Source organism: Hibiscus syriacus, unplaced genomic scaffold, assembly GCF_006381635.1.
Source record: "Hibiscus syriacus cultivar Baekdansim isolate YM2019G1 unplaced genomic scaffold, ASM638163v2 tig00111132_pilon, whole genome shotgun sequence".
Lineage (NCBI taxonomy): Eukaryota > Viridiplantae > Streptophyta > Magnoliopsida > Malvales > Malvaceae > Hibiscus > Hibiscus syriacus.
The window spans coordinates 341535-413623 of record NW_024062992.1 but is presented as its reverse complement, the minus strand read 5'-3'; the positions used below and the strand labels follow the sequence as shown (position 1 = coordinate 413623).

The following is a 72089-nucleotide window of genomic DNA, read 5'->3' as shown; positions in this document are numbered from 1 at the left end:
CACAGAACTTGTAATTTAAATTCTAACAATCCATCAATTTCTTATAAAAGTCATCTGATTCATAATCAGTTACCGAATTTTTATCGTATTCGGATCGAGTGTAGAAATTAATTAACTACACATATGAGACCAATATTATCTTATTCATGCATTTACAAATATTCACATGTTCCATAAAGCATAAAGAGGTAGTAAAGTATTACCTCGATTTCTGTGCAATACTGATTGACCATTAAATTCCATTCGAACGCCATCGATCTTGAAATCATCTTCCAATATTTCCTCAGATACATATCAACATAAATTATATAAAAAACGGAGCTTAATTACGATAAACATATCGAATCGAGTGATAAATCAGTGAAAAATAGCTTACCGGGTTCGAATTTGGTGAAACGGACTTCGGATTCGGATTCAGGACGTCGAAAGCATAAAATATGACTTTTTGAAAATTTGAAATTTTCAGTCAAAATCAAAGTCAACGGGTTTGACTACCAATTTCGAGGCCTTAGGGTCCAAATTTTCAAAAAAACGGACTGCGGAATCGGATTTGGAACGTCGAAAAATGTCAGGATAGGTATACTCGGTCAAAGTCAAAGGTCGTTTAATGTCCGGTCAAATCCCGTCAAAGTTTTGGTCAACAGTGGTCAACACCGGTCTACGGTCAACGGGTCAACAGGTCGGGTCGGGTAAACCGGTCGGGTTGGGTCGGGTCGGAACCGGTCAAAAAACCTCCAAAACTGGTCAAACCGATCATTTTTTCTTCCCCACTCGCAGTGGGGGCGCGTGAACAGTGTTATGGTATCGAAAAATTCCTAAAAATTATTTTGAGCGATTTCGAGATACTTACAAAGCTCGGTTCACAATTTTGAACGACGTAGAGCTCGATTTCAATAAATCGAAAACTTTGACCGCTTCACCTCCTCACGCGCCACCGTCGACGGAGACCAAGGATGACACCGACGGACTATGAACGATGCAAGGAACATGATGGTGCGGGAGGTATCGTAAACGGATCATCGGATCGTCGTGAATCGACGAAAAACCAATTGAAATCAAGTTATTACCGACGATATTTCCGACTGAAATTAACGACGAACGGCAACGATTCACGACAAAAGGTTTGAGGGGTTTTGTTTCTCGGTTGACAACGAACACAATGATGGTTTCGGCTCGTCGATCGGAGGTCGGACGGCGAGTAGATCGGAGTTGAAAGAAGGGTTGTTGGAGAGGGAAAACTGAGAATATTTTACTGAATGATACGGGAAATAGGGTTTATATTATCTCTAAAAGAAAAATGGGTAAACCATGAGTTTAGTCACTGAACTTCCTGCACTTCTTAAAATGGTATGCTAACTTTACGATTTTACAATTTAATCTCCAATTTCTTCCAAAAATACCAATTAAATTATCCACTTTTAATTTCTTAAATATAACCCCTAAATTGGGGTGTTACATAGGGTTTTAGAACATCAAAGTCTAATCATTCGAAAAGTTAAGGTCTATGTAAATTAGTACAAGGTGACGTTATGTGTTTTCTATGGTTGATTGATGAATTATATGTTTAATTTTATGCATAAGGTAAACCAGTTCAAGAAACTCCTATTTGGAGAGGACAATCGGGCCGTTAAGATTGGTATAATGATATGAAGTATACGATGATTGTAGTTTGTATGTTTGAGTGACTTAGTGTTATTTCGATTTGATGTTTTAACAATTGTTATAGATGAATTCAATTGGTGTATTTTGAGCTCACATAGAGAAATGACGAAGTAAATATTAAAATAATTTTGATAAATTTATTTACCTTTTGACGTGTTTAATGAACATGCTATGATAAGCTTATAAGATTATGATATGTGTGATGTCAAAGCATAAATTAAATTAATTTGATAGGTAAGTATGAAACAAAAATATATTATGTTAAATTTCATATGTTCATGATATACGTATCAAGAAAACATGTTATATGTGAAGCTCTAATGTTATGTGATTTGAAAGATTAAAAATGTCGGAACCGTCTTTTGGGTGGGCCCGGAATTGGGCTTCGACTTAGGAAAATGGATTAGGAATCGTCACCGATATTTTATTTTAAAGCAAATAGGTAGATCGGATACTTTATTTCTTACCTGATCTGCGTCTTACCAAAGATATATAGAGTTTGGGAGTCGATTACGGTCAATGAAGGATTAACACCCTTGAACCGCCCTTTCGATACTACGTAATTTCTAGTTGTCTTAATTAAGAAAGTTGTAAATTTAAATTAAAAGGTAAAATGACGATCCAAATTACTTAACTTCGATTAATTTAAACACCCTTAAAAGATATAAAATGTTAAATAAAAAATGAGAATTAACAAAAAAAGAAAAAGAAATCAAAGAAAATAAAAAGACGAAAAAGTGAAAAAAATAAAATAAAATAAAGAAGATGGAAAAAGAAAAAAAATAAGAATAAGATATATAATAAAATGAAAATGAATAAAACGGAAAAAAGTAATAATAATATATATACATAACAAAACTAAACAACATAAAAGGAAAATACAAATAAATAAGTAGATGGAACAAATATAAGGGAGATAAAAAAGGATAAAAATAAAAAAGAAAAAGAAAATATAAAAAAATAAATAGATAGAATATAGAAATAAGTAATATAATTTAATATAAATAGAATATTAATAATAATAATAATAAATAATAATAATAAATAGTAATATAATATAAACCAATAAAAACGAAAAAAATAAGTAAAATAAGAAATATAATTAAATATATATCTATATGATAGAAATAATAGAAAATAAATAGAAAAATAATAATAAATAAATAGTAATATAATATAAATAAATAGAAAACAAAAAATAAGTAAAATAAGAAATCTAATTATATATATATAAAAAAATAAAAAATAATTATAAAAAAGGAAATAAATAAAATAAAATAAATAAATAAAATAAAATACAAACCGTATATATAATAGTAATAATAAAAGGATTAGTTTGAAAAAAGATAAAATTTAGGGGGCCAACTTAAAAGGAAATCCGAGCTCAGAATCAAATTTGGGGCTAAAATGGAAGTTTGTAAACAGAAGGGACCAAAAGCGTGGTTTACCCTATTTTAAAACAAAACACGCGGGTCTGGAGGGAAAATGGGTTGGGCCGCAGGTCGATTTAATGGGTTGTATAAAACCCAAATAATTTCTTTTAACTCTCATTTTCCTCCATTTAATATGCTTCAAGTCGAGACCCCCTGTTCTTATTTTCCTCTCAATTATTCATCACAAGGATGAACTGCCTCCGCTTACTTCCAGTTTCAGGCCATACGCTGCCTCGTCGCCTCCATTGAACGCCATATTTTTTATAAATCTCGAAAGTTTTTTTAATCATTTTTTCCAAAAATCAAAACGGTTTTCATAAAAAACGTGCCTCTGGGGCTAGATGTACGAAAGAAGATCCCGACCAACCCCTCCGTTCATCGGCAAACCAATGTTTTTAAATAAAAGCGAAATGGTACATGCAAGTCAAAGAACAAACCGAAAGCAAGGTAAGATTTTTACCTATTATTTCACTGCAAATCGTGTTACAAAAGACTCCAAACTTGTATCATATTTCTCTCAATATTTCCTCGTGTAATCTTGTGATATTTGTGTACAACCATGTGTGTCCATTGTGTTGATTACATGGGCATTTATATGCTATTTTCCCGAATTTTCAGTGTTGTATTTGGACTAAAACACTTGTTATTTGCTATTTTTGGTGTCCTATAACAACACGTTGCTGCGCCCGAGAGAAAGAGAGTCGTGGGTTGTTGTTGGGGCGAAGGAATCGACGGGAGACTCGGCGTGGAGGAGTCTTCGGGGTGTGATGCTGCGTTGCTTGGAATGTTAGGGTTCTAGAAACCCTAGCTAGCTGGTCTGTGTATGTGTTTGGGGTCAGGGTTGGACTAGTGAGTTTGTTTGGGCCACACATGATTTGGTTTTAGGCCTGCCAAAATGTAACAAATATGTAAATATGTGAATGATAAATGTAATAAATTGTATCATGTAATATAAATTATAATGTAAATATATTATATAATATTAAAGGGTGAATTTTGGTGTCTTCAACTGCCCCTCTTTGCTCATTATCGTGTAACGAAAATAGAGCAAAAATTAAAAGACACAAATGTCGTCCATATCGAATGTCCTCTGTTGTAGAGTTGAAATCTTATGTAATGACTGATTTGTCAATCTGAATCACGAAATGACTCCCTCGTCATGAGGTTGAGTCAAAACTGGAAAATTCTGAGCACGAATCATTCGTCGTGAAGTTGAAATTGAACTCAGAGTATTAGGAAGTAGCTCATGGATCGTCTTCTAGCCAAAGATACTTCGTCTTGAAGCTGAAACATGACTTGAAGACTTCGGTGTTGCTGTGTTGCAGATAACTCATTCATCGTGAAGATGAGTCAATCTGTTGGGGTACGATACCCTTCGTTGTGGAGTTGGAATCATATATGGCCCCTTTTTCGTGAAGTTGAGCTTTGGAATTGGATATCCTTCGTTGTGAAGTTGAAATCCAATGTATGTTGTGTTGTTTCGAGGCCAATATCCTTCACTGTGAAGTTGAAATTGACTCTGAAACTGGAAAGTTTATTGACAGACACTCCTTTGAGTTGGATATCCTTCGTCGTGAAGTTGAAATCCAATCTAGAGATGGATACTGCTTGTGTGTACGATTCCCTTCGTCGTGAAGTTGAAACCGTGGATGGCCCATTCGTCATGAAGTTGAGCCTTGGCTTGAATATCCTTCGTCGTGAAGTTGAAATCCAAGCTTGTGCTGTTTCGAGTCCAATATCCTTCGTCTTGAAGTTGAAATTGGCTCTTAAATAAAATTGAGAAGCCCATTCACCGTGAAGTTGAGCTTTGAATTGGATATCCTTCGTCGTGAAGTTGAAATCCAATGTAGAGTTGGCACGAGATCCTTCATCGTGAAGTTTAAATCGTGGATGTGGGCACGATATCCTCCGTCATGGAGTTGAAATCGTGGATGGCCCCTATGTCGTGAAGTTGAGCCTTGACTTGAATATCCTTCGTCATGAAGTTGAAATCCAAGCATTGTTTGATTTCAAGTTAGATATCCTTCGTCGTGAAGTTGAAATCTACTCTCGAACAAATTGTGTCGCATCGAGTCCAATATCCTTCGCTGTGAAGTTGAAATTGGCTCTAATTAAAAACTGCAAAGTTATGCATATATGTGCTGTTATGGATGCAATGCTCTTAGGTATGCCTAAAATTCATATGCAACATGCGTTATTTTGGGCTCTTGAGAGAAATCTCGATCTCCGATTGCCTGTCTGGAATCGTGCTTGTGGAATCTTAAAGTTCTGATTCATGATATTGAATTCTTTAACGTTCTGATATGATGTGCACACTCTATTTTTCCTTATTTGGGAAACGTTTCTCAACCATCTCAAGTATGTGCATGAGCCTTGATCGGCTTCTGGGTACCTGTACTTTTCAATGAATCTTTGTATAGTAATATGCGATTATCTTTTGCATAAGTAAATAAATCATTAGGTTTAAGTTCAATTCAAGATGCTCAAAAGGAACTGATTTAGAGAAAAAGATCGTCTTTATTCATAAGGGAAAAAGAACAAATAATACGTGACAAACATTCTGGGAAATGAATACATGATGAAGTATGAATGAATGTCTTATATCTCGATAATGTGGGCACTTCTGAGGTGAAAAGCCATTAGGTGACCTTGAACACAGCCTTTGTCAAAGAATCTTCGAAAATACGACAACGTTCATAAGAGTGCGACCTTTCTCCGACTCGTTGAGTTTGTAGAAGATTCAGATGTCGGGATGTTTCCACTGTCTGGATTTTATTGATCGATGTACAAATCACCCTTTCGGGTTTTCAACTTGGACCCATCCTTGGTTACAAGATGCCCTTTACGGGTTTTCATCTTGAACCCACCTTATTTTTCTTTTCTCTTTTTCTTTTGTTCTTTTTTCTCTTTTTTCTTTTTTCCAATTTAGGGTGCCCTTTCGGGTTTTCACCCTAAATATTTTTCTCTTTTTTGCTCTTTTTTTCCAACTTAGGATGCCATCTCGGGTTTTCATCCTAAGCGAAGTATTTCTTGACTGCATCCGAATTGATGGGATGTGGCAGTTCAGGTCCGTCCATTTCAGCCAGGACAAGGGCTCCTCCAGAAAAGACCTTTTTCACGACATAAGGTCCTTCCCAATTTGGCGTCCATTTTCCTCTGAAATCTTTCTGAACGGGCTAAATTTTTTTTAACACTAGATCTCCTTCACAGAATATTCTCAGGAGCACTTTCTTGCCATGTGCTCGAATCATTCGCTTCTGATAGATTTGACCATGGTGAATGGCTTTCAGTCTCTTTTTATCTATCAGGTTCAGTTGATCATATCGGGATTGCACCCTTTCTGCATCATCCAGTTTGACTTCGGTCAAGACCCGAAGTGACGAAATCTCTACTTCAATGGGTAGCACTACTTTCATTCCAAAAGCTAGTGAAAATGGAGTTTCCCCAGTCGAGGTTCGTATCGAGGTTCGGTAACCAAACAAAGCAAAATGCAACTTCTCATGCCAGTCTTTGTAAGTCTCGGTCATTTTTTCTACTATTTTTTTGATGTTTTTGTTTGTTGCTTCTACTGCTCCATTTATCTTTGGTCTGTAAGCAGTAGAATTGTGATGCTTTATGTTGAACTGTTCATAAGTAGTGTCCATCATCTTGTTGTTCAAGTTTATAGCATTATCGATAATGATCCTTTCAGGTAGACCATACCGACATATAATCTCTTTTTTCAAAAACTTGCATATAGTGGACTGAATGATACTAGCATATGATGTAGCCTCTACCAATTTGGTGAAATAATCGATTGCCAAAAGAATGAATCGATGACCATTTGAAGCCTTCGGATGGATTTTCCCGATAATATCCATGCCCCACACAGAGAAAGGCCATGGTGATGTCATTACATGAAGTGGATGAGGTGGAACATTTATTTTATCTCCGTAAATCTGACACTTATGACATCTTCTAGCATAGTTGATGCAATCACTTTCCAGTGTAGACAAAAAATATCTGCATCTCATTATTTGTCTTGACATTATATGTCAATTTGCATGTGCTCCACAAACTCCGTCATGTACTTCTTCTACAAGACTTGATTATGACTTTTACTTGTACAAGACCTCCCCGTCAAGGACGTATCCAACTGCCATCCTTCTAATGGTTTTTATCGGTTTCGATGGCTTTCTCTTGATAATTCTTATTCTTGATGTACTGCAGAATGTAGTGGTACCAAGGCTTAGTGTCTTTCACTTATTCAATTTGGTAACAATGAGTCGGGTACTTATACGACTGCATGTCAATTGGCATCATTACAGACTCCCCGCCAGCCTTGAATGCGGCTGCCAAGGTAGCTAAAGTGTCAGCCATTTGATTTTCTTCTCTAGGAACGTAGTGGAATGTGACTTCATCAAACTCTTTGATCATATCCAATATTAGCTTCTGGTATTCCATCAGCTTTGTATCCTTGGTTTCCCATTCTCCACGGAGCTGGTAGATTACTAATGTCGAATCTCCGTATATCTGCAAGGTCTTTATCTTTTGCCCCAGTACAGCTCGAATTCCCAAGACACATGTTTCATACTCTACCATGTTATTGGTGCAATCGAAGTTCAATCTGCTGGTAAATGGGTAGTGATTCCCTTCCGGAGAGATCAAGATTGTCCCGATGCCATGTCCTAATGCATTTGATGCACCATCGAAATGCATTCTCCAAGAACTGTCTGTTGGAGTACCTGCTTCTTCTAAGGATATAGCCATCAAGTCTTCGTATGGGAAATCAAAGTCCAATGGCTGGTAATTCTCATCGGTTCTACTTGCCAATAACTCAATATGACACTTCCTTTTATTGTTTTCTGGCTCACATACTCGATGTCAAATTTAGACAAGAGCATTTGCCATCGGGCTAACATTCCAGATAGAGTAGGTACACCTATCATGTACTTTAAAGGATCTAACTTGAAAATCAGCCAAGTAGTGTGATACAACATGTATTACCTGAGTCTCTTTGTAGCCCAGACTAGAGCACAACAAACTTTTTCGATAGGAGGATATCTGAACTCGTAATCGGTGAACTTCTTGCTCAAGTAGTAGTTGGCTCTTTCCTTCCTTCCGGGCTCATCATGTTGACCCATTACACACCCCATTGAGTTCTTGAATATGGAGAGATACAAGAACAAATGTTTGCTCGGGATAGGGGACATCAGGACAGGAGTGTGAGACTAATACTCATTTACTTTCTAGAATGCAATTTGGCAGCTTTCATCCCAAGCTCCAGAGTTGTTCTTTCAGAGAAGACGGAAGATTGGATCACACTTGTCGGTTAACTGAGATATGAACCGTGCTATGTAATTTAATCTACCCAGAAAACCTCGAACCTCCTTCTGTATTCATGGGGAAGGCAGATTTTGGATAGCCTTAACTTTATCGGGATCAACCTCAATGCCTTTCCTACTGACTACGAAGCCTAATAGCTTCTCGGATGTTATCGCAAAGGTGCACTTGCTAGGGTTCAGTCACAGTTGAAACTTTCTCAATCTCTGGAAGAGCTTTCTCAGGTTCTCAACATGTTCATTCTTGGTTTGTACTTGACAATCATGTCGTCGATATAAACCTCGATTTTTTTGTGCATCATGTCGTGGAACAATGTCACCATGGCTCTCTGATATGTTGCCCCAACATTTTTCAATCCGAAGGGCATTACTTTATAACAGAAAGTTCCCCATATTGTGACAAACGTGGTCTTTTCCATTTCTTCAGGATGCATCTTGATGTAGTTGTAACATGAGAATACATCCATGAATGAAAAGAAAGCTTTCCCAACTGTGTTTTCCACTAAAGTGTCAATGTGAGGTAGAGGGAATTTGTCTTTAGGGCTCGCCTTGTTAAGGTCCCGGTAATCGACACACATGCGTACTTTCTCATCTTTCTTCAAAACATGAACTATGTTGGCCACCCACTCCGGATACTTGGCTACCTGGAGGAAACCAACATCGAATTGCTTCTTGACTTCCTCTTTGATTTTAAGGAGCATCTAAGGTCGCATCCTTCTCAGCTTTTGATGTACTGGTTTGCATTCTGGCTTGATTGGTAGTTTATAGACCACCATATCCGTGTCTAGCTCCGGCATGTCTTGATACGACCAGGTGAACACATCTCTGTATTCTTGAAGTAAGACTATCAAGTTCTGTCTTGCTTCAGCTGAAAGAGTTGTGCCGATTTTAACCTCTTTTCTATCATCTTCAGTGCCCAGATTCTAGACTTCGATCGTCTCCTCATGTGGAAGTATTTGTTTATCTTATATTTATACCATTCTCAATAATTTGGTAGGCAAGTTGCACTCCTCTTCATTATCGCATTCATCAAATTCCCCGAGACAAATGACCGATTCAAAATCCACTTCTGGATCAGGATCATCAGTGCCTGCATTATCGTTATCTGGGGTCCTGAAGGAACAAAGAAGATATGTATGCGTGAGAGGAAATATCCCACACGAAACAGTCAAAGAATTAAATTCGAAAGAGAATCAGATGCGTACTGAAATGAAGGAAATAGAAAATGAATTCAAGAAAAATAAAACAAAATAATTATTTGTCATGAAGAAAATTTGCATATTTTATTGAATTAAAATCAAAATGTTTATTCACCCTTACAAAAGATCACCTATTGCCCTGGGTATAGGAAAATAGGGATAATTCGAATATTACTCTAAAAGACTCTTGTAAACCACATGTAGTTCTTCCATCGACCAGCTACTAGGCACGAACCCAAGTGGCAGAGGGCAAATTCTGGATCTATCTACATTGTCAACGTCTTCTGTGGTCACGACATTGATGTTCAGATCTTCCAGAGCCGCTTCTAAATCTGACAAGGTGGTCTCAAACATGACTTGAACGTATGGTAAAGATGTGGGAATATCATGGGTTCCCGTTGAAAGTCACTTCCAGTTACCTGGCTATTCTTCTTTTCCAATTATTCTGGATTTTCTTCCTCTTTTCATGGTAACTGAGCTGAGAACCAAGCCCAAATTGATCTAATTTTGAGACAGGAAGGATGAGATTAATCATTCTTTGCAAATGTTTCCCAAAACCTCTTCCGGTCATGGCGCCTCTTCCCAAAGTCTGCATGATTTCCATTCTGGCACACTTGGAAAGTCGAGGTTTAGGGATTCTTCTTCCTTCTACCATGAATGTGGCATTCACAAACTCTAAGGAGCGGAATGAGCACTCCACCGCTTCTTTATCTAGTTCGATGTATGGGGTCTCCGTGGTCACACTCCCTATGATATCTTCCTCAGTATTGATGATTACTAAGGCCCCATCAATAACAAATTTAACTTTTTGATGCAGTGTGGACGGTACTGCACCTACTTGATGAATCTATGACATCCCCAAAAGACAGTTATAAGAAGGCATGATATTCAACACTAGGAACTCGACATCATAGGTGGTAGGTCCGATGGTCAACGACACCTCGATCTTACCAATAACCTCTCTCTTGGTCCCATCAAATGCTCGAACCATATTCTGGAAGGCTCTCATGTGTGAGGTATCTATTGGTAGCATTTTCAATGTGATTAAAGGAATTACGTTCAATGCTGAGTCATTGTCGATTAAAACACTTAGTAAAGCGTGCCCTTTATAGTAGGTAGTAATGTGTAACGCCTTTGTTCGACCTCTCCCTCCGGATGAAATCTCATCATCTGAAAATGAGATGAGATTATCAGCTTGAATATTGTTCACCAGTCGATCCATCTTGCTGACTGGTATGTGTTGTGGCACGAACGTTTGATTAAGGACTTTCAACAGTGCCTCCTGATGTGCCTCTGAGTTTAACAATAACGTTAATATTGAGGTGCGTGTTGGCAAGTTGTGGAGCTGTTCTACAATACTTTACTCATTATGCTTCAGGAATATGTGGAATTCTTTAGCTTCTTCCTCCTTTATAGGTTCGTTTATATCCAGCACATCTTCTTTGAAAGGTTCAAGTGGTCTCTGCCCCATATTGTTATCACACCCTTTGGAAGTACTCACCTGGCATTCGTACTTCCATAGCACTTGTCGATTGTCCTTGTATTGACAAGGCCAAGGTGCTATAATCACCACCTTGGCTAGTGTTGTTTTTGTCATCTTTGCTTTAGGGGTAATTATCAAAGGACTACCCCTACCAAATCCTCTTTCCGATGATTCTTCAGTAGCGCAAACGTCTGCTTCTGGGGAATCATGAATTTCTTCATAAAATTCCAGCTCTTTCTTGTCTATCATGAGCTGGACTAATGACTTGAATTCTGGGCAATCTTGCACCTTATGCCCCTCTTCGTTGTGGTAACATCAATGGTTACCATCTTCAATCCTTGCTGCACGTGAATGGGGTACAAGAAGCCTCGCCTTTACCATTTAACTCCATACCCAAGCAAAAGGAGCTTTAACTTCCGAAACACTGGTTTTGATTCTCTTGCCGTTCTCGGTGGTGACTACGTTGATTCATGTTTCCTGATGATTGAGCAAGGGATCCTGGGCGACATTCGGTGTTCCCGAGTTGAAATGGATCCAATTCTTGTTACTCATTCGTTGTATAAGCCTCTTAAATGCGAGATAATTTTCGATTGAATGCCCTTGCACACCGTCATGATATTCACAGTGAGCGTTCTCGTCAAACCATCTCGGGTAAGGGGGCTTTATTGGATCCATAGGGTAAGGCGACACCACGTGAGTGTCGAAGAGCTATTGATATAACTCTTTATATGACATGGGAATGAGATCGAACTGCTCTCTTTCTTTACTTGGTTCTCTCTGAGCTTAGTTAAAAGTACCGGATGGTACAGCTGCAGTTATTTTTGAACTTGAGATCATAACGCCTTTGTTGGCGTTGTAGGTGTTGACATTGTTAATCTATTGCTCTTTGTTTTTCATGGGAGGCTTTTTACTAGAGTCACCTCCCTCAATTTTTCCTTGTTTAACTCAATCATTTCACCAGCCATGACTAGATCTGAGAAAGTTCCTGATGTAATAGCCACCAGGTGCCCAAAGTAAGGTGCCTTCAGGGTCTGTACAAACAGCTTTCTAGTTTCATTTTCATCCAAGGGTGGATGAACTTGCACAGACAAATCCCTCCATCTTTATGCGTACTGTCAGAAATTCTCATTATGCTTCTTCTCCAAGCTCTGTAGCATAACTCGGTCTGGTCTTATATCATTAATATGCTTGTACTTCTCTAAGAAAGACTTGGCTAAGTCTTTCCACGTCTTGATATGAGTTCGGCTGAGCTAGTTGTACCACCGGATAGATGAACCAGACAGGCTCTCCTGGAAGCAGTGGATCAGGAGTTGGTCATTTCCCCTATATTCGGTCATCTTCTGACAAAACATAGTGATTTGGGCTGAAGGGCAGCTGTTCTCGTCGAACTTCTCCAACTCCGGGACTTTGAATTTTGGTGGAAGCACCAAATTGGGAACCAAGCTCAGCTCCATTGCATCCACCCCATAATAGTCGTTGTCCCCTTTGACCATCTTTATCTGGTCTTCCAGTATTTTGATATTCTCTTCCATCTTCTTTGCCTTATCCTCCTCGTTAAAATCCAGGATAAGGCAGTCGTCCGGATGACTGTCAGGGTTAGTTGCAGAAGTTTGTATATTTGCAGCCGATACAACTTTCCCTTTTGTGGCAGATGAGTCACCTTGTAGTCCGGGTAAGATCCCGGATGAGACAATTACTTGTGGGGTCAGTGGTATAGCTACCCTCTCGGATGAACCTACCCAAGGTGCACTGGCCTGCTGTAAACTCGACAACTTAGCAACGATTTGGTTAACTAAAGATTTCTGGCTTTTCATGATAGAATCCAGGGTACTCTGACTATTTTGGGTTATCTTATCTTCGAGTTCTTTCTGCAATTTCGCCATGTTCTCTTCAATTTTCTCGATTCTAGCTTCCATTTGTCTTTTTTTTGTTCGAGTGTTGTGATGGTGATGTGTGTCTTGAGCTTGTAGAGGTAAGTTGGTGTTTACTCTTTCTGAGACATGTTATGTTAGTTAATACGAATGTAAAAACATGGAAAAATATAAAAATAAACATGAAATATAAAATGCAAAGTATGCAATGCATGATGTATGTAATTTAGTGGCATTGATCCAGAAAAGTGTCAATTATTATAAATAATTCTTATTTAGACAAAAATGTTTTATCTTTTAAGAGACATAAAAACAATCAAAGGTACATCCATACTAAATCCTCTAGACCCTAAACATCTTCTAGTAGGTTGACAAGTCTTCTTCCTTCATCTGTCACTGGTTGAATGCCTTGTTGAACCACTCTAGCTTCCCTTGACAGGCCGTGTAGATGACGGACTGCCTTATGTACTTGATCCAGGAAATCATGGATGACTGCGTCTCTGGCCTTTACCCTTTGCTGTGCTTGTTCCCAATGGAAACGCCACTGTAAACCTCCGTCAAATGGTACTATCTGAAGTTTGTTCGCTTGCTTCTTGAACCCATCTACAATGGCTTCTAACTCAGCTATTGTCTTGCCATCTCTCTCATGTTGCTTATCTAGATCAACCACCCGGATTCTCAAGCGTTGGTTCTGATGTTGACTATCTGCTAAGCGCCTCTGAGTCGTCTTCAGTTGTTCCTTCCAAGCTCTTTCATCAGGCCCCACGAACTTCCTTTTCAGGTTGTGAGCTTCGTCTTTCCAATATTCAGAGGTTACTTTCAACTTGGAGTTATCCTTGCCTTTATCTTGATACCCCTTTATAAAGTCTTCGAGCTCGAAACGGATTTTCTTTTGTTCATTCTCTAGTTTGTCTGCTCGATCTTTCTGAGTGTCGGCATCTAGCTTCCACTGATAGCGTTCATCTTCAAGTTCCCTTGCCCTCTGCTTCAGCTCATTATTCGTAGCTTCAAATTCTGCCTTTGCTATCTCAAGTTCGGAAGGGACATGCCTGAGATGTTCCTCCATGGTCTGAGTGTCCTCACAATCTGGCACCGGGATGTTGTCGTTTTTCCTTAATCTTCGCCACTCCAAATAATCTGGAGTAAGCATGTTTTTGGCATCCACGACATCCATCCAGAACACTCTCTTCCATGACTCGGCTACCTCTTTGATCATCTTCTTATATTTATCACCATGGTACACAAACTCTGATACAGATAATCTGTATATGGACAGGATAAACTGGTGTGCCCCATACTGTCGAAGTGCCAACAGCGGAGATTATCCAACTTTGCCCCATAGTCCAATTAGGGTCATAGTGCCAGAATCCCCACACCAGAAAAGAATGTCACTGTAGAACAACTAGTGGGCTCTCCAGACAATATCCCGGTCTTGAAGATGAGTGAAGACTTTCATCCACTTTTCCTTTGATGTGTCTTCATGTCATTTCATAGTGATGAACTCTCCCAAAGGTGAATATGTGGTGCTGAAATAGCAGTAGGTAACCTCGTTAGTCTTCCAGAAATGGTTTTGAATCCAGACTTGAAGGAGCTGAACACACCCAATGAACCTTCCGTCGCCAGTTCTTCTGTAATGATTGAGAGACCGAAAGGTCTCAGCTAAGATAGATGGTACTGGGTTGACTCACCTCGGGAATTGTTCAAATAGTTCCACCACGGCTGCCTCGATGCACCCCAAAGTCTTCGAAAAGATAATCAAATAATACAAACCCAGTGCAAAAAGGACTATAGTCTTCCATTCATCAGGATGGTTCTTCATTAGTTGCTTTATGTGGATCCACTCAATTCCTTCCCCGCTACCTTTGTGTCGGAGTCGGTCAGTCACCCATTTTTCATCAACCCCTGTAATCTTGGCCAGTCCATTATTAAAAGGTTGACTCTTGATGTGTTTGATATATGCCCTCTCTAGTCTGATGCTTTCGCAGTATAGTAGTGTAGTATACTCTTCGATAGTGGGCACCATGTCCTCCCGGTTAAAGGTGAAGCAACTATATTCCGAGTTCCAGAATTGAATCAAAGATCGGATTAATAGCCTCTTTTATGATGCAAATGCTAAAAAAAACAAACACGAAAGCAAAAGGTTAGTAAAAATAAGGAAAAAAATAATGAATGTAAAGAAAAAATAAATGAAAGGAAAAAAAAAACAACATAGTTAGGGTAAAAACATCCTAAGGTTTGAAATGTGGTTTTGGGGTAGGCTCTAATTCTCCATAGTATCACAGTTTAGGTTCTAAAAAATGGTACCCAAGTTCTCCTTACTGGTGCCCCCTTGGGCTTGCCAGACCCTTAATCCTGAACCCATTACAGGCTCCTGTGAACTAAGTTAAACTTGAGAGGAAACATTCCCTTATACCCGCACGGTGAATAAATTCACACGAAGGCGTCACTTTCACCCTCACTTAAATAAGGTTCAGAGCTCGTGTATAGAGCCTTAGATGGAAAATAAGTTTGGGCTGAAATCATTAGAAAACGGTTAGTACAACTATTTACTCGAAAATATAATCAAAAGTAAGCAATAAGGATCGAAATGTTACCGTAAAATTTAAACTTACCCTTTTCGTTAAAAAGACAATTGTAAATTACCTTAGCCTTACTCACTTACCTTTGTCCCCAGTGGAGTCGCCAAGCTGTCAGAACCGCCTTTCGGGTGGGCCCAAAATTGGGCTTCGACTTAGGAAAATAGATTAGGAGTCGCCACCGATCTTTTATTTTAAAGCAAATAGGTATATCGAATACCTTATTTCTTACCTAGTCTGCGTCTTACCAAAGATGTGTCGGGTTCGGGAGTCGGTTACGGTCAAGGAAGGATTAGCACCCTTGAACCGCCCTTTCGGTACTACGTAATTTCCAGTTGTCTTAATTAGGAAAGTTGTAAATTTAAATTAAAAGGTAAAATTACGATCCAAATTACTTACCTCCGATTTATTGAAACACCCTTAAAAGATATAAAATGTTAAATAAAAATGAGAATTAACAAAAAAAAAGAAAAATAAATCAAAGAAAATAAAACAACAAATGAAATAACACAAAGAAAATAAAAAGAAGAAAAAGTGAATAAAAAATAAAATAAAATAAAATAAAGAAGATGGAAAAAGAAAATAAAAAGATAAGAATAAGATATATAATAAAATGAAAATGAATAAAACGAAAAAAAGCAATAATAATATATATACATAACAAACAACTAATCAACATAAGAGGAAAATACACATAAATAAATAGATGGAACAAATATAAGGGAGATAATAAAAATAAAAAATAAAATATAAAAAAATAAATAGATAGAATATAGAAATAAGTAATATAATATAATATAAACCAATAGAAAACGGAAAAAATAAGGAACATAAGAAATATAATTATATATATATATATATATATATATAATAAAAATAATAGAAAATAAATAGAAAACTAATAATAAAAAATAGTGATATAATATAAATAAATAGAAAACAAAAAAATAAAAAACATAAGAAATATAATTAAATATATATATATAATAAAAATAATAAATAATAAATAATAATAATAAATAGCAATATAATATAAATAAATAGAAAACAAAAAAATAAGGAAAATGAGAAATATAACTAAATATATATAATAAAAATAATGATTATAAAAAAGGAAATAAATAAAATAAAATTAATAAATAAAATAAAATACAAAACATATATATAAAAGTAATAATAAAAGGATTAGTTTGAAAAAGATAAAATTTAGGGGGCCAATTTGAAAGGAAATTCGAGCTCAGAATCAAATTTGGGGCTAAAATGGAAGTTTGTAAACAGAAGGGACCAAAAGCGTGGTTTACCCTATTTTAAAATAAAACACGCAAGTCTGGAGGGAAAACGGGTCGGGTCGCAGGTCGATTTAATGGGTTGTATAAAACCCAAATAATTTCTTTTAACTCTCATTTTCCTCCATTTAATATGCTTCAAGCCGAGACCCCCTGTTCTTATTTTCCTCTCAATTGTTCATCACAAGGATGAACTGCCGCCGCTTACTTCAAGTTTCAGGCCACACATATATTTTTTAAAATCCCGAAAGCTTTTTTAATCCTTTTTTCCAAAAATCAAAATGATTTTCATAAAAAATGTGCCTTTGGGGCTAGATCTACGAAAGAAGATCCCAACCAACCCCTCCGTTCATCGGCAAACCAGTGTTTTTAAACAAAAGCGAAATGGCACATGCAAGTCAAAGAACAAACCGAAAGCAAGGTAAGATGTTTACCTATTATTTCACTGCAAATCGTGTTACAAAAGACTCCAAACTTGTATCGTATTTCTCTCGATATTTCCTCGTGTAATATTGTGATATTTGTGTACAACCGTATGTGTTCATTGTGTTGATTACATGGGTATTTATATGCTATTTTGTTCCGAATTTTCAGTGTTGTATTTGGACTAAAACACTTGTTATTTGCTATTTTTGGTGTCCTATAACAACATGTTGCTGCGCCCGAGAGAAAGAGAGCCGTGGGTTGTTGTTGGGGCGAAGGAATCAACAGGAGACTCGGCAGTGGAGGAGTCTTCGGGGTTTGATGTTGCGCCGCTTGGAATGCTAGGGTTCTGGAAACCCTAACTAACTGGTCTGCGTGTGTGTTTGGGGTCTAGGTTAGACCAGGGCATTCGTTTGGGCCTCGCATGATTTGGTTTTGGGCCTGCCAAAATGTAACAAATATGTAAATATGTGAATGATATATGTAATAAATTTTATAATGTAATATAAATTATAATGTAAATATATTATATAATATTAAAGGGAAAATTTTGGTGTCTTCAAAAAATAAGATAGAATGTGTTATGAAAACATAAATCAAAATATGTTATAAATGATAAGGAACTACGACTCATTTGATTAGTCAATATATGTTAAGTGTTACTTTTTTTATGATACTTTTAGTTTGGATACAATTGACATGTCATATAGTCCATTTGAGTTTATGTTAGAGTTTGAATTATGATCCTTATTTGATGATGTTGGAGGGAAGTTGTTGGTCATTGATGATGTTGGAGGAAGAGCATTCTCAATTAATGGACGACGATTTAGATAAAAAAAATTGCATCTATAGCTACCTATAATTCAATGGGCTAAATAATAACTTTATATGATATAAATTCTTGTTATGAAAGTCAATAGACTAAGTTAATGGATAAATATAATAATGATTCTATGAAATATTGAATATGATTATTTGGTATCCTAAACTGGTAGTAGTTAGGTATATGATATTAGTTCTTGTCATGAAAGTTCATGTAGTGATATATATCATTTGTCATTTAAGCATGATAAAGACAAGTTAATATGTTATGTTCATTCGATATGTATTATGTTGACTACCTCAATAAGCTATATAAACTCACACACTCTTGTTTCACAATTTCAGAAAATAAGTTTGATCGTTTTTTATTGTATTTAGGACGTTGTAAGTTACTTTCGAAATAAATAATGTATTTTTTTGTGTTTAAACTCCTAAAGGGTGGCATATATCTTTTGATTGTGTAATTAAATTAGATAATTTTTTTAAATTTAAATTCAAAAGTTTTATGTTATGTATTGATTATAAGTGAATGATTTGATATTTGTGAAGTCATATGTGTGTCATAAAGATGAAATGTAAATATACTCTAGTATAAAATAATTCATGAAGTTAAAAGATATGTGTTTTGATTTCATATTGCATGATTTATGTTAATTTGATATGTTAAGGTGCATGAAAAATCGACTCCATGAATTAATGCATAACAAGATGATTTCGTGATTTGATTAGATTATAAAATATACATACAAATAATACATGAAGTGTCTAGGTGATACTTAGACGTGGGTTGTGATGATTATATGTTAATAAACTCAAATATATTGTGCAAGATAAGTTGATTTGGTATGTTGAACCATGAATTTAGTTGCATGTTGAGTTTAATTTGATATTAAATATTGTTAATTTGAATTGTGAGGTGAAGTAGTAAGTAATTTGAGGTGTCCTAGAACTTAAGAGAATAGATTTTGAGATTTTGGGAGTTTTAGTATCAAAATTCAATTTTTAGTATTGACATTGGTGATTCTAAAATGATTTTTAGTATCGAAATCAACATTTAGCATCAAAAATGGGTGTTTGGTATCAGGGTCGGTCCTGACATTTTAAGGGCCCTAGGTAAAATAAGAGATAAGGGCCCTTAAAAAATAACTTAAAATTCAAGAATAAATTTCGGCCAATAATAAGTGAACAGTGCCTTAAGTTTTAAAAAAAACAATGCAATCAAACAAAATTTTATTTAATTCTAATTATTCTAAAATAAATTAAGGCTTTTTCTAGCTTACGATATCAAATTATGAAAATTAAAGAACCTAGGGGCTCAAACCTAAAAATATAGGCTCTAATATTAATCATTTTTTATTTTAATTAATTATTGAATCGAATAACCGAAGTGGTCCCTCGAGCGTTTACGCGAGGGCCAACTCGAATTATCCCCTAAATTTAACCCATTTAATTATGTCAATATCAAAAATCGAATCGAAGTTCGGGGACCTAATTGCATAAATTTTAAATTACTAAGCTAAAATTAAACATGAAAAGGGTTAAATTAAAATAAATCAAAAATTAAAGCTTAATTCGAAATAAAATAGAAGTGAATAGACTATTGACTAAAATACAAAACACGCACAACCTAAGGACCTAAACGAATTAACCCCAAAAAAAATTAAAATCAGACATAAAAAATGGAAAAATTACAAAACAGCCTACAGTACTAACATGTAAAAATATAGAATCCTAATGTCTAAACAACAAAAATTAAAGAAATTAACACTAGGACTAAAATTAAATGTACTTAAAATAAATAGACAGAATTATAAACATGCAAACTTCGACCTCGAGACTAAAACGAAACATGAAAAAATTAAAATTGAAATGTCTAAACAACAGAAATAAATACAATACGTTCAGGCCTAAAATTAAAAGAGATTAAAGTATAAAGACCGAATTAAAAACTTAAAAGACTCAATTTGAGGACTAAAACGTATCATTTCTAAAACTGATGGATTTCACACGCTATTATCCCACTCACAAAACACGGGTTGACTAACCCACTGAAACGCGGTCATTTTAATGAAATAATATATATATATATATATATATATATATATATATATATGCTTTAGATGAAAATTTTCCCTTATCTTCATTTGTTAACACCCCCCACCAGCACCGTTCTTCACTTCTCTACTCTCTTCTTCTTCAATGGATGCTACCCATCACCTCCTCTTTTTTATTTTTATTTCAAAACCCTAAAATAAGAACTAACCCTAATACTATTATGCAAAGTTCCCGAAGGAAACCCAACACTCCATCCCTGGACTCCAGTGGCTCGAACAGTTTCGGTGAGCTTCTATCTCTATTTTGTTTCGTTACTTGCATTTCAATTTCATACACACACAAAACATTTAAAAGTAAAGAATATGCATAATACCGAAAATTGCTTCTTTCGCATTGCTCTTTAGAAAAAATTGTGAGGAAAAGTTCCCTTGCTGTGTAAAAGAAATGAGATGGGGAACCCCTGTTTTTCTCCACATTTACAATTTTTTTTCTCTCCTCCTCCCTACCCCTGATTTTGGTTACATGTATATCTCTGATTTTTGCTCTCATTTTTTTTACTTTCTGACCTTGTTGATGAACCTTCTTTTATGCCTATGTTTTCTATTTTTTGGTCGAGAGCCCCCATTTAATATTGTTCTCCTTTGCTTCCCATAATATGTTGCCCCCACCTTAATTGTTTACTGATGGAATCTCTTTTATTTTGCAAGGAATTGGTGTAGGCGTGTAGTATGGCGTGGGTAATTAGTGGGGCGTGGGTAATTAGTGGAGCATGGGCAACAGTTGGGGATATTAAAGACATGGGAAAGTGGTGGTGCAGGGTATGTCCCCTATTTTTAAAAAAATATTGGTGCTTACAGGAAACAAGATAGAAAGTTGAGAAGAATGGGCCCCCTCCAAGATAGATTGAGAGTCATGCTTTTCCTAGATATTTATTTTGACGTGATTTTGTGCTTTGCGAGGTTAATAATGTTTGGGAAGAATGAGCCCCATCCAAACCTAGGCCCTAGGCGATCGCACTCCCCGTCTGGGCTCAGGGCCGCCCTAGCTACCCATCACCTCCTCTCTCTTTTTATTTCAAAACCCTAAAATAAGAACTAATCCTAATACTATTATGCAAAGTTCCCGAACGAAACCCAACACTCTATCCCTGGACTAATGTGGTTCGAACAGTTTCGGAGAGCTTCTATCTCCTATTTTGTGTTGTTACTTGCATTTCAATTTCATACACACACAAAACATTTAAAAGTAAAGAATATGCGTAATAGCGAAAATTGCTTCTTTCGCATTGCTCCTTAGAAAAAATTGTGAGGAAAAGCTCCCTTGATTACATTGACTGTGTAAAAGAAATGAGATGGGGAACCCTTGTTTTTCTTCACACTTACAATCTATTTTTTTGTTCTCTCCTCCTCCTTACCCCTGATTTTGGTTACGTTTGTATCTCCGGTTTTTGCTCTCGTTTTTTGCTTTCTGACCTTGTTGATGAACCTCATTTTCTGTATGTGTTTTCTATTTTTTGGTCGAGAGCCCCCATTTAATATTATTCTCCTTTGCTGGCCCCACCTTAATTGTTTACTGATGGAATCTCTTTTATTTTGCAGGGCATGGGCGTAGGCGTGTAGCATGGCGTGGGTAATTAGTGGAGCATGGGCAACAGTTGGGGATATTAAAGAAATGGGCAAGTGGTGGTGCAGGGTATAACCCCCCTTTTTTTTAAAAAAAATATTGGTGCTTACAGAAAACAAGATATAAAGTTGAGAAGAATGGGCCCCCTCCAAGATAGATTAAGAGTCATGTTTTTCCTGGATATTTATTTTGACGTGATTTTGTGTTTTGCGAGGTTAAAAATGTTTGGGAAGAATGGGCCCCTCTAAACCTGGGCCCTAGGCGGTCGCACTCCCCGCCTGAGCTCAGGGCCGGCCTTGTCTGGTATCGATGTCATACTCATGGTATCGATGTTGAGCCATTAATATTGAAATTTTATATTTGTTTTTAATTCATAACTTTGTCATATAATGTCCGATTCTCGTTTTTTTTAAATTCATATTTTTGGAAGGAAACTTTATTGATAAAAATATATATTAAAAATTAATGCCTTTAATGATCTTTATAATTTTTAATATTTACATTTTAGTTCTTAAATTTTTGAAAGATTAATAATTGGTTCTTGATCATTGTTTATATTAACGTATTATTAATGCTTCTTATGTTTAAGAATATTATGTTTGATATAAGTCCAATGTATGGTTTGTTAGTATAAGTTCAGATTTTTGTTAATTCAAATTAAGTCTCTAAACTTTTAAAAACAATTAATTTCAACCTTAAGCAATATATCGTTGTGAAATGATTAAATTTTATAATAATAACCATAATATGGTTATGTAATGATTGTGTGACAATGTTTGTTTAAGTGGACAATTCTCATAGTTCTAATATTTATAGATAAGTACTTGAACTTTCATGAGTTTGAAAATAGTCCCTAAGCATGAATTTAAGTTATAATGGAAATAATGTTTGACTATTAAATGATAACATCGAAGATGTGATTTGAATTGTTATTATTCGATTTTGTTTCGATGATTTTAAGTTGATATTATATATGTTTTATGAACATTTCGTTTTAATTTGAGTTTCGTTAACATCTCTGGCTCGATTTTCATCTAGATCAAATTGAGGATGTTACAAGCACACAAGTATTTTAGAGTAAATATCTCACTAATCTAAAAATGAGATATCAAAAAGTTAACTCATGTGTAATTTGAAATCATACCCTTAATATATAACCTAACATATTAATCTTTTTTTTATTAGTTTGAGATAAATATAAGGTAGTATTTGTTTGAAGATCTCTCAATTATTTGACATTAAACGCTCACACTCCTAACATTCCTGGTGCTCGAACCCAATACCTCAAAGAATAACAACAATTCATTTATCATCAAGGTCGTTTGGTTTGTGAAAAAAATAACATATTAACCTTTAATCAAAAAAGGAAAAAAAACATGTTAACCTTAATTTTTAGTCAACTCATTATCAAATAGAAATTAGTTAGTTAAGGTTTAGTGTCTAGGATACTAATTTTTCATTTAAATTCAGTGTAATAAAAAAATTGCATGAACCAATTGACATCGGTGACAAAGGAATTGTTGTTATTTCTTGAGGTCTTGAGTTTGAACATAAGAAATATCAGACGGTTGAGAATTATCTTTGAATAGATACTGCCATATACTGACCTCAAATTAATAAAAAACTAAAATTAAATTTTAACATTTGAGCAATACATTAACAAAAATCCGATCTAATGAAATTTAAAATTTGACAAATAACAGATCAAGAATAATAAAATTAGGATACAAGGATTAAATCAGCAAGTTATACTTGTACAAGGACTAATAGAAGAATTTGCATTTATCCATTATATAAAGGCTTAATTCTCAAATAAGTGCCTAAACTATGCGTTTTTTTACCAAATAAGTGCCTACAGTTTTTTTTACCCATCCTAGTGCCTAACGTTATAAACGTTACCCTTTTAGGTGCCCAGGTTGTCAATACCGTTAGTTTTTCCTGTTAAGTGCCAGGTGTCAACACTGATGATTTTGAAATTTATTTTTTATAAAAATTTTTTTGAAAAATTATGTTTATAAAAAACCATAAACTTTTCTTATATTATAAAACAACCCTAAAATACTAAATTCTAACATTAATCCACCGTCGACGCCTTCTCCGGCCACCATTGTCGTCGTTGACGTAGTCCTTGACATCATACTAGTTATATGTCATCGTAATTGTTGCCGATTAACCGTCAAAACCATATGGGATCATAATTTCCTTATTAGGGTTCGTGAGATTTAAAATGTTGATTTGTGGTCAATTGATCGTCAACCAATCATAATTTCATAGGGGTTATGGTCGCCGAGGGGAGGGGAGGCCGAGTGGAGCTTTTTCGACGATAAAGAGCGACGATCGATGTGGGTTTAGGGTTGAAATGAAAGTTTTCAAAGTTTAGGAGTTATTTTGAAATTTATATTTTTTCTTTTTATAAAATATATAATTTAATTTTTTAAAATTTTATATAAATTTTTTAAAATTTTATATAAATTTTTTAAAATTACTAGATTTTGACATGTGTCACTTAACGGGAAAAACTAACAGTGTTGATGACCTGAGCACCTAAAAGAGTAACGTTTGTAATGTTAGACACTCGGATGGATAAAAAATAAATTGTAGGCACTTATTTGAAAAAAATAAATAAATAGTTTGGGAACTTATTTGGGAATTAAGCCTTACATAAATAAAGGGTAGCACAGAAGCCAAGCAATCGAAAGAAGAAAGACTCTCGTGCTCGTTGAATTTGAAAGAGAAAGGAGAAAAATGTATCATCCAACCAGAGGTGGCGTTCGTGGTGGCCGAGATCGTAGGTTTCCCCGTCTTTTTTCCTCCTTTTTGTTTTATATGTTTTCTATGGTTTTCGTGTTCTTAGGTTCCGTAATTCAATTTGAGTTTAAAAAAGTAATAATTATAGCAACAATTTATGGTTCTCAGCCCTTTTGTTTGGATTTTCTTTAATTGAATGATAAGAGACAAAAGGAATTAGAAATTGAAATTTATGCAGCGAAGAGAATTTTGCGATCTGGATTCGTGGGTTAATTTTTCCCTTTTAACTAATTTTGAATTCTGAATAATTCATATTTTTAATGGTAATTTCAGGTTGGTCATATCATAGTCATATAATTATGAACTGCTTGTCTTCCTTCATCCCTATTTCTTTGTATTTGGCTGTCATTCTAAAGCTATAATACACACAATTTTGTTTCCTTAGAAACCTGAATTTTCTGTTCTGAAGCAGGATTTACATGTAAGATGTTTGAGTTTGGGCTTATCCCATAAATATAAGGGCAATTAATAAGCGTGAATTTCATGGCAGAAAACTTAAAGTTGAATTTTCAATTCATCTAAACTGACAGGCTTTTCTTGTGTAATCAAAATAAATTTTGCTTATGAGTGCCGTGTTTGAAGTTGAACAACAGTCGTACCTAATCTACTAATTAGTTACTTAAAACTAGAACTTACTAGCTCTGGAAATGTGTTTATCCTGCCAGATACGTTAATATTGAGAACAAGAAGCAAACTTCAACTTTATGCCTTAATTGTTGTCTGCATATTGCGGATAGATAAAACTGGGGAGCTATCATTATTTACCAATTTGGCAATTGGCATAGCTGACATAAAGGAAACCTTGTTTCTTTCTCATTTCTATCTCCATTATGGAACTGTTTTCTATTCTAGATCTCAATTTTTTTCATGAAATCTTATTAAAATAGTTTTTGTAGTTAGAACTAAAAAAAGGAAAAGATGCATAAAAGGAGGAACATAATAAATATTGACATCTTATGGCTTATATAAAAAATAAGTACCTAAAGTATACTTTATTTTTCATTCAAGTACCTAAAGTATTTTTTTGGTCAAAATAAATACCTAAAGTTATCTTTTTAGTCAAAATATGTACCTAAAGTATTTTATGTCAAAATAGGTACCAAAACTATTCAAACTTTTCATCTAAGTTCTAAAAAAGTTGACATGTGACATTAATTAAAGAGTTCTTTAGGTACTTGGATGAAAAAAAATTGAATACTTTAGGTACCTATTTTGACCAAAAGATAACTTTAGATACTTATTTTGACCAAAAGATAACTTTAGATACTTATTTTGACCAAAAAATACTTTAGGTACCTATTTGTTATATAAGCCACATCTTATTAAAAAGCTAGGAATTTCTTTATTCTCATTCAAGTCCTAATAATTTAGAAAATTCCAGTTTTTACTTTTCCAATATATATTTAATTATTTCAGAATTTTGAAATTCTTTAGAAAAGAAACCCCACTTTGAAATTCTACATTCTTCTGTACGCTCAGAATTCTGATAAAAGGTTAGCCAAAAAGATTGCAAACTGAAGACGCTTGTTGAACCAATGGTGTTGAAAAAATAAAAGATATTACTGGTTCTGCTTGTTGAAAATTAATTGAAGGAAAAATAAAACATGTCAGCATTAATGCATTTGATCGTATGATGAAAATGTTAAATATATATTTGTATATATTACTTCTCGATACACATGCATACATAGACACACACAACTATCATCTTTATGCGTATTGATCTGCTTCCTTTATTGAGCGAATTTTGCGAGTAATTTAAAATATATTTTGAAAAAAGAAAGGAAAAGAAAATTGCGAAGACCATTGTTGGTTTGATAGGAGTAGTGGAATCTCCAATTACTAGATGCTAACTATCCATTTGTTCTTGGCTGCCTATGAGCAACTTACCATTTTACTTAACTGGCCATTTGGAGAAGGATGGATGAAAAGAGTACAAAATGCTAGAATTTGAAGTACAGTCCTCTCACCCGGTTGAGGATTGACACTATTGATCTTTCAACTAGCTTTGGACATCTAAATTTTTTATATTTTGAGTGCTTTACATGATTTAGTATATCAAGTTTTGAGACATAATATTAGAGATTTTAGGATTTGAGGAATTTATATTATTTCTTTTGTATTTGACAAAAGTATTTGTTTCTACATCTTGTTTTCACATTAGTTACATGAATTCAAGTATAGCATTGCCTAAATTATATCAATTTCTCTTTATTCTCCATGAACTATATTCTAGGTGAGTTATACCAATGGGTATTTTCTTGTGACATGCAGAATTTAGCTGGGATGATGTAAAGGTGGATAAACATAGGGAGAATTATCTTGGTCACAGTATTAAGGCATCCATTGGGAGATGGCAAAAAGGTATGATTTTATCTTATTTCATTTTGCAGTACAAAGCAATTGTATTTTTGTAAGCTAGAGGGTGAGTGTTTATGTCATCCATTTTTTAATGAACCATACTGGAATACTGGGTGGTCTTAAGCAAAAGCCTATCAACTCATGAAGTTATTCTTTTATAGGGAAGGATTTGCACTGGTATACAAGGGATAAAAATTCCAAGGGTTCGGAGGCAGAGGCTCTAAAAGAAGAGATTAGAAGAGTCAAAGAAGAAGAGGAGCAGGCCATGAGGGAGGCTCTTGGACTGGCTCCTAAACGCTCTAGTCAACCTCAAGGGAATCGCCTTGATAAGCACGAGCTTTCTGAACTTGTGAAACGAGGGTCCACTGCTGAGGACTTGGGTGCAGGCCATGCCGAAGCAGCACGAGTAGACGGTCTTGGTTTCTCAAGGTATGTGAAGGATTCATATTATCTGAAAAATAAGTTCTCAAGATATGATTGTACAATAAGCAATGCTGTGGGGATTGCAAATTGATTGACAGGATTTTATATTATTCTCAATTATGAATTCCTTTTAAGAGCATAAATGAAATTTGCTGCTATTTCGGGTTCTAGGGAGTGAGGGGGGTCATTTTAGATACAATCTCTGAGGAGTGGTGCTAGATAATTTGTCATGTCGGATGTGCTCTGTTTGATCAAGCATCCCAAATGACAGCATCTACCAACAGTCCAACACCCCATGCCTTTTGATTAAAATATAGATCTGTAGATAGAAGTAAAGTAGGAAATTTCTGAAGTGTACGTATGCATTTAGATGGTTTGTCATCAACACTATTACAATTTTGTTTGTTTGCATCAAAATCAAATGAGCAAGGACTAAATTATTTGGTTCTATAGTATGTAGACTCAAATCTTTTTCTGGTCTATAGTATAATACATATATAAGCCTATATTTTCTAGTCTTACACTTGTCTCTGGTATTTGAATACCTCATGTAAAAGTGCATGGCTGCTGTTGCTATAGCATTAATGGTATCAACTCTTTGAGAATACCATAGTTCATATTTTTCTAGATAGCATGTCCATTTTGCAAGCTTTTGCCCTTGTTAACTTTCACTTTGCTCCTCTTTTTAACATTTTGTTTTGCACTTGCCTCAGAATGCCACGTCCATGGGAAGATCCAAGCACACTTCCGTCCACTCAGAAGGAAGCCTCACCTGAGATGGTCAAGGTGGAGGAACCTGTACCATCAACTGCAAACGCTGAAGAAGGTGAATCAGAATATGAAAGCAGCAGGAAGAGAAAGAGGCGTGAGGAGAAGCGACAGGAAAAGCACGACAGACATGAGAAGCGACGGGAAAAGCACGACAGACATGAGAAGCGACACGAAAAGCATGGGAAGCATGAAAGACACGAGAAGCTGTATTCTCGTGATTCAGATGATAAGAGAAGCCATAAGAAGGAGAAGGAGAAGGAAAAGAGGGCATGAATCCGTTCGGGATCGAACATCTTACGGCCACCTTTGTATTGTTTCCTGTGTTATGGATTGATATCTTAGTTTCTCTTCTGCCCTTTCTTCCTTGGTGGAATGGTACAAAATTATATGGTGTGATTTGTTTTGTAGTAACTTGCAAGAGAATGCAGACCTGTCCGTCGAAAGCAGGCGAGTTGAAATTCAAGCTTGAGTTTATGATGGCATATCATGTTATGTTGCAATTATTCGGGCTCGGATCACTTATTCTATCTCTCAGGCGTAGTTGAAAAAAATTGGACCGATTGATTGACCGGTTCAAACAGAGGTTTATCAGGTCTAGTGCCATGTCGAATCAGATATTACTTTGGATCTTCGAAAAACCAAATCAACCCATAAGATATTTTTTGAAGAAATCATTTTCTTGTTAAAAAATTTAAAATACCCTCGAGCTTTCTCTCTCTAGAGAGATGGGAAGATATATTTATTTATATTAGTGTAAAATTAAATAAATTTTACATAATTTATTTTATGAATAAAATTTAACAATTCAATCGCTAAATTTTATGTTATATTTATGTTAATCATATATGGAAATTTTTTAGTATATTAAAATTTTTAATTTTATTATCATATTTAGAACATTGTTTTGTGTCTTTAAATTATGTTTAATAAAATAAAGAGTGAATTATAACATTAGTTAATTATTTGTGTGTTTCTATTTTAATTATTTAACTATAGAAACTTCCAGTTTTGTTAATAACATTAGCATCTTTAATTTATCAATAATCCTTCACTTATATTGGAGTGAGATTGATTCGATTCGATTAGTTTTTTAAAATTCATCGATTTTAATTTAATTTGATCTGATTTTTATTTTTATATAATTTTTTGACTTTATTTGATAAAATTTTAAAATAAATTTTATAATATTTCTTAGCGTTGATACCAATAGATGAATATCAATACTAAAATTTAAATAATAAGATTTGTTCTAAACGTATGCATTACGAACTTAATAATGGTTTTGAGGAGCTCTTGAAGGTTTAAATCTAGCTTGGAATAATGGTTTTGAGAAAGTCCAACTCCAATTAAATCGTACGGATGCATTCAGACTACTCAAAGATTCATCATCAGACAATCCATACTCCTTAGTTCGAGAGAGAGCTTCGATGATAAATCGTGCCTGGTTCGTTGATTTCAAACTCATCTGACGTGAAGCGAATATGGTAGAAGGGCACATTTTTTACAATAATGCAATCGAAAAAGAAAATTGTTCGAATAGTACATCCGAGAAATTATTTGCTCAAATGGAGTGAATGATACAGTATATATCGAAGTCGCACTTGGCTCCCCGTGTCTCCTAAGATCACATGGAACGCCATGCGATTCCCCCCTCCCTGGACCACCATGCGCCTTTCCCCATGTTTTTTGCAATAATATAAGCTTTTTACTTTGTTACATATATATATATAGACTGATTTTTTGCAATAATGCAGTAAAAGTAAAAAGCATGTTGTTGTAGGAAATAAATTTTTGAATTTATTATTGGGGTAGTCGCATGGTGGTCCGGGGAGGGGGAGTCGCATAGTGTTCCATGCGACCTTGGGAAAACGTGAGGAGCCCAATAAGACTCTGATGTTTACTGTAGTATTAATCCATTTGAGCAAATAATCTCTCCAGTGTACTATTCGAATAATTTTTTTTTTTGCAAAAAATCACCCATGGTAGCAGACTATTTGGCAAAATTGAAGGTAACAATTTCGGCCTATTGACTTTATATGACGTGGCACCTCTTTCTATTATTGGTTTTGTTTTGTGAGACATTGCATGCCTCCTATGTCCGTCCAAGACATGCCTAATGTATTTTTTTTAGGCTCATTTTCTATTAAAAAAAACCCAATTTACTGAAACATATCAAGAGCAATATTATTAGCAACAAGAGCATTATTATTAGCAATATGAAAACAACCCCAATGCAGTAAAATGCCAGTGACGGTGCCACAAATATATTTTAGAGTGACCATATGTCTATATTGAAATTCGAATTTTCTTTGGTTAGTTCATTATTTTATTAATGACACCTATCTTGAAATTTTATTTGTGTCTACCCTGAAATTTTTATTATGTCCATCCATTCAAAATTTTTGTGTTACCAACATGTGTACCTAACCTCAATATTTTTATAGTTGATGGGATAATTAGTAGTTTGCTTCACTAAATGCTCGTGGTACAATAAATAAGAAATGAAATGAAACATAAAATACAATATCAAAATATGTGGTATTAGTATTATTCTAATGTATTTAAAATATTACAATTGTTTCTTCAAAAATAAAATATTACAATTGTTATACTATTACAAGTAAATATTGTCGTATATATCAATGAATATGTGTGTTTGCATTGTATTAATGTTATTTTTTTTATTTTGTGTGTAATTATTTTTGTAAAATTTATACAACAACAACAAAACATATTCTCATATGCAATGGGGTAAGGGGAGGTAGGGTAGTAGGCTGCCCCCAACGCCAGGTTGAGAGCATCTTCCGTGGAAGACCTTCGGTAGTCAAAAAATTTAAAAATAAAGATAAAATGCAATACATCTATAAATAAATAAATAAATACATAGTGGAACATTCTTCGTATGCAGTCTTCATATGCGTGTCTGTAATGATAAGTAATCTCTGTAAATAAATCCCTGCATAAAAATCTCTGCATATAGATAGAGACGTAAGACCCGACTAAATTTAAAAAGTGAAAACATGAAGAGAATGATACACAGAAGTCAACGACAGCAAGCTACGAGAATGAATAAAGTCAAATGAGTTAAAACCTAAACTAAGGCAACACTACTTCGTTACCCTAGTTTTAAGTCTTCATAAATTCCAATGACATAAACGTATAAAAAGTAGAAGTCATGTAAATTACTATAAAGGCATTAAAAAGAAGACAGATATGTTACACCCTATGGCTGTGATCCGCACTACTCGGCTACCCTGGTCTTAAGTCTCCATACTTTCCTATCAGAGGTCATGTCCTCGGTAAGGGCTAAATCCTTCAAATCAGATCTCAAGCAATCTTCCCACTTCCGCCTTGGTCGTCCTCTCCTTCTGGCACCGTCGACTGTAATCGACTCTACCCTCCTGACCGCATCCGACGGTTGTTGCCTAATGACATGCCCATGATTTATATAAATCATTTACTTTACATAAATTTTAGTTTATTTATATATTTATATCATCTAATCAAAAAATATATTTATATCATTTAATCAAAAAATATATTTATAGTTAGATTTATATAATCTTTTATATTATTTTTATATCATAATATGAATTAATTATTTTTATATTATATTTTAATTCATCTCAGATTTGTTGTAATTTTTCAGACTCGTAATAATATAACATTATAATACTTGTCATAAAGTTTTAATTCTATATTCGGAGTGTAGTGTGGTTATTTTTGTAGAAAAAAGCTATCCCTCCATGAATGAGCAAGAACTCCATTTTCAAACGCGATTATTACGAAATGTGTAATTACGAGCTTGCTTACATTATTAAATTCTTAAATGAATATAAGAAAGATAATTATTATGTATAAAAAATTATTAGAATTTAATTAAGATGTCTTAATTATAATTTGTGTCTGCATTTTTTTTTTGTAAAAATATTGTAATTAAACTGTATACATTAATAACCAATTTTAAGTAGTTTTATGCATTTTTATATTTTATTAATATTTTAATATCATATCTCACCCATTTCATAATTTGCTTATTTTTTACAAGTAAAGTGAAAACAATAATTACAAGCAAACTAATCTATTAGGCGTTCTAATGTGGAAGGTCTAATATTATATTTTACGGAATTATATTGTCCTGGAAACAATTCTAGCTAGCTTTAGTATTACTATGACTTACGTGCCATTGTCATTTGTGATAAATTTATAAATATTTTTAAGAATACTCATTTATTTTAATATTATAAAAGTTTTGTTTATAAATAGGCATAAATAAATTTTTGGAATGATCATAATCGATAAAATTAATAATTAATTAAAATAAATTCATATTTTAAGATGAACTGTTGAACTATGTTTTGATATAACAATTTATAGCAAAATGTTTTTGGGCTTGAATTGAATTTATTGAAAGTTTTCAAAAATAATTCAAAGTTCATTTAACTTGGAATTGAACACAAAATGTTTTTTCTGCAAAAGAAGTATCGATACTATTCTTATAGTATTAATACCTCATGAACAATATCGATATTGTTTTTATGGTACCGATACCAAAGGTAAGAGAAGTGTCGAAACGATTTTTTTCTTAAAAGTGAGATTTTGAAAACCACATCAATTTTAATTCATTCTCTTTTAGTTAATTTTTAATTAAAAAAATTATGTGATTTAAAAAACCTCTCTCGTTTCGAAAAATTTGGGATTTCTTTTATGATAGAAAAATGTGGTTCGAGGAGTCACCACCTGTAACACCCACAACCCGTATCTGACCCGGATCCAAGTCTAAAGTGTCACATTGACTTTTCAAAGCATTTTCCTTTACAAACTGATTAAAATTTTAAAATCACCTTTCAAGAAAAAGAATATTTTACATTAATCAAATCAATTGGTTTACAAAAAATATCAGAGCATATTCAACTCAATAAATTAGTACATGCCAACTATATTCAAAATAACCAAATACAACTAAATCATCTCTTTGATTTTCTGATCTGAACTTTGTAAGGAATATGCTAACCTGTCTTGCTCCTCTTAGCTTCTCTTGTCGCTTTCTAAACCTATGTGTGAAACACTCACACATTAAGTCGATGACTTAGTGAGACATAAATAAAATTATGATATAACTGTAACTTCTACAATGCATGAACATTTACTACTTCCATATCATACAAAAACATATATTATTCTCTGTAATATATACACACACATGCACATATCATGTAACATAACATCATACGCATATATATACTTAACCCCATCATTAACATGCTTATCATTACTTATTTTATCATCACTAATTTCCCTTTATACCGTATCAGCATATAATGAAAACTCTAAATCACACCAATGCATGAACCATTACCAATCTCATATCATATACAAATACATATCATCTTATAAATCATATAATACAATTCATATCACAAAAGCATATACTTCACAGGTAATATGTTTATTGTTATCTCTTTCTTTAGCCCATTTACACTTCTGAGAATTAAAGATATGTGAGTACATAGAGGTTGTGCACTATCCTATCACCATAGCTCGTATAATTCCCACTAGGGGCACTGAAATTTATCCCGAAGGATCACTGATAATCCCTCGACTCTTGGCATGCAGCTATACCTCTAGCTCTCATATTACATAACATGGGCATTATCATTTATTCTTATCAAATATTCACATAGTTACACAAATCATCACATAATCGTATAACATTTCACATGTAATCACATGGTCATATAACATTTTCATGTGCTCACTTAAATCATTGTCTTATAACACAATAACATATCACATAGCTTCACATCTCATCTCATATATTGTCAACCAGGTATATCCATACACACATGTAATCAACTACTTTATATCATATAATTTATCTTTATTATCTTATGATCACCTTTCAATTCATGTAATTTAAGCAAATACTCTTATATTAATACAATATGATTTATCTTACCGATTTTCGTAATCATCAATAACCTATAAAGTTCATATTATTCTTATATATTTACTTAATTCAACTTCAAATATTTTATTACCTAAACATATATTCACATGTGATTTCCTATCTAATTATTATACAAATAATATTAAATGCTAGTATAATAACTTATGCCAATATTTCCTAGTTTACATCTGATTCTCATTTTATTATCATATATATATATATATATATATATATATATATATATATATATATATATATATATATATATACCAATGCTACTTAACTTATCATAGTCTCATTTAATCACATAAGTCCATCATATTATTTCCCTTCAACTTAAAATATTCCCTATGGTATGTGTGCACTTATTATATATTCACATATATACTTAAATTGATAACACATAAATACATACATTCTTATTCCATAATTTATCTATTGTTCTTATATCTTCTCCTAGTCATATAGACACATAAATCCTCATTACCTAACCTATATTACATGTCCATATAATTATTGGTATTTATACCATAAAGCTTATGACACTTCCTCTTGTTATTACTTAAGTCTTTGTTATCTACATATTTCATGATCATGTAACTTATATAATATTCTTATATAATCACATTAATTATTAATATCTATTCGCATGATTTATTACACTAACATGTATTTATACATATCATGTAACACATACCATAAGCACATATACTCATGTAAAAAACATGTTTATATTCATTCATTCATGCATTCTAATATAGGAAATAGACTCGTCGTAAGTCTTATTTCCATTACACATCATATAACTAGCATGCACTCACCTGGCCTCACTAGTCAATACCAATCTCTTAACTTTTTTCGATACCCAATACTGGTCGGCTTATATGGACTTGCTCTCGTTTGATATCTACATGATCATACATTATACATATCAATATTCCAATTGGCATACTCTAATATTTCATTTCTTAGACTAAAATAAAGGAAAATTTCATTCTTAACTAAGGTAGGTATCGGTACACTTTATAGGGTATCGGTACATCCCTTAACTGAGGTATCGGTACCATGCCTAGGTATTGATACCCATTTTGCATTCTATAATTTTTCATTCAAGATGGTATCGATACCTTCCTCAAGGTATCGGTACCCCTTGAATTCCTTTCTTAATTTTACTCTTGAGGTATCAGTACCCTGTTGAATGGGTATCGATACCCCTAGCCCAGAAATTACATTTTAAGTCAGAAAATTCACTCAATTCCTCACAAAAACTTCATGTTTCATCCCTTTACATATTCATAACTCATATACACATGCTTAAACTCATTTATACTCATTAATCACATCTTTAACCTCGAAATCCTATCTTTCATATGGAATTCAAGAATCATCCTCAATTTCCAACTTGTTCTAAATTCAATTCTATCACTTCATATCTCTTAATTCCACTATTGACAAGACAAATTTAACTTCCAACTTCAATTAATAACTCTTTTCCAAGATTTCACTTAAAAACTCATTTTACTTAATCCCTCATAACTCATTCATCTTTAAGTATTTATCTATCTATAAGCTTTCTTAAGCTTTTCTAATACCCAAAGACCAAAAACCAAACTTAAAAATAAAATTACAATCAGTTTGTAAAGACTCACCTTTGAAATGAATCACGTGAAGAGGAAGAAGAATAAGCTCCATCTCCAGACTCTTTCTTTCTTCTTTTCCTTCCAATACCACGTGGTTAATTCCTTATAAATAGAGAACAAAAATATTTCTTTAGAAAATACCAATTTACCCTTACTTCCTCATATAATTACTAAACAATCCTTTATAGAATATTTCCAAATAAATCCCTGAACTTTTTAATCTTTTAAAATCATACCTCAAAGTTTCAAAACTTTTATTTTGGTCACTAGCCCTGATTTTAGGATGTTACAAATCTCCCCTCTTTTTAAGAAAATTTTTCCTCGAATTTTCACTGCACACCTTAATAAAAACATATCTTTTAATGTTCTCAGTTGCTTTCTCTACCTTATTCCTTCACAATTGCAATCAATGATTTGCCTTCATTTTCCAAAGAACCTAATCCAATTCTATCTTTTCTCTTCTATTGTACATTTACTTTTAACCGTTGAAAATCCATATCATGCCACTTATCATATAAACAATAACATTCATTCTTATCACTCAAGATCATCAATCAATTAATTTCCTTCATCAATATCTAATTGACTTACAATAATAACTCAACCTTTAATCATTCCAAATAGCATGTTTGTTATTGATAACTTGATCAAAAGAATATATATAATACTTCAACTATATTTTGAACTTCCTTAATACCTATAAATCATTTCTTATTCCTCTGACTATGTCTACTTGACCAAGAAACACAACCTTAAACCTTCATCATATATGATTAAATATAACTTTTGCATAATCAACAATCTTTCATATCACCCGACGTACCTTTCTTACTATTAGTTAAACTTATAATCTAAACTTCAACATAACCTTTATCACATCTGATCCTTTAAACTTCATCCTTTCATTTCCTTATTCCATTATTCCTTTAAAAATCAAAATCTCCTTATACATGGATCATATCTTTTCTTTCATGTTCACATACTCTTTTCCTATCACTTATACTCATATCTAATTACTAATCTTTATCACATCTTTATAACTTTAATAATCAACTTCACTTATACGGAACCTCATTCTTTACAATCTCTTATACTTGTATTTTCCTTCCTCAAAGCTCCCATTAAAACATATAAATACTCATCTCCTTGTCTACATCATATCTATATGATCAAAATACACAACCCCATCCAAATCCATATCATACTTGAATAACTTAACTTTATCTTTCCTTCAAATCTTATAACTCTATTATCCATACCATTACAGCTAATCAGTAACAACTTTTCAATCTAGAGCATAAGCCCTAATCAAACTAATCATATGCATCCTTTCAATTGAAATCAAACCAGTATAATGTACTCACATTATCAAGCCCACACTCTAATTCATATACAATATTATTCCCTTGTCTCATTTACTATATTACATTTCCATGATCAAAATACATAATCCTATCTCAATCCACACCATACTTAGTTAACTTACCCTGGCATCACCTTCTAATCCTTTAACTTCAATACACATACTATCATATAACTCTGTTACTCAGCATCAGTTTTTCTAATCTAAAGCATAAACCTTTATCAAACCATTCATATACCTTCTTTCCAGTCGAAATTAACCTATCACAAATTTACTTAACTTATAAAATCCACATTTATTCTCATACAACATGTAGTTTCCGTCATTCAAATTCAACATTCTAACTTCCTTTGTCTTATACACTGATCATCAATATACCCATTCTTAAACTCATCTTATTTGTAACATCCCAAACTATGGGTTAGTGACTAAATTGTAAAATTTTAGAATTTGATGATTAAAGTGGAAAAGTTGAATAGTTCAAGGACTTATTTAAAAATAATTCCTGAAGGGTTATTAGTAATTATTAAAAGAATGAGAGGGAAAAATGGTCATTTGATAGGAAAGATATTTTTTCCTATATATGAATGAATCACGTGGGGAAAGGGGGAAGTTATCTTCTTCTTCTTCATTTCTTCTTCTCCATCGTGAGCAAGAGAGCAAAGGTAATATTTCTTAATTTTTAATTATTAGCTGAATTTTAAGTTGGGTTTTGATCATTAGATGATAACTAAGCTTAAGGAGAGCTTAAGTTGTCTTATAATCAAAAGATGAAGAAGTTATAAGAGATTAAAGAAAATGAGTTTTTAATTAAATTTATGGAAAAGAGTTGACAAGTTGAATTTGAAGTTAAATTTGACTTGTCATCATGCTAATTAAGGAATATGAAGTGTTAGAATTATATTTAGAACATATTGAAATTTGAGTATGATTCTTGAATTACATATGAGGGATAGGATTTTGAGGTTAAAGATGGTTTTCATGGATATAAGTTGGTTTAAGTAATGGTGGTTGGGTTACATGATAGGGGTTTAAAATAGAAGAATTGAGTGAAGAATTGATGATTTTTGGGCTTAAAATACAATTTCTGGGCATAGGGAATCGGTACCTTATGAAGGGGTATCGATAACCCCTCTTGAACGAAAATTCCAGTATGTGCAGGGGGAACATATTCCCCCCCTAAATGAAAAAAATGGAATTTGGTTCATAAAACGGGTTTAAGTTATTAACATCAAGTTTAAAGTTTAGGCTTCTGATAGTTGTTTTGAAATGTTATATTTATGTAGATATTGAGCCTAAACAAGTTCCGGAATAATCAAATGATTAGGATTGAATCAAAGCAATGCTAAGGTGAGTGCAATTTAATTGTACTTAAGTTATCAATCAAACATTGGCTTGCGATGAGCCAGTGACAGAGTTATTATGGTAAGGAGTAATTTATAAAATGTATGTGATCTTTGTGTGTATATGAGTACATGAAAATGTGTATAGGTGTCATATGTTATTATATGCGATATGTGATATTGAATTACATGAATATATGAAAAATATGATATCAACTATATGATATGTATGATATGTTATCTTATGTGCTATGTAAGGTATATATGAATATATGTAAACAATATATGACATATGTATATGAACAAAGGAGAAATTCTATAAACCATATGAAACAAGTTATGTGATTCTATGCAAAGTGATATGAAATATGTGGCATATAAATATGCAACCCATGATACATGTTATATGATATGAACCTATGTGATTACATGAGAACGAATATATGTCTATGAAAAGACATAAGAACAAGGTATGAGCTATGTGACATATGAATATGAATTCATATGAGAAGTGACATGAATTACATGAAAGTAAACTACGTGATTATATGCACATGTGATATGTGATCATAAGAGCAATGATATGAGTACATGAATATATGAAGCATAAGAATAATGCCCATGTTATATGATACGAGAGCTATAGGTATAGTTGGCATGCCAAGAGTAGAGGGTCTACGCGGTCCTTTGGGACAAATTCTACGTGGTCCTTCGGGACGTATATGTATTATTTGGAGCATGTATGAGGTCTTTTGAGACACTTACTTGATCCTTGGTATATGTATATGATTCTTAAGGAATTTATATGTGGTCCTTATGGACAATCTTATATGGCACTACAGTGCAATTCTATGTGGCACTTCGGTGCATTTCTACGTGGTCCTTCGGGATAATTTCTACGTGGTATTTCGGAGCAATTTATATGAGCTGTGGTGACAGCATTTGTGCACAACCTCAGTGTACTCACATACCTTCAGTTCTCACCAGTGTACCATGGGCTAATAAAGAGACACTAACAAATACAATATATAAGATGCATATGCTTATGGTGATATGAAAGGTATTGCATGGATTATAGGATGTTATGTGTGTTTCTTTGTGAAATATATTTGTTCTATGATATGTATAGAAATGTTCAACACATGCTTATATGATCACAAGGAATTAGTAATAATAATATGAGTATTGAAAGGCATGTTAATGATATATGATTTTATATGATATGATAGTATTTGCATATGTATACCTTTTGTTTATATGAAATGATATATGGTTATAGTTTATGTTTAATATGCCTCACTAAGTCAACGACTTAGCGTGTGATTGTTTCACGCGTAGGTTCCGAGAAGAGGAAGATTGGTAAAAGGTATGCAAGACAGGTCAGTTTCTCCTTTCCAAAGATCAGATCAGAAAATAAATGTAGAGTATGTATTTTATAACAATGATAGTGGTTGGCATGTAAATAAAGGTTTAAATCCGATATGTTTTAATCGATTTTGTAAAATCATATGATTGAATTTTATAATGTTTTACATGTATATATATATGTAAATGGTAAATGTATAGAGATGAACGTTTTAAATTTTATGAATTTATATGTATTTTACAAAGTTACCGTAGCAGGGTATCGGTTCCTTGAAGTAGGGGAATCGGTTCCCCTCTTTGAATCTGGAAAATTTTAACATTCGGGTACTGTAGCAGGCACTGTTCATATGGTACTGTTTATATGTATTTTACTATTCATAAATACGTTCTTATAAGGCACTTCCTGAGGTGTCTGCTATTCATCCTGCCTGGCCATGGCAAGTGAATTACTATCACCATCAGGTTTACCTCTCACTTTTCTTCAAAATTTCTCACAATCAGATTTTTACTCTATTAAACTAATCTTATTCTATTAGCAAGACAACATACTCTTTACACTATCAGATTAGAAATTTCCCACTCTGTGTTGGCATGTACTCATTTTAAAACTCTTTTACCTTCGGTTTAAGCCTAAAATCGGCTAAACCTTAGCTCTGTTACCATTAAATGTAACACCCCAACCCGTATCCAACTCAGATCCAAGTCTGAGATGTCACATTGACTTTTCAAAGCATTTTCCTTTACAAACTGATTAAAATTTTAAATTCTCCTTTCAAGAAAATGAATATTTTACATTAATCAAATCAATTGGTTTACAACACATATCAGAGCGTATTTAACTCAATCAATTAGTACATGCCAACTATATTCAAAATAACCAAATACAACTAAATCATCTCTTTGATTTTCTGATCTGAACTTTGTAAGGAAGATTCTAACCTATCTTGCTCCTCTTAGTTTCTCTTCTCACTTTCCAAACCTACGTGTGAAACACTCACACGTTAAGTCGATGACTTAGTAAGACATAAATAAAATTATGATATAACTGTAACTTCTACAATGCATGGACATTTACTACTTCCATATCATACAAAAACATATATTCTTCTATGTAATATATACACACACGTGCACATATCATGTAACATAACATCATACGTATATACATACTTAACCCCATCATTAACATGCTTATCATTACTTATTTTATCATCACTAATTTCCTTTTATACCGTATCAGCATATAATGAAAACTCTAAATCACACCAATGCATGAACCATTACCAATCTCATATCATATACAAACACATATCATCTTATAAATCATGTAATACAATTCATATCACAAAAGCATATACTTCACAGGTAATATGTTTATTGTTATCTCTTTCTTTAGCCCATGTACACTTCTGAGAACTAAAGATATGTGAGTACATAGAGGTTGTGCACTATGCTGTCACCACAGCTCGTATAATTCCCACTAGGGGCACTGAAATTTGTCCTGAATGACCACTATGTCCTGAAGGACCACTGATAATCCCTCGACTCTTTGTATGCCAACTATACCTCTATCTCTCATATTACATAACATGGGCTTTATCATTAATTATTATCAAATATTCACATAGTTACACAAATCATCACATAATCGTATAACATTTTACATGTAATCACATGATCATATAACATTTACATGTGCTCACTTAAATCATTGTCTTATAACACAATAACATATCACATAGCTTCACATCTCATCTCATATAATGTCAACCAGGTATATCCATACACACATGTAATCACCTACCTTATATCATATAATTTATTCTTTATTATCTTATGATCACCTTTCAATTCATATAATTTAAGCAAATACTCTTATATTAATACAATATGATTTATCTTACCGATTTTTGTAATCATCAATAACCTATAAAGTTCATACTATTCCCATATATTTACTTACTTTAGCTTCAAATATTTTATTACCTAAACATATATTCACATGTGATTTCCTATCTAATTATTATACAACTAATATTAAATGCTAGTATAATAACTTATGCCAATATTTCCTAGTTTACATCTGATTCTCATTTTATTATCATATATATATATATATATACCAATGCTACTTAACTTATCTCAGTCTTCATTTAATAACATAAGTCCTTTATATTAGTTCACTTCAACTTAAATATTCCCTACGGTACGTGTGCACTTATTATATATTCACATACGTACTTAAATTGATAACACATAAATACATAAATTCTTATTCCATAATTTATCTATTGTTCTTATCTCTTCTCCTAGTCATATAGACACATAAATCCTCATTACCTAACCTATATTACATGTCCATATAATTATTGGTATTAATATCATAAAGCTTATGTCACTTCCTCTTGTTATTACTTAAGTCTTTGTTATCTTCATGATCATGTAAATTATATAATATTCTTACATAATCACATTAATTATTAATATCTATTCGCATAATTTATTACACTAACATGTATTTATACATATCATGTAACACATACCATAACATATATCACATATACTCATATAAAAATCATGCTTATATTCATTAATTCATGCATTCTAATTTAGGAAATAGATTGGTCGCAAGTCTTATTTCCATTACACATCATATAACTAGCATGCACTCACCTGGCCTCACTATTCAATACAAATCTCTTAACTTTTCTTTGATACCCAATATTGGTCGACTGATATGGACTTGCTCTCATTTGATATCTACATGATCATACATTATGCATATCAGTATTCCAATTGTCATACTCTAATATTTAATTTCTTAGACTAAAACAAAGGCAAATTCCATTATTAACTATGGTAGGTATCGGTACACTCTATAGGGTATCGGTACATCCCTTAACTGAGGTATCGATACCATGCCTAGGTATCGATACCCATATTACATTCTGTAATTTTTCATTCAAGATGGTATCGATACCTTCCTTAAGGTATCGGTACCCCTGGGTATTGATATTGTTCTTCAAGGTATCGGTACCCCTTGAATTCCTTCCTTAATTTTACTCTTGAGGAATCGGTACCTGTTGAATCAGTACCGATACCCCTAGCCCAGAAATTATATTTTAAGCCCGAAAATTCACTCAATTCCTCACAAAAACTTCATGTTTCATCCCTTTACATATTCATAACTCATATACACATGCTTAAACTCATTTATACTCATTAATCACATCTTTAACCTCGAAATCCTATCTTCCATATGGAATTCAAGAATCATCCTCAATTTCCAACTTGTTCTAAATTCAATTATATCACTTTATATCTCTTAATTCCACTATTGACAAGTCAAATTTAACTTCCAACTTCAATTAATAACTCTTTTCCAAGATTTCACTTAAAAACTCATTTTACTTAATCCCTCATAACTCATTCATCTTTATGTTTTTATCTATCTATAAGCTTTCTTAAGCTTTTCTAATACCCAAAGACCAAAAACCAAACTTAAAAATAAAGTTACAATCAGTTTGTAAAGACTCACATTTGAAATGGCTCACGTGAAGAGGAAGAAGAATAAGCTCCATCTCCAGACTCTTCCTTTCTTCTTTTCCTTCCAATACCACGTGGTTAATTCCTTATAAAGAGATAACAAAAATCTTTCTTTAGAAAAGACCAATTTACCCTTACTTCCTCATATAATTACTAAACAATCCTTTATAAAATATTTCCAAATAAATCCCTGAACTTTTCAATCTTTTAAAATCATACCTCAAAGTTTCAAAACTTTTATGTTGGTCACTAGCCCTGATTTTAGGATGTTACACCACCAATCTTTGATTAGGGTATGATTGGGCACCCAAAAACATTTTGTCATTTTAAATAAAAATTAATTTTAATTAAAAAACAAATTGAGGTCTGCGTTACCAGAAAATGAGTTCGGGAGTTGGTTACGTGTGGGGAAGGATTAACACCCCCATAACGCCCTAAATTGGTACCTAGTGGGTTAATAAATGTCTTTGCAATGAAATCTACAAATTCGACTTTAATTTGATTTTTGATCCCATAAAACAACAAAATATGAATTTTATAATGAAATATAATAATATTAAATTATTTCCTATCGAGAATAAATAAATCCCTCATAACTTGAGGTAATTAATTCTTACTCCAATCGAAATAAAGAAGTATTAAAATTTCATTATAAAATTCCAATGCACAAAAATATATTAAATTAGAATTACCAAGCTTTTTTAGAGAGATAAAGAATATTCAATTATTTAAAAGTATCGAGACCAGATCTTAGATAAGTTCTAACAATCTTTTCTAAAAAAATTTAAATAATCGAACATTTATTTTTCTTTCGTTTCCAAATTTTAAGTGAAGAATCAATCTTTTAGGTGTCACTGATGGGATATACTTTTAATTTAAAATCATCGAAAACAACTCTCTAATAAGTTAAGACAAGCCCCTCAAAACAATTTTAAATTAAATGGGTATTACCCTTAATCCAATTATGTAATTTTGTCAAGTTATGCACATGAGGATATCATACATATCGCTAAAAAAATAAATTAAACCTAAATCTACGCGAATGAACATCATGCTTAAAATAAATATGTGGGACTGAATTAAATGAACATAAAATAAAGAGACAAAATTATAAACATGCAAACGTTCGATTTAGGGACTAAAATGAATTTAGAAAAATATAAGAGGAGCCTTTATGCAAATAACCCACACACTGGAAGACAACTTGCCCTAGACCCTAAACGTTGTCATTTCATCAAGCTAATATATATAATATTCAAATAACAAATCTAAACCTAGCCCCATTTCTACCTTCAGCCATTTTTTCTCTCTAACACTTTCCCCTCTCTTCTTCATCTTCTATTCGTGGCAGAGACTTCAAAAGTCTCAGAACCGTCACAGGCCACCATAGATCAGGAGCCACTTTCACTCTATCCGCTGTCTAGCACGACCGAAAGGCCTAAATAATCCACTGAATCCTCCTAACAGTCTTCCCCCTATTTACTCTTTCTTTTTCCTCTCGATCAAGACCCAAACCCAACTGAAACCACCATGAATCGGTGTTAGACCAAACTCTGACCACCGTCAAGACTTTAACTAAGAGGCCTCGAATACTCCGAATATGATAAGGACTCAACTAGCCCAGGTAACAACGCTCTAACTCCCCTATTTTTCCTATTATATTTCTGTTTTAGTTCGATAACCCCTTTTATAATAAGAGAAAATTTTATTACAAGAAAAAAAATACCTTTCTAATGTTATTCTTATTGCCTTTGTACTTTTACTTGTATAGAGAGTCCCTTCCTCAAAACAAAACATGAGATAAGATTATGGGGTTACCTTCAATGATACGAGAAAGTGATGTCTTCGCTGAATGACGGTAACACTTATCCGATGAGAAGAGGTGAGCATTTTCGGTTGATTTCTTTGATTCTTGGTTTATCTATTTCATTTATTTTGAAATGAATCCCATACACACACTCAACACATGCTGGAAAATGAAAAAAATCTGAGGAATACCTAAAAAATAACCTTTATTACTTTTGAAAAAGATGGGGAAAGCCTCTATTACACAACTTGATCCTTGAATATGGGGAAGGAAGAATCCTTTTTACACTATTTCTTTCGTTTCGAATTGGGTAGCCGAAAACCTCCTACCAACTGTCTTTTTCGTAACCCCCGTATTTTCTTTCTAATATGGGAAAAAAACCCTCTCTACAAAATCATTTCCCTTTTTTGTATGTCACGTTCTTTTTTTATCAATCATCCTTGCATGATGACCTCATCTCCTCCATAACTGCCTGCATTGTTGTCCTCCTTACATGGCTGAAAAAAATCTGTTTTGGTTATTTTTTTGCAGTTATAGGTGAAACGGTTGAAGAGGGACAGCTGGCTCATGCGATTCGGTTGGCATCTGGAACAACGGGTGTAATTTCCCTTGCTGGATCCAACTACTCGATCCATTGGTTCGGGTTTTCTCCCAAATCGAGTCTCTATTTTGGGTTTTTAATCCCCTTTGGACATTGTAATAAACTGTAACATAAAATAAAAATTATTATTATATGTAAATGTGTGTATATATATATTTATATAAGTAAAGCTCGAACAAAAACCTCGGACAAAAATGAGCATTTACTGGAAGTATCGATATGCACTAAGTAGTATCGATATTACTAGCATTGCTTAAATTCCATAATGAAAAAATGGTATCGATGCCCAATGGGGTACCGATACTACTTTACATGGTAGTATCGATACCATAGGCTTAGTATCGATACCGTCAGGCCCAACAGCTAGTTTTATTTAAAAATAACAAAGGTAGTACTGATACTCCATGTAGAAGTACCGATACCCTATGTACTGGGAAATTTTATTTTGTAGAGAAAAACATCCCTAACGACACTAAATCACTCCCAACGGCTAGAAACGACCACAACTTCATTCCAACAGACACTTGAAGAAGGGTTAGAACACCTATCCAAACAATCAAACACAAGAGATGAGTTTTTCACTTCTATATTACTTTCTCTTGTAAATATTTTGTTATTGTGAGCTTTATTTTGTAAACACCCTACCTTTTAGAGGTTTAATTTGTAAATTTTAGTTTATTTTATAGTGGGGTCAAACCAAATCGGTCTAGTCAAATCGGTCTTAACTGATTCAACTCGCTCGAGTCAACTTGGATCGAGTCAACTCGTCTAAGTCAACTCGTTGACTTTGATCGTTGACTTTGACCAAAAAGTCAATTTTTTTTGAAAAATTATATTTTATGTTTTTCAATATCATGAGTCTAAATTCGAAGTCTGTTTTGCCAAATTTGAACCTGAAATCTCCAAATTGACCGTCAAACCCGAACATGCATATGTACTTAAGTATTTTGGTTACATATAATTAAATTAAGGTTAGATACTGATCAAATATTGTTATTTGAAGGTACACGAGACTCTCCCGATCACTCGACAGCTCGACTCAGCTCCTCTCGATTTGTTCGACCCCAAGAACCAGTAGTTACTCTTATGACCTGTAAACCTTATAATTACATAGATTAAATATGTTACTCCTCTAGTAACCCAGTTTTATTATGAATCAAGTTCAAGCACTGCTGCAAAACATGGTGAAGTAGGTGCTCAGTAGACACCATGATCGACCCCATTTTACGAGGTGTATTCTCTATGTGTTACATGATTGTTTTATCTGTTTTGAAATATGTTTCACTGAAATTTATGATTTACTAATTTACTGGTTGATGGCTTACGGAATGTGGCTGAATGATATATGTTATCTGATTATTTGTTTTCACTAGAAATATGATTATGCAAATTACGGATTCATGGAAATTATTGTTTACTATGTGAATAGTGTTATTGAGACATTGTTTTAAGTAGGATACTAGAATATGGAGGTTCAGCTCTGATCAAGCTAGTAATACCTTACGGACCTAAGGCGATTTTCGGGTAGGCTACGAGGGCCCGAGAACTTTCTTGGGTAGGCTATTAGGCCCCAAGGTACTCCCTTAGGATGGCTCCTATACCCAATGGGTATAAGGTAGCCCTTATGGATGCAGTTCTGGGGGAACTGCATTTTGGTGTACGAGAGAAGGGTAACTATAAGTTTTAAATTCAACTTATCGATAGCCTTTACGAAACCTTACTGAAACACTTATTAATTGTTTTATCTATTATGTTTTATTTGCACTATTGGGACACACTGAGCTCCCTATATCACCATTTTTCAAACTGTTTTATCCCTTTCAGATACTTTTGGATAGGCACCCCGAACCAAACAATTAGAGGATTGACACATTCTTACATAACTTTTTGTTGTAATGTTTATATCTTTTGAACTGTTTTATTTACGATGACATGAGCCCTTATTTTGAAATACTTATGTTTATGATTTTCATTGCGATATGAATTATGATGTATTTTACTTTATTCAGTCACTAAAGGATTGATATTTACTCAATGAAATTTTTATCATTTTAACTATGTGTTCTTTTGTTAGATATTATTTATAATACGATTTTAAATTATCAAAAATGTTTTTGGAATTTTTATTGTAATTCGCTAGATCTAGTCGTAATGCATAGGTTGGGTCTATAGGGTTACAAAATCACTTTCATCAGCTACATATTTTGTATCTTCTTCAGAGTTTAACTCAGTCCTAAATGTTTCATAGGTTTCAATTACAACGATTTCATGAATTTCATTTGTTGTATTCAAAATGGTTTCAATGGTTTCTGTCCTAACATTTATGGCATCTTCTTCCAAGTACAATTGAATTTGTCTATTTCTGGGGCATATCTTCTAACATGTTAATAATATCACAATATGTTCTTAATGGTTTAACATTTAATATTACTCAGGTTGTTTCCAAAACAATTTCCACAAACTAGAATAACCTAATTCTTCGACAATATCATACATTGCAAGCATTGATATACTGTTCACATGGCACATATAAAAAAACTTACCTTTTTGCCAATGTACTTCAAACTAGATGAATTTACCATAAAGCCACCATGATACATGAAAATTGTAAAATATTCAAATTTTGTACCTGTAAAAAATCATAAAAAAATAAGTTATTTTTCAGGGACACAATGGTGGTCCCCTTACCAAACTTTTAGAATAATTTTTAAAGACATAAAACCTAGTAGATGGGCCACCATTCACATGAAAACTCGAAAAACAAAACAAAACATGGACCACTCTTTTCAACAGCAACAATATATATAAAAAGAATCATATTTAGCAGCAATCATAAGACGGAAAAACATATCGAAAACAACAAATGAAAACCATATTCATCAGAAATCTAAAAAAAAACCCTATTAAGCATGCAAAAAAGAATATTTCGAAAAAATACCTATTTCAAGTAAAACCCTAAAAAATTATACCATTTTTTTTCACATAAAACCCTAAAAATATTTCAAACAAAAAAAAAGATCATTCTTACCTTATTCCATGCTCGTCATTCCTTTGGATTGTAAGAATTGTTTCTCCATATTGTTTTTGTGGTGAAAAATCAAATGCAATAAATGTTTAGTCATATAGGGCTCGTTCACACAAAAAAATTGTGTTTGTTCATCTTTATAGTATTGGGGTTTGGGTGAGAATGGTTTAATTTTATTTTGGGAATGATGACAAATTAATGAATTGTTTAATTGATTTTGAGAATAATAAAAGTCGTTTATAGAATTACACCGTTTGGAGTCTTTATAAAATTACGTCGTTTTAAATAAGTCGTCTATGTCATTATCGTCACGATAAATAGATGTCATGTGAGTGTCCCTGTTAACGGATTAACGGTGAGATGACCTAATTGGAGTTAAACATAAACGTCAGTACTAAAATTGATAAAATTAAAATATCAATGATATTTTTGAATATGCGCTTATAGATATGTGATATTTGAAGTAATTTACTTTTTTTTTAATAAAATTCGAAATTTAATACTTATTTTATATCGTTTTTAAAAATTGAATGATTAAAAAATTTATTTTATCATAGTTTAATGAATATTTATAAATTTAGGTGTGGCGGACTCATTCTTGCCTAAAAGAAGCTTCGCTACATCCTTGACAATATCACCCGACTCCTTTCAGCATAACAATCCAAAATAAATTCCAACTTGTTTCAGGTAAGCTTATCTCGATCTTCCAACAACCTTTCTTTGATTTTCTTGGTAATTAATTTCATCTCATCTTCTTTTCTCAATTATCAAAATATTTCATTAGATCTACCAAGTCTTTTATTTTTCAGTCTTTAATCTTCTTTGTGTACCATTATTTTAGGGGGAAAGTAGAGAGATTTATCGTAAAATGAAAAAGGAAAAAACCCATATTTTTTAAATTCAGAATAGATAGATTGCTTCTTCGATTTTCCCTTTGAGATTCTGTTGGGAGTTTAATTAATCATTAGGGTTTAGTTCTTGAGTTTCGTAAGATCTGCTTAAGAAAAGGGTATTCCCTCCTTTCATGTAGTGATATATCTTTGTTGCAACTTACCATATTCGGGCATGAATTAGTTGCATCAAAATTTGGAGAAAGTGAATTTGTCTATTTTTTAGTCGTGTTTTTATGTTAGGTTGGAATCTCAGTGGATTCATTCAGTTTCATTTATCATTTTTAAAGTAAACTTAAGCTTCACTGGAACAGTCTTTTTTTGTTTTTGGTTTGGCACTTGTTTCTTCGTTTTTGGGGAAAGAAGCTTAATTTTGTAGTAATGTTCATAAATGCCTGGCTAAGTTAATGGTGATCTGCAGATCCTTGATACATCGGAATATCCAGCTGAGAAATGAATCAAAAAGGCTTGATTTATAGTTTTGTTGCGAAAGGAACTGTTGTTTTAGCAGAGCACACATCATATTCTGGGAACTTTAGTACCATTGCTGTTCAATGTTTACAGAAGCTGCCTTCAAATAGCAGCAAGTTCACATATTCTTGTGATGGTCACACATTTAACTTCCTCGTTGACAATGGATTTGGTACTATTTTCTCGTTATTTCTTGATGTTGGTCAAATTTTTTATATTAGAATATGTGGTTGATGGTGTTTGTTTCCACTTGCAGTGTTTCTTGTTGTTGCAGATGAATCGGTTGGCAGGAGTGTTCCTTTTGTTTTTCTTGAGCGAGTGCTAGATGATTTTAAACAGCGATATGGTGCGAGTATAAGAAATGAGAGTCCCCACCCTTTAGCTGATGATGATGATGATGACGACTTATTTGAGGACCGATTTAGTATTGCATATAATCTTGACCGAGAATTTGGGTAAGTAAATGCTTGGCAAGGTTAAATTGTTACATTTGTCCAGTTATCCTATGCTGTTCATATACATGATTTTTTTTTGATAAGAATTTCAGGCCTCGTTAAAAACCCCCTTCTTGATTGTTGGAGCTAGTAGTGTAGCTCCTTAATCAACAGAAGGAGGAAAAGAGTGCCTAAGGATTTTATTGCACATAAGAGATTACAAAAGATACAACTTTACAAACACCTATAACAGAACCGATGAACAAAAACAACCTAAAACCACCCATAAATAGCACCACTAGACCAGCCAATTCCTTCATTAGGTAAGACAACAACCTCTAAATTGGCTGTCCTATTAACCAAATCTAACAACACCTAATGCAAAACAAACCAACATTACAACCAAAAACTTGAGAAAAAAAAACGCCTCTGAAAACATATGCCAAACAATTAAGTATCAATTGGAGGATCAAGTTCTAATGAGATATCGCAATCTTCGGGGACCCAAGAGTTAGGTTTGAAGGATGGATCAACTTCATGCACCATAATCTTGAATAAATTATCACCGACCTTCAATTCCAACAACTCATCAATTCTCACTTGATCTTTTGTGAGTATTTGGATTTTAGCCCGATCAAAAGATGATGGAAACTCGCAACTTTTGTCGATTGATAATAATTTGCCCCACTTTGTTGCAATGCTTTTGAAAGTATCCCAATTCCAATCGTGAAAAGGAATACCTTCGCAAACTAACCACACGCGACGACAATTCACCACTAGGCTCTCGGACCAAGTTTCCACTTTGGAAAACCATTCTGTAAGAGTCTCTAGATAGTCATCCTTCACGATTCTCAACGAATCAGAGTCTTCAAAAACCATTAGAACTACATTTGCAGCAGCCCTCATAAGCGTGAAGCCAGCAAGTCCTTTGGCTTGAATTTGGTTAGCAAGATTACCAATTTTAATGAAGTTCTTGCACCACCCCACAAGACAGTTACTCAGCACATGTAGCTTATCCTCGTCCACAAAGCCCTCAACTTCAGAGAATTTAATCCCCGAAATATCTTCCAGCCCAGACTTACGGCAAACAACAGTCGATGACTTTCTCCAGTAAGATTGTCGGGGTCTGTACTTAGCCAAAGAGACTCTAACTTTTCTTCCATAAATATGATTACCATTCATCTTTGAAATCGTTATCTTGGCTTCTTTAATTGTTGCAAAGCGAATAAACCCAAAACGAACCCCTTGCGAGTTTCTTTTTTTTTGGAATGAAGGCATCAATAACTTTCCCGTAAGTGCAAAAAATAGACCGAAGTCTCTTCCAATGTATCGTCTCTGGAAGATTTTCGATAAAAATCGTGTAACAACCATTTTTGAACCCATTCCCGAAACTTGGTTGACCTTCTTTCGACCAATTATGAAAACCACTTCTACTCCTTCTCGCTACTTCGAGAAAATCTTCATTAGAGAAACCTTTCATAGTGCTCTCCTTGGTTCCATCTTGATCAATATCGGTGTTAGGAAGAGTTGGTACTGCCTGAACTATTGAAAACTTCCCGACCCTATGATTTCCTCCTTGAGAAGAAGACCGACCAATGTCATCTTTTTTAACAGGTGGCTGACAATCCAATGTTGCTTTATCAGAGCACTGCTTCAGAGGATTGGGTGAATGTGGACTGTCACCTGACCTCTCTATATACGTTCCCAAACTTTGCTGATTTTGGGACATAGAATCTTTTCTGAAAGTAGTACCGTCGGGCTCAACTGTCCAACCAGCTTCACGAGCCAAGGCAGCTAAAACATCATTCATAGCAGCATACTGGGGAATAGGGAAATTACCGAACTGCCTCAAACCAGCCAGCAAACGTCTGGTGAAAACTCGTCTGTATCGTTTCCGAATCTTTGCGTTCTCCTTTTCATTCTCCTTTGAACGTTTTTCCTTACCAGAAAAAGATGAAGTGTTTGCAGCGACGAGTCCAGCGGTTTTGAACTGCCTACCTCGTGATATTGTATCCTCCAGCATTTTAAGTTCCTGTTCTCGCTTCTTCAAATCAGCCACAAGAGATTTGAGTTCCTTCACTCTCGCTTCTAAATCCTTGGCTTCAAGAGGGAGAGATGAAATCCTAGTCGTTGAAGGAGGAGCAGAACAATGACCTGCAGAGGATGCATCCACCGCATCTGATGCAGCAGACCTTGGAGCATCCACCACGTCTGTTGCAGCAGACCTTCGATGTCGCCTGGGTTGGGACGGTGGTTGAGGTGCCATGGATAGATCGAAACTTACAGAGCAAAAAGCAACGATTCTTTACGCAAGGAAACGCGGGTTCTGGTCACGGAGAGAAGACGAGTTCGAAGGTGAGACAGTGTCGAACGCTGACGGCGGGATGCGACGGTAGATAACAGAGGAAGCTGTGAAGATTTGCGTCAAATGGCAGTGATTTTCGCAAATCTAAGACCAGATCCGAAAACACCGTTAGCCGACGAACCTCCCAGGAAAAAACGCGTCAAAAGTAGGTCAGAGGAAGGCGGCGGACAGCTGACGGAGGCGGCGGGTGGCGGACGACGATGGAGGACAATGGGTGTTTGACGGAGGAGAGAAAAGATTCAAAACGGGCTCGTGAAAATTCAAAATTTGAAATCACCTGGGTTAGAGAGAAGCTGGAGCTTCTCTCACTAACACGTGCATAAAATAAAATTTGAAATCTATGTTCTGATTCTGGTCATAGAAGATTGTAACCTGTAGCGCCTTTCTATGTACAACAGTCCAAGGCTTAAGGAGCACATGCAATATTGCATGAACCATCCAGAAGAAATTAGTAAGCTCTCAAAATTAAAAGCTCAAATAACTGAGGTGAAGGGGATTATGATGGAAAACATTGAAAAGGTATGTATTTATTTTCTTGAGAAGTGGTACAAGTGTGGAAAAAGTGGATGTGTTATTTTGAATGTAGAGATTTTGTAACAATCTTCCTTTCCAGTGGCTGGTATACAGATTTCTTTGGTTACTACCATTGAACTTGCCTATAAATATTTAACTTGTTATGCCGTTTGCCTTCTCAGCATTTATTTACTGTGGTTATTAGTATTCAAATTTTTATTATCCATTCTTTGTGCATTTATGTTTCAAATGTTTATGTGTAGTCATATATACGACCTTTTCATTTTATGCCTGTATCCAATAACAGTGGATTTTCAAGTGGAAGTTCGATTTGCAAAATTTCTTCTGCATTTTATGGTTTCTAACAAATTATCAACAGAGACTTTTCATTCTTGGAAAATGATAGATGTTATGATTAGGCTTTGAAATTGCATGTTAGTATTTTTTGGTAGAATATTTATTCATTTATTTATTTTCTTTGGAGCAGTGGTAGAGTAGTAATATTTTTAGGTAGAAAATTACCATTAGGTTCCATATTTCATGCGGATCATGAGAATTTCAAAATTTCAGGGGTGGTAACTATAGGTGACAATTGGAAGAAGAAAGCCCCCCTTCCCATCAACAACAAACCCCCAACCCCCCCCCCCCCCCCAATATAAGAAAAAAAGGAAGGAAAGGTCTTATGTTGCAGGGTAACAATAACATTGCTGGATTTGAGGCTTTATGATGAGCTTCTTGATTATCAGGAAATAGTCATCGGCTTTTGTTGCTTAAACCCTATTTTAGATCTTTAATCCCCTAAAAATATGGTCTGAAATTTAGTTTGAAGATGCTATTTCAATACTTGTATCCTTCCTCTATCATCAGTAATAATGACCATATCATCCATGTGTCAATCAATAGAACTCTCCTTTTGTTTGCCAATGGATAACTTCATTGCACCTCTAAAACAATGCCCTAGGAGATTGTTTTAACATATGTGAAGTCTTCTTCAAATAGCACACTAGCTCTAACTTCCCCTGAGTAATGGATTTAATTGGTTTCTCATGACATTCGTCATCAAAGTCGCCATGAGATTTTTAATGTCTAACTGAAATAAAAGCCCATAAAAAAGTAGTTGCCAAAGTGAAAAGAAAGGAGCAGAGGTAGGTCTCTGGTTGAGGTAGTAACTTGCAGGCATAAAGTTTGGTTTATATGGTAAATCTGGTGGTAAGTCTTGGTCAGCTTTTACGAATAACTGACTGGATTGTGATGAGTCTTTGAATATAGTAGTTTTTGGTTGATGATCAGATTTTCTTGGTGATGTTCTTAGCCATTAAATTTCACCCATCTGTGCTGAGTGATGACTATGTATGTAATAAAGAATATTTCTAGACTGTTTTGATGCATTAATGCCTTTTTGGTTATGCAATGTTTCTCCTTAGCTCTAGGTGCTTCAATTTTAGGGGATTTGATTCTGATTTTTATTTCCTATAATTTCCGTATTGGCTTAAATAAACTTTCCTTATGAATTAGGATACTTGCCTGATATTTTGCTTTCCTTGTTAATTTATGAAAATAGGGTTTTATTTCATAATTTGTAAGCCTTCTATATAAGAGGTAAATTATTAGTGAATATAATAAGTTGAAAGTTTTTACATTAGGCAAACTCCCTTAGAGTTGCAACTTGCAACACCATTGGCAAAACTAGGAATTGAAATCCTTTCTTCGGAACTTATTTTCAAGATTATATTCATTTGCCCTTGTTACCTACATCCACCGAGTAAATATGTCTAATGGATCAAAGTTACTAATGTCTTCCGGTTCAACATTCTCTGTGTTGTTCACTTTGTAAAATCATGGCTTACGTTTGTTAAGGTTTCTGGGTTCAAAAGATTAGATAAAAGAGCTATTCTACTAAAAATGCCATAGCAAGGTACTTGGCTTGACAATTTTTATGATCTGCATTCATTTGGGATTTTTGACAAAGCTATAGATAAAAGCTTCTCCAGAAAAGTACTAATATGGTTTATTAACACAAGTAATGAGATTTTTCATGTTTTCATTATGTACTTCAATAATTCATAAATTAATAAAAGGGAATTATTATACAAATTCATCTTCCTTTTCTTTTTAAAGGAAAAAAAACTTAAATTGATTTGAATAGTAAAAATACTTTTATTAAAATTTCCTCCTTTTTATTTACATATGAACACATTTTGTTGAATTTTCCATCAGCTAAAGATTTTCTTTATTTTTAATGCTAATGGTGTGGATTGTTGAAGGTTGAATCTTCTCTTTTGTTTGTTTACTGAAAAAAGAGAAGAAAACTGGCTACCATCAAATGTCATCACTAGTTTCTAAAGAAATTTACATTGTGATTTTATAGTTATTGCCGTATGAGATGCAAAAGCCATCTTGCTCTAGCATCGACTTCTGCAGCAGACATATATGAATGAGTTTTCCCGTGCATTAGTTTAGTAACGTACAGTATGGTCACAGTCCAAACTAATTATGGTACCAAACCAAATATCTACTTGTGCCTTCAGATGCTCTGGAGTTTTTTGGCTGCCAGTAGTGCACATGCCTATGCATAGATATGGTCTAATGGATTTACTTTAACAAGACCTAAAACTTTTCATTCCAAAAGTTCGTATTTCAAAGTTCGGGACCATGTCTGAAATGAATGTTTTCCCATGGCGTAACAGCTAGTGTTCGGTTCACTAATTCCGTTTCTGAACAGGTTTTGGATCGTGGGGAGAAGATTGAACTTCTAGTGGACAAAACAGAAAACTTGCAATTCCAGGTTGGTGCTATCTTCTCTTTTGTGGTTTAGTTTAGGGTCTGGGTAAGCATCATAATATATATATGGTTTTGTAATAATATTGTAGGCTGATAGCTTCCAGAGGCAAGGGCGGCAACTGCGACGGAGGATGTGGCTGCAGAATCTGCAAAAGAAACTGATGGTAGGAGGAGCTGTAGTTGTGTTGATCATCATTTTGTGGCTTTTTGCGTGTGGGGGTTTCAAATGTTGACTTTGATCAGCCGAAGTTCAGAAGCATTGCATTGTGTTTTGTTTTATATATGGTAATAGTTATGCTCTGTTGTCTTGTACATGGATTGCTTTTGGTATGTGTAGAGCACTCTACCTTGCTGTTTTTATATTTTTTTTAATTATTATTTTGTACTTATCTTCCAAATATCTATATCTATATATATACACACACTTGTATAAGCTTTTAACTTTTAATTTCAAAATAAAAAAGTTTTCTTCTTTTGGAAAATAAGTGTATAGTTAGTATGAATTCTCTGAAAATTGAAAGGAAAAAAAAAACAAAACAGAGAAAAATAGTAAGGTGTTGTACTGAACTACAAGCTGAAAAATACTTGCTTTGGATTTGATTTTCAATATCTACATTTTGTGGTCGTGTAGCATGCAAATGCTATGATATTAGAGTTAACTGAGCTGGCCGGTTGTCAATCGGGTGGGGGATGTCCGTCCCTCTTGCATCTATCTTTGTGAGAAACTTCACCACGTTGCAGCTACAAAATTTGCAATTATTATCGTCCGTTAAAATCATTCATATCTCTTTACCTATGTGAGTTTTGAAGCTCATTTCATCTGATTCTATCTCTCGTTATCATTCTTGAAACATTCATATAACAAGATATTGAAATGCAAGGTAGAACAATATAAAAAATACAAAAATGTTGTATATTGAAAATGCAAGGTGCATGTTAATAAAAATAATATTAATTAATTCATGTGTAATTTAGAGACTGTGCCATTAATAAATTGGGTAAAGTACATAAATGGTCTCTGATTATAGGGTATTGCTTTATTAAGACCCTTAACTATTAAAAATTACAAAATGATCCTTCAACTATAGAGTGTTGTTTTGTTGAGTCATTCGACTATTAAAAGTTACAAAATGATCACCTGACTAAGTCGTTATTTTCTAAACTCGTCTTTTTATGTTAAAAAGTTTATGGTATTCTAAGTTAAACGTTAACCTGCTGACTTTGATATGATAAAATATGATCATAGAATCTCAAACGACTGTCATATTCCAATCATCATGTTATATATTCAACTTAGACAATCACCAATTTTAACGGAAAAAGACGAGTTTGGATCATAATAAATAGTCAGATGACGACATTATAACTTTTAATAGTCAAGGGACTTAACAAAACATATTTTATAGTCAAATGACCATTTTATAACTTTTAATAGTCGAAAGACTTAATAAAATAATACCTTATAGTCAGAGGACCATTTATGTACTTTACCCTAATAAACAATCTAATACATTAACATTAATTTCAAATTTGTCCATCATTAATTAGAAAGTCCATCATTAATTAGAAATTAGTTATTTGGATATCTATGCTTAGTTGCTTATGTGATTCGTAATGTATTTGATTACTAAAGTCCAATTAATCTTCACCATATTAGACCACTTTAATATATACCGCCACTTTTAAAATAATAAATAACATAATTATTTACTTATTATAGGGTGATTTTTTTTTCGCAATAATGCAGTCGAATTTTTTTTAAAGAATAGTATACCCGAGAGATTATTTGCTCGAATGGGATGAATGCTACATTATACATCGAAATCACACTAGTCTCCCCAAGGTAGTATGAAACACCATGCGACTTCCCCCTCCCCGGATCACAGTGCGTCTCTCTCCCCCCAATTTTAGCTTTCCCAATATTTTATCTAATGATTAAAACTAAATAAAATAAAATATGAAAAAAATATAGGAGACGCATTGTGCTCCATGCGTCTCCCCCAAATTTATATTAGAGTTATATAGACTGCAATACGTTTTTAGAGTGTATTGTAGCAATCACCCTATTCGAATCAATAATTTCGACAGTGCACTATTCTTAAATTTTTTCGATTGCATTATTGTAAAAAAATCATTCCTTATTATAAATATCATATCTATAACTATCTTCCACTTGAACGATATATATCTATATATATATATATATCATTTTATTATTGTATGTCACCTAGTTTTATAAGCTTAAAAGTTTACGAACTTAATGACTTACTATCATAATTGAGATGTATGTTGAATAATACCGTCCAATTATGTTAACATAGAATCGAAGGAACTTTCACTACATTTATGACAAGTAAATTATTTTCTATTACATACATAAAATGTATAATATGAAAGTTACGTATAATGTCACCATAATATATCTGTTTTTATCTGATCCCCTAAAATTCTAGTAAAATTTAACTTTATCAAAATCATAATATAGATAAATAAAAATTATTTATGCAGAATATAATTCTTTATATTTTTAAATTCAAATAATCGAAATTATGTATTTCAAAATTACAAGTTTTTTACTTACATGAATAGTGTGCTCATAAAAATTTAGGATGACCGCTTAACAAGCATACACTTATAGGGTTTGTACTAATTCACTATATAAATCTCTTGGTAAACCTACAATTGTGGAGTTTGCCGACGAGAAATTTTTGTATACAATGTCTTGAACTTGAGATCTTGCTTAAGCGATATCAAACTGTTTACCACTTGAACCAACTCTGTTGGTACATTAAATGTTTCAAACTCGTCATTTTCCTTTGAAAATTTAACAATATTCGGAGCTAGACGTTAACTTATTGAGTGTGGTATAATAAAATTTGATTACAGAATCTCAAACGACTATTATATCTCAGTCATTATGTTAACGTCCAACTTAGACAACTACCAATTTTTTAATAGAAAATGATGAGTTTAGAATATAATGAAAAATCGAGGGATCATTTTGTAACTTTTAATAATCGAGGGACTTAACAAAATAATATATCATAATTAGAGAATCATTTTATAAATTTTAATAGTCGAGTGAATTAATAAAATAATATGTATAGTCAGGTGTACTTTGCCCTAAACTGAATGACTATAAATTTACCATCATAAAATATTTTTAATGAATTTTTTATTCAATCCAGTACCTCATGTGAGAAATTTTAATATAATTTTATGGGTCAAATATAGATGTCTGACTTTTTATGGGTCTAATATAGACTTTTGGAAGTCATCTTATTTCAAATAAATTTCTTAGTAATAATTAATTATGTTTATGTTATAGAGATAAATGACGGTTTGTTTTGTTTTTAAACTTCAAACCCTCCCTTCGAAACTTATCCTGGTTAACGACTAACACATCAATCCCCTAATTCAAAATCAATCTCTTAGTTAAGGAAAGAAGATGAGGAGAGTGTTCGGCGTTAAGAAAGACAAGGAGCCCCCACCTTCAATTCAAGATGCATCCGATCGGGTTTCTCTCTTTCTCCTTTTATCTTTTGATTTGTTTTACTTTTTTTTTTCAAAATTTCCTTTGATCCGTCGATTTCCTACTTAGTATTAATGTTTATGTGCTTGGTTGGGCTGTTTCATTTCATAATCTTTTAATTGTGAAATCATATATATTGGATTTTGTAATCAGATCAATAAAAGAGGGGATACGGTTGATGAGAAGTTGAAGAAGCTTGATGCTGAGTTGAGTAGGTATAAAGAGCAGATAAAAAGACAAGGCCCGGCCCTGCTCAAGAGGCTCTTAAAGCTCGAGCCATGAGGGTTCTAAAGCAGAAACGAATGTACAGGCTTCTTCTCTATCAAATCTCTCCTTAACTTCATTCACTAATTCTTGCTTGCACCCATTTATGTCGAGTTTCTATGTATGTACATTCTTTGAACTATGTATGTGCATGCTTTGTACGTTCTTCTCTATCTACGTTTCAATGTTTGGCGGTACACTTCATTTTTCACGAAGTACACGAGTCCGATAATCAGATTTGGGATATCCTGCAAGAGTCTTTAAAATATATGGAAAAATTTAGCCATGTCATGTCCAACGCTTGCACTCAAGTCCGCGTAACATAGATTATAATAGTCATTGAAGCCATCGGCAAGTTCGTGAATTTGTTTGCTTTATGAATCAATATATGCCTTTCCAGTCTGTTTCTTGATTGATATTTGTAGCTAAAGGTTGTAAATTTGTGTGTGTGTGTGTGTGTTTTCTAAATATTAACGAAGTTTTTTTTATCATCTATTGGTACTATATTGGGAAAATATTTCTGTTAATTTGACCTCATTTTTAGTTTGAGTATTTTATTTTGTATTCCATCATCTCTTACACTTATGGCTATGTAGGTATGAAGGTCAACGTGATATGCTTTATAATCAGACGTTCAACCTTGATCAAGTTGCGTTTGCATCTGAGGGTCTTAAAGATGCTCAGCAAACTGTATGTGGTAGCCTTTGACTTCCTTATGTATTTCATTTATGTATCTGAACTGTTGCAGACTTGCATTAACTGATAAAACTATTGTTTTTCTTCTAACATGATATTGATATTTGTTCAGTCATTAGTATTGCTCATCTTGTGTATGTTTTTTCGGGAGTATTGGTGTAATTGAGCTGCCATTTGTTTTCGTCTTTTTATAAAATTGAGGGTAGTTTCTACTTGATAATAAATGTCTATTGCTTGCTATAGTGTATTTATTGGGGAAATTTTATATTTACTGTAAAACATTTGTGTTTCTTGATAGTGCCCTAAGGGGCATAACCGGGAGGATACAATCTGTGCTTTTTCAGTTCCCATATTGGAATTGCCAGCCTATCTTTTGGGAGGTAGGATAAACCATTTCGTTCTGGGAGAGTTCTCTTTCATGATTATGTGATGAATGATAATCTGTATCTCAAATTGTTTATACTCATTCTGGCATCAGCTCAAACCAAATGGCCCTGAATTGCATAACCTATGTTTGAACTACTTCTCCTTGCGATTTTTAAATCATAATTATTTGCCTGTGCCAGATGTCATCCTTGAAATCTGCCAATAAGGAGCTGAAAGGAATGATGAAGACTGTGAAGATTCAAGATATAGACGTTTGTACTCTTTTATACCTTCCATTCTCCATGTTGCGTCCATTATAATGAAGTGTCACTGATATTTGTTTCTTTTTACTGTAGAACTTGCAAGATGAGATGATGGAGATGATGGATATGAGTAATGAAATTCAAGAGACCTTAGGCAGAAGCTATAATGTGCCTGATGATATTGATGAAGATGAACTCATGGGCGGTAAGCATCGACCTTATATAAAGTTACAAGCATGGACTTAAAATTTTATTTCTTGGTTGCCTTTTGTATAATTTAATAGAAGTATTGCCGACTATGTTTACCTGTAATGTTGGAAGAAGTCAATGTGTTGATATCCTTGGTTTTTTTTTTCACAGTCCTTTAACGTGCTTTTGGTTGTCTGAAAGACTTTAGGGTCTGCTAGAACTGCATGTATGTAACTTAAATGTTGCCATCAATTTTTTTTTTTGATGATCCATTTTGGATGGAAGAACTTGATGCTTTGGAAGCTGACATGGGAACCGAATCTGATGGCGTTCCTTCATATCTTCAACCTGACAAGGAGGAACCGGATTTGAATGCAGAGCTCAATTTACCTTCAGCTCCATCAGGAAATGCAGCAGCAGCTGGCAGGGCCAATGCCCAGGTAAACTTAAATACCCTCCAATTTTAGTTAAGTTTTATATTAGCATCCAATACAAGAATTGAGATATATGTACCGTTTATCATTCTTTTGCTGCTGGATGCAGATAAGGATTTTGTTCAAATTTTATTGTCCACTTTTCTGGCACTATCCCAATTTTAACTATATGAGAAAAACCTATGTTGCTAGAACTCGTTATGTTCTTGAAGTACCTGTCTGACACCCAAACCTAGCACATAATAAGACATATGTACGAGGATGTGGTCCTCGGAAGGACTTTAGATATACATGAAAATCTTGGAAAATTTAGCATACCTGTATCAGACATGAGTATGTGTCGGATACTTACAGCCAAGGAGCTCATTTTCTCTATTCTAAGTGCCTAAGTTTTTTGTATTTCCACCAATGGTCATCTGCTTTGTCGAGCTCACATTAGTTATAGAGAGCTATAACTGGTTGAGACAATGAGATCTCAATTTGAATCTAATCCCCCAACTAATAATATCTTCATTTTTATTTTAATTTGGATGCTCTGAAGGGTGAGGATGAACTCGGCTTGCCAACTGTTCCTCGCGCATCTGTCCGCAGTTAGATGGTGGGCTAATATGCATGATGAAGTTGAACAGAGCGTGACCTTGTAAGCAATTTGTGCAGAATTAGCTTTCAATTACCAATTCAATATAATTGATTTTTACTTCACGGGTTTGGGAGCTATAATAAGCCTGAGTCATTTGACATTGAAATTTGGGTATTCATGTTTTGTTGTGTATTTTGTCATTTCATATCTCATTATCATACTTGTATTTAAAGTATTTATACTGTATATAAAGTCTTGATTTAGTGTCACCAGAAGTGACAACTTAAAAATATAGAATAATAGTAAATGAAACTTATTGTATTTAAGTCATAAAAGTATTTTAAAATTTAATATTATCCTAAACATCCATGTTAAAAGGTGGATTCTTTAACCTATTTGGTGAACTTTAAATTTATACCTTTATAAATTTTGATATACCAAAAATTTGTATTATATGGATTTTAAATATTAATGTGTTAATGTTTTATTGCTTTATTCGTTTTTCCATAGTTCATTGTTATTTATTATTATTGCTATTATGAAAAATTATCTGATACACAAGTCGTGTAAATTTTAATTTACACAAACCTGTTTAAGGGTTTAGGGGTTCTATTTAGGGGTTAGGGTTTAAACTTGAGAGTTTAAGGTTAAGGTTTTAGGTTTTAAGATTTGGAATTAAAATAGACAAACCGTGTGAAATAAGTTTTACCTTGTGTATCAAATAATAACGCTATTATTATTGTTGTTAGATTGTGTTTGTTTGGTGTGATGGTATTCGTTCATTATTATCATATCTTTGAGTGGTGTGTACATGAGGTGAAATTTGTGACTGAATATTAACGAGTTAGTGCGAGAATAACATACATAGAGACAAAGATCATTTGATGGTAGATGGAGGTTCAGAAAGTAAAAAATTTCGGTTGATTTCATTCATGGCTTGTTGATTGATTGGATGAGATCAAGTTGAATCTTATTGTAAAATTTTGGAGTTCATCGGTCATCGTATACAAGGTTGAAATGGTCAACATGGTACTATATGACTTGATTGTTGTAATCAATTAATTGTGTGAATTTTATAACTAAATTTAATATTTTTAATGAATAAAATATTTTATGTTAGAAAATCATATAATATTTTAGTCTACTATTTGTGATATCAACTAATTGAATGTCTAGTTTATAACTTTTCATTAAACTTTTAGTTTAAATTATAAAAGAACAGGCAAAAAGGCATCCTATTGAAAATATTTCCTTTATAATTTAAACTAAAAGTTTAATGAAAATTAGTTAGATTTCTCCTTTATTGGACTTTTATAAAAGAATAGGAAATTATAAAGGAAATTTAACAATGGTTTAAAAAATCATATAATATTTTAGTCTACTATTTTGGGAATGATCACATTGAGTTAAATTTCCTTTATTGGGGACTTGAAGGAGTCCAAGCTATGGGATCATGTTATAATTTGTAATGGCTTAAAAAATCCATGGCAAAAAGGCATCAGAGACCCCTGAACTTAAAAAAAAAACAATATGATCCTTATCGTTTTTTTTGTGATCAATGTGGCCCTCCAACTTGAAAGAAAAATTTAATGTAGTCTTTTGACCAACGTTTTTCGTTGTTGACTAACATCTTTGTAACTTTGTGCTGACGCTGTTCGTTAAGCAGCCCAATATCATATTTTTATCGATCAATTTGGCCCTCCAACTCACAAAATAACTCAATGTGACCCTTTGATCTGTTTAATGATGTTTTAAATGGGAAATTATACCATTCATCACGTAACTATCTTCTTTCTCCCATTTTAATCACTAAACTTTAAAAGTTTTTAATTCTAATCCCTCAAATTGCTCCTATTTTAATCATCATGACTTATTTTATTAATATTTATGTAAGATGTGGCATTCATTATTCTTATTTAATTAATATATGATTTAAATAGTATTAATTAAATTAAAATTTCAAAATTGTGATTAAATTAATTACCATAAAATTTTTGAATCAAATGGAGTTTAAACTTTTCTATGAAAAGTTCATCTTGTTGTTCATCATTTTATGGAAATTCCAATTCTCGGCTAGACTACGTTGCGTCAATTGCCACTCACCAACAACAGAGAAGAGAAAGGTAGTCTTTTCCGAGAGTTTATAATTTTGAAATTTTAATTTAATTATAATTTTGAGAATATTTTTCGATTTAATCACAATTTTGAAATTTTAGTTTAATTATTATTATTATTTTAATCATATATTAATAAAATACGAATAATGAATGCCACATCATACATAAATATTAATAAAATAAGTCACAAGGATTAAAATAGGAGAAATTTGAGGGATTAGAATTGAAAACTTTTAAAGTTTAGTGATTAAAATGGGAGAAAGAAGATAATTGCTTGATGAATGGTGTAATTTTCCCATTTATAACTTCATTAAACAGAGTCAAAGGGTTACATCAAGTTATTTTGTGAGTTAGAGGGTGGCCAAATTGATCACTAAAAATATGATGTTGGGCTGCTTAACGAGCTACGTCAGCACAAAGTGACGGAGACATTAGTCAACAACGGAAAATATTAGTCAAAGGGCTACATTGACTTATTTTTTCAACTCCTTTCTGCCAAAATCCATTTTTCTTTAGTGAAGTATATTATTTAAATAAACATTATATAATTCATCAATTGGCTTCAGTGATAGAATAAAATAATAGTTTCTTTAGAGTTTATGAGTTCGAGCAATTATATCTGTAGGTGTGTGTTGTCAATTGATTAATAAAATCGTGAATAGATATTACCTTGTAGTTATACCAAACTCTTAAAAAAATAATCATTATAATTTTCATGTTCCAGTTGATCTTCCAAATAGCACTGCAACAGTGATTATAATTAATTTTTCAATATTCAAATTTTAGATAATGTAAACCAATTCTTGGTGAGTGAAAATACTGAAAATTTGAGGTTGTGTGTTAATACGTAAATTAAAACAGAGGCCACATCATTTTTTCGCTAAATTAATTACTTATTATAAGTAACCGAAAATTCAAAAACTTTAATAAAATTGATTTTATTTTGAATTGAGTGATTCAAATAGAAGTAACTCCAAAGTTGAGTGACTATCCTAAACAATACTAAATACGAAAGTGTTAAAATCACCATTTATTGTTTATAAATTAAATTTATTTTGAAACAGTATTTTAAAAGATATATTATTTAAAAAAACAGTGTTAAAATCACCATTTATTGTTTATAAATTAAATTTTCATCCCACTATCATTGTTAGGTTGATTGTTATATGTACGGTTTAAAAAAATTGTTAGAATCAAGGGTAAACTATACATTTAGTATCTGAATTATTATTTTTATTTCATTTTAGTATCTAATTTTTTTTCAAAAACTATATATAACATTTAGTTTATGTTTCAATTTGATAATCACCATTAAAACTTAATAGTGTCATTGATATGCCATCATTAAAAAATAAAAACAAGTGTCACATTAGCAATTCTATTAGTTTTTTAACGGCGGTACAAAACTAAAATCTAAACTAAACTTTATGTATGGTTTAAAACAAGAGTAACCTACACCAGATTTAACTGAAGTTTAGTCATTGTATTGTTTATACCACTGAACTTTCAATTTTTCCAATTATAACATTAAACTTTGATTTTTATTTCTATTATGTCATTAGGTCGTTAAATCATTAAAAATCGGATCAAAATGATGTCATTTTGGTGAGGTGTCTATGTTGGCAGTCGGCATCCACAACAACAGTCTTCAGGCATATCATCATGTTGTTAACGATTTAACAGTTCGGTGGTATAATTGAAACGAAAATCAAAGTTCAGTCATATAATTGATAAAATTAAAAGTTATACCAGTTTATCTTAGAATCAAAATTTCAACCCCGATTTTATTTATGGGTAAATTACACCAATCATCACTAAACTTTACTCTCTCCCCTATTTCACTCACTGTACTTTAAATACGTTCAATTTTCTCACTGCATTTAACACAATTAACAATTTTGGTCTCTCAACCGTTTTTTTCACTAAACGGCGTTATAAATGAAATATTATATAGATGCAAAATGACGTTGTTTTGGTGAAATTTTTGTTTTTTTTAAACGGTGCCATTTTAATGCCGTTAAATATTTAACGGTTGAGTAACCGAAAATACTAATTATATTAAATTCAGTGAAGAAATTGAACGAATTTAAAGTACAGTAAGTAAAACAGGAGAGAGGGTAAAGTTTAACATGATTGGTGTAATTTACCATTTATTTATTTGTTTCAATTTCTTTTACTCCCGCCGCCATCTCCTCCTTCCTTACGGGAAGTTCTGCTGTGCGGCGGTTAAAAAAGGCTAAAAAACGGCGTGACTGGTTAAACAAGTGACCAGTTATGTTATATCATTTAACCGAAAATATCATCTAGTTCAATAACATATTAGGTATCGCTTATATAATGTAATAGGTAGTGCTTATATAATAAAATAGGCATTTAACCGGAAATATTATCAAGTACAATAACATATTAGGTAGCGCTTATATAATGTAATAGGTAGCGCTTATATTGACCTATTTTCTAACTAAACCGGTTTATTTATACCGGTGACATTGCAAATTTACCTATTACATTATAATTATCGTTTTCGATGTTTTTGGGATCGATACAATTTTAAATGTATCGACACTTTATACGTGCACCTAGTTGGGCATTCATTATGGAAAAAAATATCGACACATATTTAAAAAGTGTTGATACATTATGTTGACCTATTCTCTCATAAAACCAGTATATTTATATCGGTTACATTGTAAATTTACCTATTACATCATTATTATCGGTTTCGATGTTTTTGGGATCGATACTTTTAATAAATGTATCGACACTTTATGCGTGCACCTCGTTTGGGCATTCATTCTTGACAATAAGTATCGACACAAATTCCACAAGTGTCGATACATTATGTTTACCTGTTTTGTAATTAACCGGTATATTTATATCGGTTACATTGTTAATTTACCTATTACATTATAATTATTGGTTTTGATGTTTTTGGGGTCGATACTTTTAGAAAATGTATCGACACATATTTTTACCTATTCTCTCATTAAACCGGTATATTTTACTTATTACTTTATAATAATTGGCTTCGATGTTTTTAGGATCCATATTTACAATAAATGTGTCGACACACTTTTTTTTGGAAACTTTATGTTTAGGAACTATACTGGACAAAATGTTGGAAACAAATCTTTGTGTTTATTAATTTTGTCATTAAAAAAGTCTATTTTTACCACCTACATTGTAAATTTACCTATTACTTTAAAGTTATTGAGTTTTATGGTTATTATACATACCTAAATATGTCCTGCGAATTTAATGTTGTACCACCCTTCAACTACCACTACTAATACCACATCCTATTGACAGCACGACTGAAACATGTTGTTCAATGAACCTTTACTTACATCTCCATCAACTCTTGTTGGGACCACTGAACTTACACAACAAATTTTTTGCCATGGATCATACTGATGCAGACAATGTTAAGCCAATCGAGGAATGTCATGAAGTACATAATGTTGATGAATCTGACAGATTGGTTGGTCAGCTCTTCTCTTCACGTGATCAAGCTTGGTACTTTTACAAGGGATTCACACTAGAACATGTGTTTAGTGCACGACGGGGAACAACACAGCTTGTCGTGGAAGGGAATGTGAAGACATAATAATTTTGTTGTTCCAAATAAGGGTTTCGAGTATCAAAAGTCAATATTGTTTATCGTCAACGTGCTCATACGCCAGTCACAAGAACATGATGCAAGGCTAGAGTCGTACTTACAACAACAAATACAAACGATCACTGGGTTATAAGTAAGTCTTATCAGAAACATAATCATGCATTGTGCACACCTGTTATGACACCATTTATGTGTTCTAATAGAGCTATAAGTAAGGCTGATATCGATGAGGCAACAACATTGAAAGAGGTCGGTGTTGGCACGTCACAAGTAATGAACTATTTAACGCAGCAGGCAGGGGGCTATCATAATGTTGGATTTACACATAAAGACCTCTACAATGCACTTCAAAGAGGTAAAACAAAGGAAATCGTCGGTGGGGATGTGAATGCGCTTATTGCTTACTTTGATTATAAGAAACATTATGATCTCGGGTTTTTTATGACATACTCGGTAAACGAATCAGGGGAATTGCATAATCTTATCTAGTCAGATTCTACATCGAGATCAGATTACACATGCTTCAGTGATGTAATTGCGTTCGACACAACGTACAAAGATAATTTATATGGTCGGCCAATTATGGCTATTGTTGGTGTCAATCATCACCATAACACAATTGTGTTTTCTACTGCCATAATCGCTGACGAGATATCCCAATCTTTCGAGTGGGTGCTACAGAATATTTTAGAAGCCATGATGAATAAATCGCCTATTTCAGTTGTCATCGATGGGGATAGGGCAATGCATAGGGCTATCAAATATGTTATCCCTTATGCTAAGTACATATTATGTTCTTAGCATCTTTCTCGCAATGCACAAGCTAACATTGGTGACCCAAAATTTACAGCAACATTCTCAAAATGCATGGCTTCCTGGTGGACAACCGACGAATTTGATATTCAATGGCGTTCGGTTGTTTCATAATTCAACGTCGAAAAACATCCATGAGTGATTGAGAAAGGAAATAATCGGCACTTATGGGTACAAATATATCTAACCGGTCATTTCTTTTCCAATATTCGCTCAACACAAAGGTGTGAGTCTATGAATGCTTCACTCGCGAATGCTTCACTCGCGAATGCACTAAAACACAAGAAGACATATTTAGATGTTGTTCGTGCAATTGAAGATGGAATTAGTATAATGCGTATGAACGAGTTGAAAGCGAATTACTTAAGTTCCCAGACGAAGCCCTTCTAGATCACAAAACTAGTTGACCTTGAAAGCCATGCTGTTGAGATTTATATGCGCGAATCTTTTCGTGCGCTCCAAGATGAACTTCAACGGGAGACATTGTACCGGATTCAGGAAGAGATTTAGTCCTTATCAGATGAATGTCAAAATTATATTTTGACAAAGTACAAAGAAAAAAATAGGACATTTGAAATTAGTTTTGATTCTCATACAGAAACCCTAAATTACTCCTGTAAAAAATTCATGATCGTCAGACTTCTGTGTCGCCATCTACTTCACGTTTTGATGTACTTGGATTACACATATTTGCCCGGGTCTTTGATTCAAAGTAGGTGGACTAAGGACACGAAGGCTTCTGCACCCAGTTTTGTTGACTTGAATGTGCCTCTAGAAGTAATACAAATGGCAAGGTTCGCTGCTCTACGTGCAACGTCAAGTAGGTTATGGTACATTGCATCAAAGACATGCGGGTCTTTCAAAACTGCAAGAGATGAGAAGAAAAGACTAACAGAAGAATTTGAAAACTCGTTTGGTTTGAATGATTCAGTCAACCAAAGCAGTGTAATAAACAACGTTCGCGACCCTCAACGAAACAACACAAGCGAAAAGAAGTACCAAAGAACAAGGTCGAGAAGAAAATTAGGTTATGTGGGTTCTGCAACGGTGAGGGACATAACAAACTAACATGACCTCAAGTAAAGCTCAGTTTGAATACAAGAACACAGCCTACATCAACTGATTTTTTTGAAGACGGAATGAAATGGCCATTCAGTCCCGCACATGATGACAACGATCTCCATATATATTAAGTTTCAACATGACTCCTATCGTGTATGAGAAACATGTACAACAACCTATTGCTAACTTTTCTCATCTAATACATAATTACATTCACATTCAAAATTATAAATCGTATACAAAATTATGAATCGTATACAAAATTATGAATCGTATACAAAATTTCCCCTACAATAACAAAATTTACTCTCTTAGTATATTTGGATTGTGGCTTACGAGATCGTTTAATATTCCATCCGCATCATCACATAAATGCCAAACAATCTGTAGACTAGAGTATCCCACAATCATGGTCGGAATCAGTTCTGTAACTGGGATTATCCAGGTTAATCATGTTGACTGCATAGCCAATAAAACCTGGGGGTCTAAATGGTAAGCTAGGAATTGGTAAGACAAGCTTTCTTTGAGGGTTTAGGGTTTAGAGCCCTCCAATGTAAGGAGTGCATGATTGAAAATTACGTATAATAGTTGTATTCAATTGTTGAAGAATTGTTCTTAATTTTATATAAGGATAGTTTTAATGATATACGTTCACGTTTCGAGACCAATTAGTTAGGTGCATGCAGTACCCTATATCCTCGAGGCAGAGCACAAGAAATCTGACACTTAAAGATTTACCAAGAGCGATACCTTTTGCTCTGAATGAAGACCAAACCTAGAACCAACTTTGCAATTATGCCTATCATGCTGAAGAGAACCTGCTGAATTATAGGATTTGCACACAACTGCAAGTATTTTAAACCCTAAACCAAACTACTCACATGGAAAATTATGCAACAGAGATGTAATCAAGTTTTCCCATAAAATACTTATAGTTATGTGTAAATCCTATCAATCAGCAGGTTCTCTTCAGCAGTATAGGCATAATTGCAAAGTTGAATCTAGGTTCGGTCTTCATGCAGAGCAAAAGCTACTGCTCTTGGTAAATCTTTAAGTGCCAGATTTCTTGTGCTCTACCTCGAGGATATAGGTTACTGCATGCATCTAACTAATTGGTCCCGAAACGTGAACATATATCATTACAACTATCCTTATATAAAATTAAGAACAATTCTTCAACAATTGAATACAACTATTATACGTAATGTTCAATCATGCACTCCTTACGTTGGAGAGCTCTAAACCCTAAACCCTCAAAGAAAGCTTGCCTTACCAATTCCTAACTTACCATTTGGACCCTGCAAGGGGTTTTATTGGCTATGCAGTCAACATGATTATGAGCTTCCTTTATCCTTTCACATTCAGTCAAACTGTAGAGATTAGAATCAATTAAAAGTTATTAAATACTTTAATCCAATTACCATTTCAAGAACAATTATATGAATACATTGATACTTACAGGTCTCTTTCGATTTTCTTCAATATTGATACGCTGGGCTCCATTTAAAGGTCATTATCTTCGCGAACAAAGATTGAACTTTCAACCTATAACCCTTCAAAAATAGCAAACTCTAAAACCTAACCCCTCTTTCTGAAGACTAACATTCTAAAAAATTAGGGTTTTAACAACATACCTATCGAACACATTAAGGGAAAAAAGTGTCCAATCTGGAAATCAATCAAAAACTAATTTGAATACCATAATATCGATAAATTTACATGAAGAACTGATAGTAACTATTATGAACGCTGGTATTCGTTGGAGTGGAAGAGTTCTCTTCTACCTTTAGGGTTTGTCGATTTGGGGTTTATATAGCATTACATATAAATATCGAAGGAAAAAAACACACGGGTAATTTAAAAAAGTCTTGACACAACTTTAAACAGTGTCGATACATTATGTAGACCTATTTTCTAATTAACCGGTATATTTCTACCGGTTA

General features: G+C 33.3%; 4 protein-coding genes across 8 annotated transcripts; 3 read left to right on the top strand and 1 right to left on the bottom strand.

Moving 5' to 3' along the window:
- Positions 1–12348: 12348 nt before the first annotated feature.
- LOC120154574 lies at positions 12349–13014 on the bottom strand. Its single transcript, XM_039166278.1, has one exon. It carries the CDS (start codon positions 13012–13014, stop codon positions 12349–12351), a length of 666 nt encoding a protein of 221 aa, XP_039022209.1.
- Positions 13015–24414: 11400 nt separating this feature from the next.
- LOC120154559 (multiple myeloma tumor-associated protein 2 homolog) lies at positions 24415–28620 on the top strand. Of its 2 annotated transcripts, XM_039166268.1 has the most exons (5): positions 24415–24542; positions 26837–26926; positions 27085–27352; positions 28060–28244; positions 28275–28620. In XM_039166268.1, exons 1-5 carry the CDS (start codon positions 24500–24502, stop codon positions 28388–28390), a joined length of 702 nt encoding a protein of 233 aa, XP_039022199.1. In that variant the 5' UTR covers positions 24415–24499; the 3' UTR covers positions 28391–28620. The 2 variants fall into 2 exon arrangements, with proteins under 2 accessions (XP_039022199.1, XP_039022198.1); XM_039166267.1 differs by having other exon boundaries at positions 28060–28620.
- Positions 28621–49358: 20738 nt separating this feature from the next.
- On the top strand, positions 49359–56485 carry LOC120154553 (vesicle-associated membrane protein 727). 4 transcript variants are annotated; one of them, XM_039166259.1, is made up of 6 exons: positions 49359–49444; positions 50069–50290; positions 50375–50573; positions 53316–53436; positions 56153–56215; positions 56301–56444. In XM_039166259.1, the coding sequence occupies exons 2-6, from the start codon at positions 50101–50103 to the stop codon at positions 56442–56444; spliced, it is 717 nt and encodes a 238-aa protein (XP_039022190.1). In that variant the 5' UTR covers positions 49359–49444; positions 50069–50100. The 4 variants fall into 4 exon arrangements, with proteins under 4 accessions (XP_039022190.1, XP_039022191.1, XP_039022192.1 ...); XM_039166260.1 differs by having other exon boundaries at positions 49421–49489; XM_039166261.1 differs by lacking the exon at positions 49359–49444 and adding an exon at positions 49717–49791 and having other exon boundaries at positions 50072–50290.
- A 3174-nt stretch (positions 56486–59659) lies between these two features.
- On the top strand, positions 59660–62804 carry LOC120154587 (vacuolar protein sorting-associated protein 60.2-like). Its single transcript, XM_039166287.1, is given in 8 exon segments — positions 59660–59728; positions 59897–59969; positions 59972–60047; positions 60604–60697; positions 61270–61341; positions 61426–61537; positions 61807–61961; positions 62497–62804. Coding segments are annotated over 8 exon segments (705 nt in total). The 3' UTR covers positions 62551–62804.
- Positions 62805–72089: the final 9285 nt, after the last annotated feature.

Excerpts from the sequence above, each read along its gene's own strand:
- LOC120154553 (XM_039166262.1), top strand. The coding sequence starts at position 50,101 with ATGAATCAAAAAGGCTTGATTTATAGTTTTGTTGCGAAAGGAACTGTT. Across the intron at positions 50,574-53,315 it reads AATCTTGACCGAGAATTTGG|TCCAAGGCTTAAGGAGCACA; the intron begins GTAAGTAAATGC and ends TATGTACAACAG. Across the intron at positions 56,216-56,300 it reads CAGAAAACTTGCAATTCCAG|GCTGATAGCTTCCAGAGGCA; the intron begins GTTGGTGCTATC and ends ATAATATTGTAG.
- LOC120154574 (XM_039166278.1), bottom strand. The coding sequence starts at position 13,014 with ATGGAAGCTAGAATCGAGAAAATTGAAGAGAACATGGCGAAATTGCAG.
- LOC120154559 (XM_039166267.1), top strand. The coding sequence starts at position 24,500 with ATGTATCATCCAACCAGAGGTGGCGTTCGTGGTGGCCGAGATC. Across the intron at positions 26,927-27,084 it reads CATTGGGAGATGGCAAAAAG|GGAAGGATTTGCACTGGTAT; the intron begins GTATGATTTTAT and ends ATTCTTTTATAG. Across the intron at positions 27,353-28,059 it reads GACGGTCTTGGTTTCTCAAG|AATGCCACGTCCATGGGAAG; the intron begins GTATGTGAAGGA and ends CACTTGCCTCAG.